Below are 72089 nucleotides of genomic sequence, written 5' to 3'. Positions count from 1 at the left end.
AGAAACCCATAAGTATGCATAAAACTCAAATAAATGTTTCAAAAACAAAAAAAAAATAAACACATAAATAAAATAAAAAAAACAGCTCCAACAACAGGGGTTTGTCCCACAGGACATCCTTTGACTTCCACAAGGAGTGACCCCCATCTCACAGGTACAAACGGTAAGCTTCCAGGCCTCCATCTGGAGGTTACCACCAACAGGTGTTCTGCTGAGTGTAGGTAACCCCTCCATCCAATCCTCTGAGAGAGGTGAGTAGACTACGCCCCTTCACTCCTTTCCTTCCTTGCCTGGTTCCTGAAGCACCAGGGCTACTAGTCAAAGTCTGGTAAGATGGGATGCAGTTGAGAAACCATCCTTTGCTTCCCAGTAGGGTTACCACCTGTCCCACTTTGTGAGGAACAGTCACTCTTTGGGCAGTTGCGTCCTGCAAAAAAATTGTAAAAATAGCAAATGTCCTGAGATATTAGGGCTAAATTATTTCCTGTATTTTATGTAATACTTGCATAAAACAGTTATTCTGTATCTGAAACACCGAAATGTTATAAGAAACAGAATAACCAACTAAAATGCTACAAGAATAAGTTTGTATTTAGGCAAAAAAGTGAAGTTCTGTCCCTTGTACTGGCCGTGGGTATGTTTTGACCTGCAAAATCTGATGTTTGTACCACAACTGTCCCACTTTGGGCATTTGAAAAGGTGGCAACCCTACTTCCCAGAGCCAGGCCTAGAATCTTTGCTTTCTGCAACATTTTAGAGAAAAGTCAGAAAATATTTACTGTTCTAAAAGTACATGTGCCATGTTTCATCCTTTTTCACTAGCTGCAACTGGTCAAATAGCGACATTGTGGAAAAACGTTACGCGGTCCACCTGAGATTACTGCATACTTATGAGCACTACTTTTCACTCTGCATCTGTTTTAAAAACTGGGTGGTCATGGTGTCTAAGGAGTCTTATTTTAGACAGCATGTTAACCTAGTGGTGAGAAATTGTCTCTGTAGGATTAAGCTATTTCTTCATAATAATACATCAGCACATGCTACAGTGCTGTATTACCACTGTTTTTGATTAGACCAATAACTGAATCTGCTGCCAGTTTCCTTATCTCTTCAGCAGAAGAAATTAGTAAGTTAGAACATCTTCAAAAACTCTTTACTAGACAGACAAGGGTGGGAGAAGGGCTTAGGTAAGAGGCTAGGCTGGAAAACTTGAAACTGTATAGCACAGCATACAGCCTGTGATTAGTAGACCTACTGCAGCTTCATTATAGTGGTTATCAGCTACGCAATGTACAGTTACAAATACAGGAACACAGACAAAAAACTAATAAATTATTGCAAATAAAATAATTAACCAAGACAAATCAGTGCAGACATAAAAAAGCAATGCAGGCCAAGCCAACACAAGGAACAGTTTGAAAATAAGCTGCCATGGCAAATGAAACCAAGTTCAATTATAAAAACTACAATCCGTGAGCAACTCAAGAAGCTCTAAGACTACAAGATCTCAGTCCAAACGAACAACAGAAATGGTGATGGAAGGGCAGTTGTATTCCCTTTAAACCTGATACCAGAGATCATTCAAACTACAGCACAGGAAAAAATAGGTCACAAATTCAAACTGTCTTGGGCTTTGCTTTTGAGATAATCCACACACAAAATTTGCAACATTCGGCTATGCTGAGGTATCCACTCAACTCTAATGTCCGCATTACATGTAGCATACTAATTACATGTTCATAAGTGTGTACTAGGCTAATGGCCCTGGAGCCTTTACAAGCCTAGCCCATAGGATTACCATGGCATCGTGCCACCCGAGCTTAGTTCCCAGTGCCTCTGTCGAGTAGAGCCACTGGAGTGATCCCCGGGATAAATTTTCTATTTGCCATCCACTCATCAAGATTTCTCTTGAAGAGGGCCAGTGAGGTGCTCAACTTGACATGTATGGTTTAGTCTATTTCATAGCATGGGCAGTCTCTGGTTATGAACCTGTCCCTCCAGCATGTTTTGTTAATAGTGGAAATGAGGCTGAGGTCTCTGGAGTATGTGGTGCGGAGAGATTGGGATTTCTTTAAATGTAGCATTTCTAACAGAACTGAGTCAGACATGGCTTTGTAAGTCAAGCAGAGATCGCCTCTAAGTAGGCGATATGAGACAGAGAACAGTTGGAGGTTTTTGAGTCTGTCCATATAGGACAAGTGTTTACGGCCTACGATCCTCTTTGTGAGGTACGTTTGCGGCCTCTCCAGTTGTTGCAAGTATCTAGTGAGGTACATGCCAAATGGGGCATTGTACTAGATGACTGGCTTAATGAGGGAATAGTGGGAGATAATGACCTCTTTCTTCCTGGATGCAAAACCCTTAGTAATGAGATGTGCCACATAGAAGGACTTTCTGACCACAGTGACAATGTGGTGTTCAAAAGAAAGGTTGCTGTCAACCTGTGTTCCCAGATCTCTTATAACACCTTCTGTGTTCAGTGGACTACCATCAATGTGGTAATTCATGGGAACTGGGTTTTTCCCAAAGAGGATGACAACACATTTTTTGGCATTGAGCTTAAGGCCATGATTCTGACACCAGTCGTTTGTCTCAGTGAGGCCATTCTGTAGGATGTCAACATCACTTGGGGAGTTAATAATAGCTACCAACTTGCAATCATCTGTGAATTTTGTCAGCCGGAGTCCCTTTGTGCTGGCCTGGACTTCAAAGAAGTAGATACCAAACAGGATTTATTTAATCTTAATGGTTTAAAAGTATATATTGTATCAATATTTTCTCATTTTTTATGTCTCTTCAAATGAGAATATTTGAATTAGCGTACAAATACAAAATGATCAACATCATTTTTTAAAACATCTTTATTAAAATATCACTTAAGACATGCATGCATTAATACAAAAGAAAACAAACCATATTAACATTTTCCCCATTTACACACATCCTGCATTACATGCTTTCTTTCTTTATAACATCTCTTTCAGTCCGTTACATAAATCACTCAATTTCTGCCCTCCCTTAAACCCCACTCCCCCTCTTCCTCCTCATTATTCTGTATGCATTGTTCCCACAAATTCTATTTATTTCTGTGTAATTCCCTCCTTCCCTTTTCTAACAAGCACTCTTCTAGTTCTTTTATCTTTTTCCAGCATTCAATATTTTAAATACAGTCGGTTTAGGCTTTGGTTCCAGTTTGTAGTAACTGCCCTTTTGGCAGTCAACAGAATTAAACTTAACATGGTCTTAATATGTTGAAGCAATTCAGATCTTGTGTCTCAACTCAAAAGAATCATTTCCTTAGTTAATATGGAAAAACTCAATCCCATTCCAATATGGGAAATATACTAGCCAATAAATATAGGTTTCCCAACAGAGAACTTTTACCAGGATAACAGTTTTCCCCTCCCTGCACAGGGCACTGAGAAGTACTGCTGCATATATATATACATATACTAACTCCGAGATTGCATAAACGTGGCATAAGGAGAGCCCATCTGCAGTAACTCATAGTACCCTTTTTGTAACTCAGAAACCTGAGCACAATCCCATTTAAAGGACTCCATAATCCTTGAGATTGTGTCCCAAAATGCCAAATGAAATCTCTTCAAAGGGAATATCAGGACTAGTAGACTCCTCTTCCTCTAAGCCATAAACCAAAGGAGAGAGAATCTAAGAAGAGTAAGCAAGAGATTCCTCATCCGAATCCATCTCTTCCTCAGAAGAATCCTGTTCCCTGGGTCTTTTAAGGAGAGTAGAGGACCAAGGGGGGCTGTAACAGAAACTCCCTGAGGAGGTTTAAATGCCATCAAAGCACTAAATAGACCCTGAACAAAGGACTTCCATTCACTTTGAGGGTTTTTTGGAGCAGGAGTAATGTGCTTAGACTTCTGCTTTTTCTTCAATGGAACATCCACCTTATAAAATTTGGGAGGCTCTGACCCAGGATGGCATTCATTGATGGTAGTGGAGACTTACTCTCTGACTAATATCTGCAGACACCCCATAGGCCCCTTGGAAATAATCAGCCATGGTTCCTCTGAGCATCTGAAATGGATGTCTACAATGCCTCCTCGAGTGTTCTTAAAGTTGGATCCTCACCAGTGGCTAACCCGGTTGCACCAGAAAAATCCAACGACAAAGCCAGGCGAACCTCCAGGCAATCACTCACCTCAGGAGAGATGTCCAATGGAGGTTAAACAGCAAAAGATTCCGGTCTAGGCTTCTTGGCATTCTTCTTCACTGACAGCTGTCCATCAGAGTGGGAAGTTCCTTCCATTGTATCTTTCATGAGAAATTTAAGATGCTGATACTCAAGATAAAGTGCCAAAGAAGAAAGTCTACTATATGGGTTATTAGGTACAAAAGCCTGACAGATGGAACAGGATGTACGGTCATATGAGGCGCCAAGGCAAAACAGACACTGTTCGTTGCAGTCTTTATGGGGAATCTCTCTCCCACACTTGAATTTACCCTTCTTGTATGACAAGAAACCCACAAGCAACAAAAAGAAAAGATAAGTAAAAAGGAACAAACAAAGGAGAATACTGCAGCCACTAATCCGAAGTCCGAAAGCACAATAACCACTTAAGTGCTTGTCGTGCTTTCGGACTTTGGATTAGTGGCTGCAGTGTTCTCCTTTGTTTGCTCGTACAGTGTCTGTTTTTACTCATTCTTTAATTCCATAAGTAAAAAGGAAGCCCAGTGGGGCACTTATCTGCAATGGCTCAGTGAAACTAGCAATGGAACACTGGTGTTCAAACCATCGATCAAGAGATGCCATTCAGACTGGTGGCAAACAAGTTCTAAAAATGGTATGTCTGGACGTCCTCTTTATTCCCTATGCTACACGTAGAGCATACGTGTGACATACAGGGCACCTTAAAGTAACATAAGGATTTGATATACTGGCCGGACGTCAGGCCACCCTTGGCAGGGATCCCTACTGTAATGAATACTACAACAGTGAAATGGAAGGACATCTACTCATACAAGAAAAGAGGGAGATTCACAAGCAGTAGCTGGAAAGAGCAATATGAAAAGTTCAAGCTGCCAATAAGAGTAGGGTGTAGCTCATTAATTACAGAGGGAAGGGTAGAAAGAAAAATTAAGGGGCAGTGGAATCTATTTTTGATTCTAGTTCTGAAAAACAGCCAAAAATCAGACCACCAAGTACTGGGCAAGCAGAGGAGAGATATTAAACTTGGTACCAATTTTGACAGACCATGATTAGGATAACAGAAACAAGTAATTTCCCCTTACACTGAGTAAAAAGACAAGTCTGCAAGCTTTAGCACGGCTGAATGCTGCATTTACTCTGCTGTAGACTTTGGGGACGGGGTGCAGTCCATGACTAGCTGGCTAGTTCAAGGGTCAGAGGGTGAACAGTTGGGGAGAACGCTCTTTTGTCCCTTTCTGTTTAGTAGATGGCCTAAATGTGGAAGAAATTATAGACCTTATGTGCCAGGGTGCTCTCTGAGGCTGTAAACTGTGTCAATAATTGCACAAACATCTATAATATCTGTTTTCAAGGGAGTGAAGTTTATTGTTTAGACATCTGGCATTGAGCAGCAACACCTGTAAAATATTCTAGGTTGGCTGTGCTATGCTGGAAGGCTTATCAGGTTGGAAATGCCTAAAAAAAGGCACTATGGGATATGTAAGGTTTTAGTCAATATTCAGAAGCCTAGAGGGGGCAGGTGCAGACCATGGCCTATCAACCAAATCCTCCCAGGCAGACATATAATGTACCCCCTTGGAATGACACTAGAAACTAAGTTAATTGTTAAAGTCAGTTTTATTCTTTTTCTATTGTGACATCATCCTTAGAGAAGGTAGAATGATGCTCAGTGTTAATGTCACACCAGCCTGGTACACACAGTCCAAAAGCTCTAGTATGTCTGTCTTCATATAGTCCATGGAGGTATGTCACAGGTTGTTTACACCCACATGGACTATGACAGAGTCATACCGGTATCTGTGATTAAACAACCTGAGCGCTTGCGTGATCTGGCACCTGATAAGCAACTGACTGTGACTCTATTCTTACTCAGTCCGGTGAGTAAATATCTGCATATCCTACAATGTAGTCTCCTATGACCAAAATATTGGGTCATGTTGTAATATGCTTTATGGGCTTACAGGGTGAGACACCTGATATGCGGCTATACGTGTCATGGTAGGTTTTGTTTTTGTAGATTGCTTATGCGGTTGCTTTAAGTAAATGTAGTGTCTGAGAAGAATACATTTAAGAGCCTCAGGATATGTGGTTCTATGCTTCTAATTCATACTATGGGTGGTGGGTGCAGTGTGTGTGTGTGTGTGTTACTGACAATGTTTGGTATTTTTAGTGTTAGCGAGAGCCTTGCCTCCACAGACATTGTGTAACTACATCTCTCACACATCCTATCAGTTTGCTTTAGAATTAGGTGGTTGTCAGTATGCACAAGACAACTGCTACATTGTCTTAGGACCTCCAAATCTAGCAAGTTTGCTATAGAGGTAGTAGGATATTGCATATTCATAGATACAGATCATATTATGTGTTTAAAAGGGGATGGTACAAGACAGGTTTACAGATAGCTAGCTAGGATGCTGCAAGAGTACAGACTACAAAAGAGTACCCAAGACTAAACTTGTAGGGCAGTGCTCTTCAGTACGTAAACTAGTTGCTCTATGCACAGCTAAGTAACGGGGAGGTTTCACAGGATGTTTTGTACAGCGAAAGTTTCAAATTGAAGTATGTGCATCTGGCTAGAGCACTGCAAAATTCCACGGCAAGATGAGCAGCATTGTGCAAATGTGTCAACATTATACAGGCAAAAAATCTGACTAAACAATCAAAATAGTCCATTGGCCAGTCACCAAATTACTCTTAAAGCTGATGAAAGTAAAACCCAAGCTCAAAAGGAGATCGGGCTACTCTCCACAGCCACTACAGTGCTGACATAATCCTTCTTAGTGTAAAAGTAATTTATTTGTTTGGGCGTGCCCCATGGTTACAAAAGACCACCAGAACCCTAATGAAATCCAGATAAGGCCTGGGAGCACTGGCGACTAACAAAAAATAACTCTGATAGTCAATCATTCCTTGAACTGCGCAATAAAGCCAAAAAGCATATAAAATTAGACAAATTCCTCTACTATAAATCCACCCTAAACTCTACCAACAACAACCCTAAGTAATTCTGGTCCACTATTCACACTATCCTCCACCCAGGGAAGGTTAATACCCCCCCCCAGCCGTCCATTCCCCCCTCCTCCAGCAGTATTGCTGAATCCTTCAACAAACACTTCATTGAAACTATAACATCCCTAAACAAACAACACTTCCCAACAACAGCACCCCCAACTCCTAACTCTAAATCCCCACTCCTCTTTTCTTCACCTCAGTACCTACCTCCAACATAAAAAGACTATTGTCAAAACTTAAACCCACCAAACCCGTAGCTGACAACCTCCCCTCTGAATACTTGAAAATTGCAGCTGATACACTAGCCTACCCAAATTCAATTCTAATCAACCGTTCCATAACAGAAGGCTATGTTCCCCCAATATGGAAAATATCCCACATCATTCCCCTCTGCAAAGGCACCCCCTCCACCGACCTCTCCAATTACCACCCCATTGCTATCCTCTCCCCTCTCTCCAAGATACTTGAAAAATGTATCAGCACCCAGGTCTCCAATTACCTCCTAGCTAATAATCTCCTCTCCAAAACCCAACATGGTTTCAGGCCATATCACAGCACTACCTCCGCTCTGCTCTCCTTCACCAACACTATACTTCATCACAAAAACAATGGCATCTTCTCTACTGCCATATTTCTAGATCTCTCAAAGGCCTTGGACATGGTATCTCATGAGCTACTATTCTCTACTCTCCCCAACATCTCCTTCTCACAATCAGCCTGCAACTGGTTCCACAGCTATCTACACAGATGCCAGCAATCAGTAATCTAGGATGATAACATCACCTTGCCTCCCAGTTACTCTTGAAGTTCCCTAAGGGTCTATCCTTGGCCCTCTGCTATTCTCATTTTTCACTAACAACCTACATACCGCCACCACACAAGCATCTCTTATACAGTACGCAGACGACTCTACTCTCATCTACTCTGCCCCCACTCTACCAGAACTACAACAAATCACACAGGAATCATTCTCTTCTGTAGAAAGCTGGCTATCCAATGCTCAGCTCCTACTCAACCCAAGTAAGACAAAACTTCTCCTGTTCCAACCTTCCAAAGCCACCCAAAACACCCCTCACTTCAAAAACATTCTTGCCAAAGACAATACCATCATCTCTCCATCAGAACACACAAAATTACTCAGTGTGGAAATAGAAAACAAACTTAGATATGACACCCACATATCTCTTACAATAAAAAAAGTTCACAAGAAACTTGGTGCATTATATCAAAGCCGCCAATTCCTAACCAAGGTGGCTAGAATCTCCATAGCCAATTCCCAGCAAATCTCCACCCTACTCTATGCATCACCTATACTTATCAACCTTAGACAGACAGACCTACACAGGCTGGATGCTTGTTACAACAAAAATGCTAAATTTGCCACTGGAACCTCCTACCGCAGCCATCATTGTATCTCCCTTAAAGAACTAAACTGGCTAGAACTCCCACAACTCCTTCACTTTAATCAACTCACCCTCGCTCATAGGTATGTACTAGGCTATCTGCCTGAGGGCATTTATAAGCCTAGCCAGAGTGTGTCGGCTTTCGCCATCCCATTGATTAATTAACTGATCCTCTATCAAGCAGAGCCAAAGAAGAGATCCCAGGGGTGTATTTTCTGTTACCCATCCACTCGTCAAGGTTTCTCTTGAAGAGTGTTAGTGAGGGGCTCTGCCTAATGTAGTTTGGAATTTTGTTCCAAAGCATGGGGAGTCTCTGTGACAGGAATCTATCCCTCCAGCATGTTCTATTTATTGTTGTGGTGAGGTTTAGCTCACTAAAGCGGGTGGCTCGCAGTGACTTGGATTTCTTTAGGTGGAGCATGTCCATCAATTCTTTTTTTTTCTCAAAATTTTTTTTATTAATTATATGAATAGCAAGACAATTAAAAGATTATACATAACAAGAAGGCATAAATGAACATATAACAATTTGTCTAGTGATAACAACCTTCATGAGATTTTGATAAATTATTTAGAAATAAAACATACACCATATGTACACTATATACAAGTTAGGCAACCTGAGAGAAAAAAAATATATATATTTAACATTAACTATTTAATATGTTTAAAACCTTTTCTAACACAACCTTTCTAATAGCTTTTTTTTGGACTCCCACCTAAGTATCTTTGAGCATCAATAAATTTAAAAGCCATTTTCTGGAAAGTAACCCATTTTAATTTAGAACGATCAATCCAATTTTGTATTATATAAAGTTTTAGTAATGAGCAAATAAAAATGATAACATGAATATCAACTTTTGAAAGATGAATCAATGGAATATGTAGAATAGCAAATTCCCACGTCAACGTGGATTTTTGATATCCCATTTTCTGCAGTCTGACTTTCAAAGATGTCCACAATCTGTGAGAAAATGACAATACCATAGAATATGAAGGAGGTCTGCTTGGGGATGAGAACAGCATGAACACGAAGGGGACTTATTTGGGTTAAATTTGTTTAATTTGATTGGGGTAAAGTAGGCATCATTATTAATCATTAATTGTGTGTATGCTAATTTTTTAAAAGGGATAAATTCCTTAGTGTGTCTAATAGCCAGGACTTTCTGAGATTCTGACAATTGGGAATTATAATTCAACCAAACATTAGATAAAAGACAGTTGTGGTCCATCATTAAAGAATTAATTAATTTATATGAGTTTGAGAGCATTTTATCAGATGATGAAAGTATTTTGATAATCATGTTAAGGTTTTTCAATTGTGAGTCTATGGGGACCAGACATACAAATTTGTTTTTAATTATTGCTCTTAGTTGTATAAGAATTGGAGAGTAATTCCAGTTTACTTTCAATAACTTACGCCAGTCAGATAAAGGCAAGTCAAGATATTTCAAAACATCTCCTACTTTTAGATTTTTAATTAAAGGATAGTTTGTTAAGTTCAAAAGTTTATTGTCCAATAATATATTTGGGTTTAGATGAATTGGCTGAACATGGTGCGAGATCTTTTCTAGTTTACACATTCTGAGTAAGGTTTGGAAATCTCTAATCTTTTGTTTAAATACTGTAGATATATTTTTAATAAATAAACTATCCAGAGAGATAAAGGGAATAGCTTCAGGATTTAAATTATTAGAAATGACATAATTATACCATAATTTTATCCATAAAGAGTGATTTGGATAAGAAGTGTTATTGAATTTAGAGATAGTAAGAAGTTTATTGGATGAGACAATCAAATAATAGAGATAAAGATTAGGTAAACCCAAACCTCCCTTGTCCTTCGAAAATGCCAATCTAGAATAGGAAATTCTAACAGATTTAGGGAACCATATGAATTTTGCCAAAGCTTTATTTACAGACTCAAAACATTTTTGAAATTATCTGATTAGATGATGAGAATTGGTAAAGAAATTTAGGCAGAATATTCATTTTAATAATGGCCACCCTTGAAAGAAATGAAAGGTTTAGATGCTTCCATCTGTCCATATCAGACAATATAGAGTTCCATAATTTATTAATATTATTTTGAAAGGAAGATTTATTATTGTGTTCTAAGTTGATTCCTAAATATTTTATATTATAAGTAAACTGAAAATGATCGTCTGGAAACAAAAAGATTTGTGTGCTAAATGATTTAAGGGAAAAATATGAGTTTTTGTAGAATTTAAAAGATAGTTGGAAACCAAAGAAAAATAATCAATAGAATTCATTATTTTTCTGTAATCAGATAATGGAGTTTGAAAGTAGATTACTAAATCATCCATAAAAGCAGAGAAATGAATATTAGTATTAAGAATTCTAGGGATGTTATGAAAAGTATTTTGAGTAATAAACAATAGCAAAGGTTCTAAATAAATGTTGAAAAGAAAAGGGGACAATGGACAACCCTGTCTTGTTCCTTTAGTGATCTTTATCGAGCAGAAAATTGACCATTAATGTATAGTCTAGTAAACATATTCTTGTATAAAACTTTTAAAAAATTTATAAAGAATAAGGGAATATTAAAACATAACATAGTTTGAAATAGAAAGTTCCAACATGCTCTGTCAAAGGCATTTGATGCATCTATAATCAAAGCATATATAGGGTTTGGATTTTTCTTAATGAGATGAAGTATAGTCTCTAAAGATAGAGTATTATCCCAAGCATGTCTCTGAGACATAAAACCTGATTGATCTGATGAGATAATTGAGGGTAAAATCCGTTTCAATCTGTTAGCCAGAATAGATGACAGAATCTTAATATCCACGTTAATTAAAGAAATGGGTCTATAATTTACTGGGTCAGATTTATCTTTATTATTTTTAGAATTAGAATGGTTTTGGATGTGTTCCAATGAATATCTGAGATATCATTAACTCTTATATGATTGTAAACTTTAAATAGAAAGGGAAGAACTACCAATTTGAAAGTTTTGAAAAATTCTGGAGTAAAACCATCAGGTCCCGGAGATTTACCCAATTTAAGATTATCTATTGAATCCGAGATTTCTTGTACCGATATAGGGGTAGAAAGTAGTTTTTGCTGATTATCATTAAGTTTAGGGAACTGCAAAGAGTCTAAAAAGAATTTTGAGTGATTATCTTTAACAGAATTAGAAGAACCTGAATATAACTCAGTGTAAAGAGAGGTGAAAAGTTGAATAATCTCTTCATCAGTATTATATAATCTGTTATTATAAGATAAAGATGTAATATTTGGATTTCTGAAGTTAACTTTAATAATTCTCGCTAACAATTTAGATGGGACCTGGGCCCACTCTGAATATGAAGCAAGTAGCTTTTGTTCAGCTAAGGAGAGGTTATTTTGGTGAAGCAGAATTAAATCTTTCTGACAATCAAAAATTTGTTTTTCTAAAGTAGCATCATAGTTCAGACTAAGATGATTTTCCAACGAAGAAATTCTTGATTTTAAGAATTCCTCTTTCTTAAAGTATTGTTTTTGAAAAAGCAGCTTTACTAATAAATAAACCTCTTAATCTTGCTTTACATGCAGCCCATTGTATGTCATAAGGAATGTCTGATGATTCAAGACTATTCACCATTTCATTTAGGATTTCTGAAGCTTGTTTGCAAATATCTTCATTTGACAATAAGTTATTATTTAAGGTCCACTTATTAAACATAGTTTTATTTTTGATATTGGGTTTTATGTTCAATTTTAGTGAAATTCTTGAGTGATCCGAAAAGAATCTGGGTTCTGTAGTAAAGTCCACAATATATTTTGAAATATAATCTGAAATTAGAAAGAAGTCTAATCTGGACCACGAATGATAGCACTTAGAATAATAAGTATATATATCATTCTTGTTTATACTTTTAACAATGCGGAGGGGATCTATTAAATTATATTCTGTCATCAAAACATTTATAGCCAGAGTAGATTGAAGATTATAGGTGACAGTGGAGCGGGAACGATCAATTACAGGGTTTATAACTGCATTCCAGTCACCACCCACTATAATATGATGATCCTTATAGGATGCAAGAATATTGTAAATTTTTAAAATGAACAAATGTTGTGAAATACATGGGCCATATAGATTTAAAATTAATAAGGGTTTGTCCAAACCAACAATAGAAGCGGTAAATAAGCACCACCTCCCCTCATTATCAAATTTCTCATCAATAATATTCCCAATGAATTTTTGTTTAATGATTATAGCTACACCTCTGAAGTTAGATGAGTCACCTGAAGCTATAATCTTTTGATCCATTTTTTAACTCTTTATTCCAATCAATACGTGAAATATGGGTCTCTTGAATAAAACAAATGTTAGCCTGTGATTTAAAGATCATATGAAATAATAGTGACTTTTTCGCTTTATCTTGAATGCCTCTAACATTCCAAGAATCTAAAATTATGTCAACAGGCATATTCTACAAGTATAATCATTATTGATGCTATAAAAGTGAACTCAAGGTGCAAATCCAACACAACATTAAAAAGAAGAAGAAAAAAATAAAAGAAAAAACAGTCTTTAAGTATTCAAGCAAGTCATCAAATAACATTTGTTGAAAAAAAAAGAAAAAAGGTTTTTCAAGAACCATGAAATGTATAATAATAACCTTTATCCTAACCCTAGTGCCTACCCACCAATCCCCCTGTGATAAAGGAAGAGCAGAAGAACATAAAAAAAACATTGTAATTATAGATAATAATAACCTCAAGTTAGAATACAAATTACTCAAAGGAAGCCTAACATAACATAAAGTCTGAGTAATACTACGAAAAATATATACAAAATTAACTAATTTCAAGACGTCCAACATGCCTAATCCCTACTTCTAATACTAATCTAAAGCTCCTATCCTTAAATTCAAATTTATAGTGATTAAATGTATTTCCTCAAGTATTTCAAGAGAAAGAGAAACAAGTAAATAATAAATAAATCACACTCTGCTTAACTAGAACACTCTATCATAAGAAGTAATACAATTAAAACTGAAAGATATGTAAGATAACATATATAAGTATAACAAAACCAATTGGTAACATTATAATATAAGTAAATAAGCATAGCATTACTGAACTAAAGATAATAGTCATGCACTATCTACTGAACCTTCTTTAGTACTTTAGTGATAATTTCATTAATCAACATGACCATTAGTATGATAAAAGCACTAATACCTGTAGAATGAGTATTTAGTTATAGTTCAAATAAAGCAAAAACAACTACCAAGCAACCATATCTCAAAATGAAAAACAATTCAGTCTGGAGATGCATCTATTAACTAGATAATAGTAGTACAGGAACTATTCAAAATGAAATATTATAAGCTGTAAGGTTTTAACACTAGTTAATATACATGAATAAAGTATAATTATATTATTAAATAGTAACTTAAACAGCATCATATATACTGGATTGAATGTACAACAATGTGCATACATATAATTTTAAATCTACTTTTGAATATTTTACTAATGACTCTGTTAGGTTATGTAGCCATACTATTCTTCTAAGCTATAGATGTAACATAGCAAAACAGCATGAAAAGACAAGGCTTTTAAAGTAAACATTTTGAACATCTAATTAAAACAGAAACAAGCAAGCTAAATGCAGTAAATCTAAGGGCTTAAATATATACAGGTAGATTCAGCTAATCATATTAAAGATAGTTATTTCAAACCTTTCAAATAAGTAAAGGCTTTCTTAAACATAAACTACTAATCATAAATATCACATCCAGCCTCTGAGAAGAAAGAGAGCAGAGAATAGAAAGAACATGAAACTTTCATATGAACAGGTATACTTTGTAACATTTGTCAAATTAAACACTTCAGTATCATATAAAATATTGTATGAAAAAATATTCTGAATAGGAAAATATGTTCATTTCTTTACACATCCTTTAGAATTTTAATATATAAAACTAACCTGTTCATTTGTTTCCAGAAACATTTTCACTCTGCTTTATGAAAGTAGCAGCTTGCTTTGAAGCCATGTAGACACACTAAAAGTCACTGAATATATTATGTGACATGAATCTGTTTAAATTTAAAAAGCAACCTTCATTTATGAAGAGAAAACACTTTAAATAATAGCCAGATCTACTAAAAAGTTAGCGCTATTGAATACTTGTTGAAAACAAGCAGACTTGTGTATTTGAAACTGTCCTTCTTTCCTCACAAATGATGACATCACCATCCATCTCAGAGAGACTGTAGTGTGCGCATGTTCATGCAGAGCATCAGCTGGAACTCTGAGGGGAAGATTTTCTTGCTAGAATGTTGAGATGGAATGTTTTTCCCTCCAAAAATCATTTAGCTTACACAGAAGGCTGTAACTCAAAAGCTTGTAGTAAAATTAACATATTATCTATTTACACGGCAAGCATATGTGAGAGAAAGAGAAAAAAGTAAATACAGCAATTTAAATGCTTCTATTAATCCACACAAATCTAACAAGCATATATCCTGTCACTGCACACTGTCACACCAAATCCATCATGTGTAAATTACATGACAAGTTCTTAAGCTAATATAATTATGTCACACCAGAATTACAAATCATGTAACACAAATACTGTCAGAGTAAAGAAAAGAAAAGATCAAACCTTATTGTAGTTCTTTAACAGTAGAATATTAAGATACAGTGTCAGGAAGCTTTTTAAATGTTTTAAGAAAAATGTATTTTGCATCCTTAGGATCTGAACATACAAATCTTTTGTCATTAGCTGTGAAAGACAAGGTATTAGGATAAGCCATTTGAAATCTAATCCCTCTTTTTATCAAGTCAGCACAATAGGGGGCTAGTTTTTGTCTATTTAATTTGATCTGTGCAGGAAGATCTTGGGAAAATGATAGTTTGTGAGACTTCCATATGAATTGTTTCTTTGTTTTAGCAGTTTCTAGGATCTGGAAAGTGTCTTGAAAGTTTAGTAACTTAGTATAAATTAACCTTGGTGTGGAAGAATCTTGCTTTGTACGCAGTGCTCTGTGTGCTCTCTCTACAATTATAGATTTTGAAGAAGCTTCACACTTTAACAGTGTTTCAAAGATATTTTTAGTCACAGATAACAAGTTTTTATTGTCATAAGATTCAGGTAAACCACGAATAATGATGTTATTTCTTTGACTCCTGGCTTCCAGATCCAATATTTTAGCTTGTAAATCTGAAATAGTTTTATCTCTAGATTTAAAGTCACTTTCCAATAAGTCTGTTTTAACCTCCAAAGCTAAGATTTTATTTTCAATAGTAACAATACTATCGTTTATTTGCTTTAAAGATTTACTAAAGTCTGCAAACTGTTCTGAAAAGTTTTGTATAGCACTTTGGATTGGTTTTAATGCTATTTTTAGTTCTTCTAAAAGGAAATTTGAGTCATTTAAATCTTTATTACTTACTTTAAAAGTTTCTGTAGGTTGTCTAGATGATTTCAGTCTTTTTGAACCTGAATCTTTTTCAGGAGAGAGCATTGAAGTATATTTGGCCTTTGTAGGCTGAGTCTCCATGGAGTCAGATTTTGTAGCCATGCCCAGAAATGGAATGCAGTCAACAGAATACCAGGAACCAGGAACAGACTGGAGCAGTAGGAGTCCCAGCAGCAGAGAGACCAAGAATGTTCTGAGGTAAAATAAATCCCAGGATAATAAGTCCAGAAGAAAAAATAATCCAAATGCGTAGAAAAAGATTTATAAAATCTTTTAGTATAAAAATTTGAGGAAAAAGGTTGATATAAAGTTGTAAAAAAAAACAAAAGTTAAATAGCTGTGAGGAGCTCAGAGAGTAAGGACTAGACTAGTCGGCGGCCATCTTGGAATGTCGTCCATCAATTCTAAGTTGGACATGGCTTTGTAAGTCAGGCATAGATCACCTCTGAGTAAGTATGCCACTGAGTACAGCCAGGGTTTTTTCAGTTGGGCTGCATAAGATATATGTTTGAGGCCAGTAATCCTCTTGGTGAGGTACTTTTGTGGTCTTTCCAGCTGTTGGAAGTGTCTTGTGAGGTAGATCCCAAATGGGGCATTGTACTCTATGATGGGTCTGATGAGTGACGAGTAGAGGGGCACTATAACCTCTTTATTTCTAGATGCGAACCCTTTAGTAATTAGATGGGCCACATAGAAGGATTTCCTAACTACTTTGGCAATATGATTGTCAAAGGAGAGATTACTATCTACCTGGGTCCCCAGATCTCTTATTACCTCTTGTGTATTAAGGGCGCTGCCACCTATGTGGTAATTTGTGGGTGTTTTGTTTTTCCCAAACAGGATGACTATGCATTTTTTTGGCATTTAGCTTAAAGCCATGACTTTGAGAAAAAGAGTCCATCTCAGTAAGGGCCTTTTGGAGGATGTCTGTGTCAGCCGGAGAGTCAATTATGGCTCCCAGTTTGCAGTCATCTGCGAACTTGGTTAGCCATAGTCCTCCTGTGTTTGCCTGTTCTTCTGAGAAGTATATGCTGAACAGTAGGGGTCCCAGGACTGAGCCTTGCGGGACACCACTTGTGATTGGTTTAGAGTCGGACCTAGAGCCCGCTATTCTTACCGTGTGAGTTCTGTCTGTAAGCCAATTGGCAACCCATCTCATGACGCAGGGGTTTATGTTCAGGCTGGTGAGTTTTTCTGTAATACCTGAGTGGGAAATGTTGTCGAAAGCCTTGGCAAGGTCAAGGTAGGCTGTGTGAACCTTTCCCTCATCTTTGGCCTTAGTGACTGCCTCGAAGAAGTCAACCAGGTTTAGTAGGCATGATCTGCCCTTAACAAAGCCAAACTGGGTCAGGTCAAGTGTTTGGAGGTTTCCAATGTCTTTGTTAATGAGTTTCATGATGATGCGCTCCATAGCCTTGCAGACCAGGCTAGTCAGGCTTATGGGGCGATAGTTACCAGGGTCAGTTGTGGCCCCTCCTTTGTGGAGAGGAATAACCGTTGCTGTGTGCCATTCTATGGGCATGTAGCCTGTGGAGAGGCTGAGGTTGAACAGCGTGTTTAGGTGGGGGGTTCGTTCGCTCTGTAGTTCAAGCAAGACGCAGCCTGGGACACCATCTGGCCCCATTGATGCTGTGTTTTTAGCTTTTGAAAGGGCTGTTTTCACCTGTGCATCTGTGATTTCCTGGACACTACACTTTTCTGGTATTGTTGTGGGCCCTTTTGGGGATGAGAGGGGGGTGAAGTTTGCACTGAATCTATCTGCCAGGATGTTGGCAATATCAGTAGGTTCAGTATATTTTGTACTATTTTGCACTAGTTCAGTGCATATCTGCAAGTTGCCATTTAGATTCTTAACATAGCTAAAGAAGGCTTTGTGGTTATCTTTTGAATCCTTGGCTATTTTTCTTTCGAAGTTAGCCTTGGATGATTTTATGAGGGACCTTAGTTTCTTACTGATACTGATCAGGGATGTCTTTCCTTCTTGGGATTTGCTTTTTTTCTGAACTAGTTACCTCTTACTATTGTATAACCTGTTCATGGCACGGGTCCACCAAACTGGTTTCCTTTTCTTAGAGGAGTGAGTCTTGGTTTTGCTGGGGATGGCACGATCCATGCATCCTTGTAGGTGCTCACAGAGTGCATTTGTAAAGGTTTCTAACATCCTGGGCAGCGTTATCCTTTAGCGTGGGGGCTGTGAAACTTACCACCTCTATCTTAAGTAAGGTGAAGTTTGCTTTAGAAAAGTTTTTTACTGTGGTTTCTTTAGTTGGGGGTGGTGGAGAGGTGTGGACATCCAGAGTGATTAGTTTATGGTCTGATCTAACCAGTGACGGGATGACCTCCGGTGTGGAACACCTGTCGCCCATGTTGGTGATGACCAGGTCCAATATGTTGTAGCCTCTGGTAGGGGAGTTTACCAGCTGATCCAGGGCATTTGAGTTGATGAATTCCAGGAAGCACTGCACCTGGGAGTTTGTACTCGAGTAGTTTTCCCAGATAATGGTAAAGTAATTGAAATTGCCCAATATCAGGGTGTTCGGTAGGACCTTCATGTTTTCCAGTGTTTCCAGAAAGGTGGAGTGGTGGTCCTGGGTCATGGAGGGTGATCTGTAGCAGGCCACAATTTGCACTGCAGATTTGCCCGATGTTAGTTGCACATGGATGATCTCAGAGGTATCATGCTGCTCCACTAACCTGGAGGTGTAGGTATCCTTAATGAATATGGATACACCCCCTCCTTTTGTGTTTTGGTCTGTGTTCTGTAGCCAAAACGTGTGGTATGAGTTGTAGCCCGGAAGTGCTGGGATGCTCTCTGGAGCCTTGAACCAGGTTTCAGTTACTGCACAGACATTCTCCATAATGAGGAGTGCTTTGAGCGCATGCATTTTGAGATTTAAACTCCTGGAGTAGAGTAGCATAACCCTCAGTTTTTTGTTAATTGTGCTGTTTATGGAGGTGAGTTTGACTTTTGAGCCTTGCCTAAAAAAGGCACTATGGGGGCAGCAAGAGCCTTGGCCAGTATTCGAAAGCCTAGGGGTGATAGGTGCAAGCCGTCTCTTGCGAAGCAATGCGGCTTGTCGAGCATGTCATCCCAGGCTGACAGACACTGGATCCCCTTTTGAATGACACCAGAAAATTAGGCAATTGTTGAAATTGACAACTTTTTCTTTATACTGAGGTATCATTCTTGGTGAGGGCAGAATGCTACTCAGGGTCAGGGTCATACCAGCCTGGACTATTAACCACCCCCTTAGCATCCCTTCCCTTCAAACCCTTCTCCAACCCTATCACCCCACTAGGTCCCTAAGATCAAGCAACAAAAATCAACTCACTGTTATCAAACCCAAAAACTCAGCAGGAGAAGACGTATTTTCATGTATCATATCTAAACTTTGGAACAATCTTCCACTTTCTATAACTACTCAACCTTCCAGCAGCCTTTTCAAGACTGTGCTCAAATTCCACTTAAATTTGCACTGGCTTTGTCCTTGTTCTAATCCAGAGTAACACCCCCACCCTTACCTCCCCCCCCACCTATATTCTTAACCCAGCTATACTACCACCACTACTAACCAAAGTCTAAAATAGCTAGTTGTCTTTACATACTTTAACATCTTGTCTGACAACTTCGTTACTAATGTTATAAACAAGAAACTATCTTAACTTGCAACATTTAATGTATATACTGTTGATAATCAATATCTTGTTATTATATTAAAGGCAACAACCTGTAATGTTGTTTACTACTGCTGCAACTTTGTATCTCTATTTATCATGTACATGATGTGAAGCTTTTCTCCCCAGGCATCCACTGAAAAAGGACCTGAGTCCAGTCGGAATTTCCTGGTAAGCAAATATAAATAAATAATAAAATAAATATGTATTTGTCTATCTATCTATCTATCTATCTATCTATCTATCTATCTATCTATATATCTCTTTATTTATTTATTACAATAAATACAATTCTTTTGTAAGGAAAAAGTACAGGAATACAGTAACCAACAATCAATACAATGAATCACTGCATAAGGAACGCTGAGAAAGTGTAGAAATCAGCAACAAACAGTAAGATTCAGGAGCGCTTAAAATGATTTAAGGTGCAGAGACACAGCAAACATTACAAAAATATAACATCAGTCCTTTTAACCTGTAAAGAGAGGTGCAATACATATCTGCCAAGGATGGGACAGGATTGAAGAACACTCTCATGTGTGTGCTGTGGACACCTAGCAGTTAGAAGCTCCCTGGAAATGAGCATTTGTGTACAGCAAAAACTATAACTGGGACATGTATGACTTTCACTAGCGTACTATAAGTAGAAATTAGAATAACTCAGTTAAAAGGAAACACTGACACAGCTTTCATGACCCATCTAAAAAATCAGAGCACTGCTTCTGTAACTAATGAAAAAAAATGTCTAAACAAAGACATTATAGGTATGCAACCTGAATTTTGAGAAGATAAAAAAAAAACACACTAAAGAAAAATATATCCTAATGATACTCCTAGTGAATAGGCATTTTAGGGCACAATAAATTCAAAGTACAAAAAATAGCCATCAGAAAAGGTGGAATACAAAAGATTTAATGTAAATAACACATAGCTAGGTAGAGGGTAGTAAGCCCAACTACCTGTCTCAAACTGGTTTCGGCTGTAATAGCTGTCTTCTGTGAGTTAACAAAAACAAATAGTAACCATTCATGTAAGTATGTATATATATATATATATATATATATATATATATATATATATATATATAGTACCACAAAGACAGTTCATTGGTGCATCACAATTGGTCATTAAGCCCAAATGGGAACAGAGCCACTCATTTAATGATCCATTTACGTTCCCTGAAATTTAGTAAATCATGCCATCCTGATTTATCCCTACATTTACCTACAATGCAATCAATAACAGTAAAATAAAAAGATGCAGAGTTATGTTTACAGACATGTTTAAACAGAGCATTATTAGGACCCTTATTCCTAATGTCACTAAGATGCTCCCCAATCCTAAGGTCAAACGGCCTGGAAGTTTGTCCCACATAGAATGATGAGCATGAACATGTGACTAGATAGATGACCCACTCTGTACTACAGTTAGCCTAGAAGTTGATGTTGAAAACTTCTGACGTATTCCAATTACTGAATTCCCTCGTATGTTGGACTTTGTTGCAATAAGTACAGTGGCCACATGGTATGCAACCTAGCACTGGGCCACCTCTTAGTGTATGTTGAGTGGGGACAATGGAACTAGGACCCACCCTCTTATAATGGCTAAACAGGGATCCCAAAGTCCGTCCTCTTCTAAAAGAAAAAGAGCATCTGTCACCCCAAAAAAGAGTGTAATCTCTCCTCAGCCATAAGAATGTTCCGGTGTCTATTAATGATATTTATAAACCCACGTGTATTGCGTCCATATGTGGTCACCAGACGAACCAGAGAATTAGATGAATCTTTTTGTTTGTCCTTGTATTGCAACAAGTCAGTTCTATTCTGATTGGAAGCCCAGTGACAAGCAGTGCTGACAGTATCGGAGGGGTAACCCCTCTCACAAAACCTATGTATTAAATCATCCCTGGTGTTCCCAAATGTTTGTTGGCTAGAGCAGATCCTTTTGACTCTGAGGAATTGTGATTTGGGGATATTCTGGATGATATGTCGGGGGTGAAAGCTTGTAGCATGTAAAAGTGAGTTATATTCAGGAAATTTCCTGAAAACCTGAGTGGCTAGGGTATCATCAGGATTCCTGCTAACCTCACCATCAAGAAAAACAATCTTTGATTTATGGAAATGTAATTTAAACTCAAATCCCCATACATTGTCATTGAGATAGCCAATAAATTCCTGTAGATAGGTTTCATCCAACTTCCACACCACCCAGCAATCATCCAGATATTGTTTCCAGATATCTAATTCGTCAATGTATAAATTATGACTAGAGTCATAAACGATAACCTCTTCAATATAAGCCATGAAAAGGTCTGCATAAATGGGTGCGAAACAGGCACCCACTGCTGTGCCTTTGACCTGCCAAAAACATTGGTCCTGGAAGTAGAATACATTACTGGTAAGAACATATTCAGCCAGGCATACTAAAAAAGTATTAAAGCCTGGTTGGTATAAACCAGATCCTCCCAACCAAAAGTCCAAAGCCTGCAAACCTGCCCAATGTGGAATGTTTGTGTAGAGAGAGGTTACATCCAAGATACATGACAGCCAATGGAGCTCCAAATGCATGCCAGAAATAATATCCAAGAATTGGGTAGTGTCCTGAATTCTGGCCCGTATCAAGGGTAGTAGTGGTTTCAGATAGTGTGTCAAATATTCTGAAAGAAGTTCAGTAATAGACCCCCGCCCTGATACAATTGGTCTTCCAGCGGGACATCTAGCATCCTTATGTATTTTGGGTAAAAGGTAAAAGTATTGTTTACACGGAGATGAAACCAACAACTGATGTTTAACTGATTCTGTAATGATGCCCTCTTCCTGAGCCTGTATCAGAAACAAATCAATTTTGGTCTTGAAATGACTAGTTGGGTCCAATGGCATGGCCATATAATATTTGTTGTCCCCCAATTGTCTGGCTGCTTCTTCATTATAGTTGACACAATCCTGAGTCACTACAGCCCCACCTTTATCTGCTTGTACAATAACAATTTCTTTATTGTTCTTGAGATCCTCTATACATTGTACCTCGTCTTTGGAAAGGTTACTGTAGGATACCTGAAACTCCCTGAGGTTACAGTGTAGATCCTTCAGGACATTAGCTTGAAAAGTGGATACTAAGTGTGACATAGGTGGAGTAAAAGTTGATTTTTTAAATCTAAACTCTGGAACTTCCTGAGTAGTATCATTTTCAAAAAACAATTTTAAATTGAGTAAACTGCAGAAATTGACCACATCCTGTGCTAAATTGTATTCTGGAACAAAAAAGCTGGGGACAAAATTAAGCCCTTTGTTAAGATCTTTAATTTGTAAATCAGAAAGATGTACAGAAGAGATATTATGTACATTCATACAATTTGTTAGTGTTCTATCATCAGTTGTAACAGACCTTCCAAACCCTCCACAGGTTTGGCGTTTTTATGCTTCCTCCCCCCTCGTCTGTACCTGAACACAAAGGGTGTGACAAATTCCTTCTTTTGGGATCAGGTGAGGCATCTGAGTGGTTACCTTCCCCTTCAGTATTGGAGGATGTCTCACCCCTGGATGTGTAGCTCAATGACTCCGAGCTATGTTTCAAAATAGCTTTGGGTCTTTTTCTCTTGGGGGGCCAAAGGTTTGTTGCTCAGAAGCCTAAAGGTGACATTCCTAGGCATATCAAATGGTTTGCCTCTTTCATAGTCCCCTATATCCCTTTGGAACTTGTGTTTTTTTTTGATAAAGAGGGTTATCCCTATGTGACCACAGGGGCTAGCTATTGTATCATTGATATTTGGGTATTAGAACCCCCTACTTTGGATACTATAGAAGCAGGGGTTGATATTTCATGTTATTTTAAGAGCCACCTATATGGTAGTTTTGGTTGTGATTTAATTTTGCACCTATGGGGATACACAGCATTGTGGTTTCTTTGTTGTATTCAGGCTAGATCACAAGAGCTGGCTATTGTATCTTTGTTGGCTAATATTGATCAGGCTCTTTATTTTTGGGTCTAATATTGTATGTAATATTCACCAATACAAACAATTTACTATTTTTTATTTTATCTAAGGTTTGAATCCACGGAAATATATTGGACCCATTTTTCGTGTCTTAGCTCTTTTTTATGTATACTTATCTGTCCAAAAGGTTGGCTTTGGATAGGGTATATATATTTTAGTCTTATTCTTGCTGTCTGCAAAATTGATCAATTCACTAACATTCTTTTTTTGTGATTTTTATATGTTTTTTGCAACATGGCTTTGACTCCACTTGTGAAAGGCTTAGCATCTGATATGAATGATTTGGCCATTTTTGGTTTAGGTTTACCAGATGTGGATAATCATTCTTCGGGGGTGACTGAAGACCCGGATAAACAATGTGAATCGATGTTCTTTAAGTTGGGTAAAAGTATGAAAGGTCTTCGGACCAATGTTTGGCATTTACGCCTGTTTAAGGCTTACCAACTCAAAAAGATTACACTACAGGGTTTGAGGGTGAAGGTACAACCTTTGGTACATAATATTAATGAACAATTAACAGATGAGTGGACACAAATTCAACAATCAGCATCCTTGGGCTTTGTGGATGCACCAGCTGTTTTTTATGAATGGGCTGTTAAACAAGGGATTCAGGAGGTAGAAACACTTTGTATGGAGGTTAACAAATTTGAATCTAGTGGGTCTTTCACCTCTCACGTGAATCAGTTAACAACAGTTAAGCTACAACAGGTTCTAAAGGACAAAAATATTGAAGAAGTTCCAAAGGGATATAAGGGACTATGAAAGAGGCAAACCATTTGATATGCCTAGGAATGTCACCTTTAGGCTTCTGAGCAACAAACTTTTGGCCCCCAAGAGAAAAAGACCCAAATCTATTTTGAAACTTAGATCGGAGTCATTGAGCTACACATCCGGGGATGAGACGTCCTCCAATACTGAAGGGGAGGGTAACCAAACAGATGTCTCACCTGATCCCAAAAGAAGGAGTTTGTCACACCCTTTGGGTTCAGGTACAGACGAGGGGGGAGGAAGCATAAACAACGCCAAATCTGTGGAGGGTTTGGAAGGTCTGTTACAACTGATGATAGAACACTAACAAATTGTATGAATGTACATAATATCTCATATGTACATCTTTCTGATTTACAAATTAAAGTTCTTAACAAAGGGCTTAATTTTGTCCCCGGCTTTTTTGTTCCAGAATACACTTTAGCACAGGATGTGGTCAATTTCTGCCGTTTACTCAATTTAAAATTGTTTAGATTCACAAAATCTACTTTTACTCCACCTATGTCACACTTTGTATCCACATTTCAAGCTAATGTCCTTAAGGATCTACATTGTAACCTCAGGGATTTTCAGGTATCCTATAATAACCTTTCCAAAGAGGAGGTACAATGTATAGAGGATCTCAAGAACAATAAAGAAATTGTTATTGTACAAGCAGATAAAGGTGGGGTTGTAGTGATTCAGGATTGTGTCAACTATAATGAAGAAGCAGCCAGACAATTGGGGGATAACAAATATTATATGGCCATGCCATTGGACCCAACTAGTCATTTCAAGACCAAAATTGATTTGTTTCTGATACAGGCTCAGGAAGAGGATATCATTACAGTATCAGTTAGACATCAGTTGTTGGTTTCATCTCCATGTAAACAATACTTTTACACAAAATACATAAGGATGCTAGATGTCCCCCTGGAAGACCAATTGTATCAGGGTGAGGGTCTATTACTGAACCTCTTTCAGAATATTTGACACACTATCTGAAACCACTACTACCCTTGATACGGGCCAGAATTCAGGACACCACCCAATTCTTGTATATTATTTCTGACATGCAATTGGAGCCCCATTGGCTGTCATGTACCTTGGATGTAACCTCTCTCTACACAAACATTCCACATTGGGCAGGTTTGCAGGCTTTGGACTTTTGGTTGGGAAGGTCTGGTTTATACCAACCAAGCTTTAATACTTTTTTACTATGCCTGGCCGAATATGTTCTTTCCATTAATGTATTCTACTTCCAGGACCAATGTTTTTGGCAGGTCAAAGGCACAGCAATGGGTGCCTCTTTCGCACCGATTTATGCGGACCTTTTCATGGCTTATATTGAAGAGGTTATCATTTATGACTCTAGTCATAATTTATACATTGATGAATTAGATATCTGGAGACGATATCTGGATGATTGTTGGATGGTGTGGAAGTCAGATGAAACCTATCTACAGGAATTTATTGGCTATCTCAATGACAATGTATGGGGAATTGAGTTTAAATTAAATTTCCATAAATCGAAGATTGTTTTGCTTGATGTTGAGGTTAGCAGGAATCCTGATGATACCCTAACCCCTCAGGTTTTCAGGAAATGTCCTGAATATAACTCACTTTTACATGCTACAAGCTTTCACCCCCGACATATCATCCAGAATATCCCCAAATCACAATTTCTCAGAGTCAAAAGGATCTGCTCTAGCCATCAAACATTTGAGAACACCAGGGATGATTTAATACACAGGTTTCGTGAGAGGGGTTACTCCTCCGGTACTGTCAGTACTGCTTGTCATTGGGCTTCCAGTCAGAATAGAACTGACTTGTTGCAATACAAGGACAAACAAAAAGATTAATCTAATTCTCTGGTTCGTCTGGTGACCACATATGGACGCAATACCCGTGGATTTATAAATATCATTAATAGACACTGGAACATTCTTATGGCTGAGGAGAGATTACACTCTTTTTTGGGTGACAGATGCTCTTTTTCTTTTAGAAGAGGATGGACTTTGGATCCCTGTTTAGCCATTATAAGAGGGTGGGTCCTAATTCCATTGTCCCCACTCAACATACACTAAAAGGTGGCTCAGTGTTGGGTTGCATACCATGTGGCCACTGTACTTATTGCAACAAAGTCCAACATATGAGGGAATTCAGTAGTCGGAATATGTCAGAAGTTTTCAACATCACATTCTGGGCTAACTGTAGTACAGAGTGGGTCATCTATCTAGTCACATGTTCATGCTCCTCATTCTATGTGGGACAAACTTCCAGGCCGTTTCGCCTTAGGATTGGGGAGCATCTTAGTAAAATTAGGAATAAGCGTCCTAATAATGCTTTGTTTAAACATGTCTGTAAATATAACTCTGCATCTTTTTATTTTACTGTTATTGATTGCATTGAAGGTAAATGTAGGGATAAATCAGGATGGCATGATTTACTAAATTTCAGGGAACGTAAATGGATCATTAAATTAGGGGCTCTGTTCCCACCTGGGCTTAATGACCAATTCTAATGCACCAATGAACTGTCTTTGTGGTACCATATATATATATATATATATATATATATATATATATATATATATATATATATATATATATATATATACATATATATATATATATATATACACACACACATACTTACATGAATGGTTACTATTTGTTTTTGTTAACTCACTGAAGAAGGCTATTACAGCCGAAACCGGTTTGAGACAGGTAGTTGGGCTTACTACCTTCTACCTAGCTAAGTGTATTTTACATTAAATCTTTTGTATTCCACCTTTTCTGCTGGCTATTTTTTGTACTTTGATGGGCTGACTTCACAGCCGTGCAGTTGCCGTACATGCACCACGTTGCTTCCTGGCACAATAAATTCAAACATAATAATAAAATTTAGAGTAATTCTAAGTGCTCTTTCATTAGTTTACTTACCCAAGATTATCAGCTCAATCAACTTCTCACAGGATGTCACCAGCTTCTACAGGTTATACAGCAATATTCCAGGCAAAACTTCCTTATGAATCCAGGGATCCCCTGCTTACTTTCTGCTGCCAAGTTATCTCTTCTGTTTTGGTCTTTAAGATTCCTTTTTGCTTCTGGTCCAGCATTCTAAAGATAAAATTGATCAGCATGTTTTGTACTCTTTCCAAGTTGTTTGTCTTTCGGCTTTTCCCGGTTAGGGGTCACCACAGCGGAACTCCGGTCCGCTAATGACTGGCAGTAGATTTTCACGAACGCCGAGGTGCCAGCTTGACGTTCAACCTTCAACGAAGGCACGCCCATTTACGCATGTCTTTCGAACGCCCACTCAACCGCGGGGAGGACATGCAGACTCCACACAGAAGGCACTGCCTGCACTCCAGCCAAGAATCGAACGGGAGAACCTCTTGCTGTGAGGCAACAATGCTACCGCTGCCCCACCACAGATACATCCAGTCCAAAACTACATTATATATTTTAATTATATTTTAATATTTTGTGCTATATTAATGCATCAGAACAAAGGTATTTTGTACAATATTTTCATTTACCTCAAGTGGACAGCATGGGGCATGCCATTTAACATAATTTTATTTTTCATAAATTGTTTTCTTCATAAAATGCAGTTTGTGCCCCCTACATAAGATTCATTCTAGAAATAAGGGAGCATCGTTTTCTTATTTTATGTACAGTGATAGCGCTCTGAATAAATGGCTTCTTTGCCTCCATACATTGTTCAGTTCTTCTACACTGAAAGGAGCTCGATTTATACCAAATGAGCGCTGCTTTATACATTTAAACCCTCTTCAAAAGAAGCTAGCTAATACAGCATAGTTAGGTTAATATGTCAATATCTGCAGTCCCTAATTGCCAGACCTTCCTCCTTCCTTGCCCTGAAGTGTCATAATTGCTCCACTGTAGAACCTCTGTTATTCATTTGAGGATGACAGCAGTCATTTCCATGGGCATCAAGAGGAATACTCAATCTAAATAGATGTATACATTTTTAAACTTGCAAGGGTGCCTGCAAAGCCTGCTACAGGGACAGGCAAAGTAAGCTGATATCAGTCTGGTGGCACCTCTGTTCAAATCACTCACAGCTTTGGTGGTCTCACAATAGGGAGCATGTTGTTCTGCTTTGTCCCATTCAAGATCTAAATAACTAGTCAACAGAGTCGTTGATGTTCTCTGATTGGCTGATTAACTGTAGGTGGGACTGTAAGAAGCAGAAGCACATAAACTTTAAAGAAGGAAGATGATGTAATGGCCAAGGTGAAAGTATCTGCTAGAGTCCAAAGTCAGTGCAACAGTTTGTATATGAAGTCAGTACTGTGGTCGGGCAGCAGCTTGATCTTATGGTCTGATCTGTAGAACATATTTTTTTTTTCATGACAGACAACCATTTATAATAGGCTTCAGATGCAGCTTTGCAGGACTACTATGTAGTTGTGTGAAGCATAAGGAGTACTTTACAGTGTCTGGATACTTTCCACTTGAACCAGAGTTAACATGAACTACTGAATTACTAGAGCCATTATGTTTTACATTGCAGTCTAATATGAGAGATCAACATAGAAGGTATAATAGTTGGCAGAGCGGGGGCTGTTATGTGGATGAAAATGACTGAACTCAATTTTGTTTACTCAGGTTTGTCTGCTTATTCCAACTTTACAGGGTTAATGTATTGTGATGAAAAGGAAACAATTTAATGTAGTTGCTATTTATGTGAAACAAATGTTAAACTACATTAGTGTAGCCAATATTACTTACTATCCCAGTCAGACACCTGAGGTGTGTAAAGTAAACAAAATGGCTATAACTCCTAAATGGGTGTGTGTGTGTGTGTGTGTGTGTGTGTGTGTGTGTGTGTGTGTGTGTGTGTGTGTGTGTGTGTGTGTGTGTTTGTGTGTGTGCGCGCGTGCGTGTGTGTGTGTGTGTGTCTGTAGATGAAAGTAACTGGTCATTTTGCTATTTACTCTTTTTAAACAGTTACTCTGGTTTTGCAGGACATATTTGTATTTGTGTTAAGCAAGTTAGAATACTTCTCTCACCTCCAAAATCATGTGTTTACCCATACAATCATCAAGAGTAGATTTAAAGGTCGTCATAGTAGTATTTTGACATGTAAGTGGCAACTTATTCTATAGGCTGGGAATTATGTTGAGTTAGGAATCTCTATCGTCAGCTAGTCATGTTTATTTTTTTGGTGTAGACTTACCACTGTCATGTGGCTGTTTATTGAGCCACTGGTTTTGCAAAGAAATAAAATAGGACTGTGTCTTTCATGGCTTGAAAAGCAAGATACACATCTCCTCATAACAGTCTGTAGGCTACCAGGCACAAGAACAGTTGTGCTAATCTATCGGTATAGTTGAAGGATTTAGGGCCTTTAATTTTCTTTTTAGGTATTTTTGGGTCCTTTCCAGATGAGTGATATGCTTGGATTTATACATACCAAAGGAGGCACTGTATTCAATGAAGAGTCTGATAAGGGAAGAATACAGTGGTAGGATTACGTCTTTGGATTGAGAATGTATTCCCCTGGAAATTAATTGTGCCAGATAAAAGGATTCCCTGACAATGGTGGAAATATGATTAGTGAAAGAGAGAGTTGCCTACATAGGTATACACGTCTCCTACTATCATATCAGTCTGAAGAGGAATACCATTCATAACAAATGAGATGGAAACAGTGTTTTCACTTTTTACTACACTGCACTTTTTTTTTTTTTTTTTTTTACTTTAGCTTGAGATCATTTGCAGTATACTGGGTATGTGCATAATCCAGCCCTTGATGTAACTCTTTAGTATCACTAGATGAGGAGAGAACGGAACCCTGCTGGTAGTCATAAGCAAACTTAGTCAACCAGACCTCTGGGATATTAGTAAGGATGTCTGCATAATAAATGCCAAGCAGGAAGGGCCATCACTGATCAATGTGGTACCTCACTAGTTAAAATATTATATTCAGAGAGTATACCAGCAACCTTTCCAACGTGGCATCTGTTATATATCCAAGTTGCAACCCAACGTATAGCAAATGGTTTACATTAAGAATATGAATGAAAGCAACTGACCACTGGCACAGTGAGCAAGTAATGTTACTATCTCATAGTGCTTGGTTCTCTTGTACTCTGGCTATGGCTCCTTCTGTGTGCAATCTGCATGCCATTCCTGTCACTGAGTTTATTCAGCTGCTTTGTTGGTTTCTTCCAATATCAAAAAGGACATGCCCTAGGTGAAGAGGTTTGCTGTGTGTGCTTGTGCAACCATTTTTTTTATTCTTTTTTTCTGGGAGAGGGTAGAGGCAATATTACCAGGTGTGTTTTGTATCTTCTCACAAGCAGTTGTTTCTCTCAGTTTATTGGCAACTATTAATTTGTCCACATTGAGCACTCAGCCTTGGACATAATTTAATTTTTCCTTTAAAGGAAAAAAAACTGAATTATTTTCCCTAGTCTTGATTTTATTTTTTATAAGCCATCACTGGACCAGAAGGCTTGAAAAAGTTCTAAAATACATCTCAGTGTATCTATAACCTTGTAGCTTCTACTGGCATAGCAGCCCCCAGACTCCCAGCTTAATTAGATTCATTTTTCCACAGCTTACATAAAGCATTATTGGCTATTTACCATCTGTTGGAAGGATGCAAGAAACCCTAAAAAAGAGTATGAGAAAATAAAAATAGGAAGGAGCACCCCTGCATTAAAAGGCTATAATTCATACCACACCTTTCGGCCACCTAACCTGGGCTGAAAAACTAAAGGCAGAGGCGTGTCCATATTCATTAAGGATATCCACACCTCCAGGCTAGTTGCTCAGCATAATGCATCCGAGATTATGGGTAAGACCGCAATCCAAATTGTAGCTTGCTACAGATCCCCCACCATGCCCCAGGATTCCCACTCCTCATTTCTTGATACACTGGAAAATATTAGGGTACAAAATAGAGACCTGCAGAAATAAGTCCCTCATTCAGGTTGCAATAAATGGTATCAACAGCCATTAACAAAGCAGTAAAGGTAGTGAAGGCATTGTGAAAGCCATGTTGTGCATCACATAACAGGCCACAGCTGTTAATGTGCTTAAGTAGTTGCTTGTATGAATTTTTTAAAGATATTTTGGTGACAGGATACAAGGTAGAAATATGTCTATTCTATAATCATTTAGAAATCAGAAGTGGCTTTGGGTAGAGGAATTATAACTGTGTGCTTGAATGCTGGTGAGACAGTGCGTGAGGTGAGAGAGACAGTGTAAAGATATGAGTAAGGGGTTTAGCTATTTTTTCAGCTGTAAGCATTAGGAAGGTGGGATGATGATTGCTGGATTTAGATCCTGAATTGGAACTTGGTCTGTTTTACTGAAATTTTAGAGAAGTGAAAGGTTGTTGCATAAGAGGCTAGAAGGTATAGATCGTGGGAAGAGGTTCTTGTTCGTTTTTGGTGGGGACATAAATTGCTGGAAAGTGTTATGTCAGGTTGGGTGGACTGTAAAAACAGAGCATGAGTATTATCAAAGGTGGAGTGCTTCAATGTTACTGATTTATTTAATGTCCCTGTTAAGTGTTTTACTTCTTTGCAAAACTAAACAATTTGTGCTTCCTGTTTCAGTTTAAGGTACAGGGCTTTCGGTATTTGTTGCAATTTTTGTTTCTTTCCATAACCTTAGAAGAGGTTGGTGTAGCTCTTTATTGTTGGGGTTCCTTTTCTAATTCGTCCAGACTGAATCTCTGGCTTTAATTTATTTTTTAATATCTACTGAAAACCATGGGCAAAACTGTGATCTAAGCATTCTTTCTGTACAGGGGTATGGTGCATCCTAAATTGAGGCCAGTTTTCCTACTGAAAAATTCTAAAGTAGAGATGGGTTCAGACAAGGCATACAGAGGAGTCTAATCTTTAGCACCGAGTAGGGTGTTGAGATTTGGTAGCTTATTGTGGAAAGATCATGCTTTAGTTATTTGAGGGTTTATTATATGTTCGGAATAACCAAATGAATTTAATGGGTGAGTGGTGACTCTCAGCTTTGGGGAGTATGATGATTACTATTGTCAAGTGTGGAGCCGGTGGCTGTGTTCTTGTATTGGTTCCTGAAGGTGCTGTATTATTTGGGCCAGGCTAAATTGCTACAACATTTTGTTCAGAGGCAGAGTGTCTTTCACAATAACATAGATACTGAAATTAACAAGAATAACTGTGTTATGTGTGCTTTAGGGAACACATTGCAGAGTTTTATGTAAAGTAGACACAGAGAAGGGTAGGGGGATGTAAACTGTGTCAATCCAGATGTGAGTATGACCACGTAAAGTGATGTGAGAGAGTACTCAGTTGAGACTCTTGTCATCTGAAATATGAGAATTAGTGTAATCCAATAACTGTAACTGAGGAATTCCTTTTGATTACATATGAAGCACTGCCAACAAATCTAGGGTCTAGTCTGATGTCATTATGAATATGTACAGTACTTGTATAAATCTGGAGGGGAAATAACCATCCTTCAACCATGTTTCTGAAAAAGCAAAAATATGGGGATTTTCTGTTATAAGCCATGCTTAAAGACTGGTCCATTTATTATTAAGACTGCATGCATCAAGGCAAGCAATTTTAAGGTCTTTATTTCGGCTATGACAGGTGAGGCTGAGTTGAGGTGGTCCTGGATTTGACTGAATATTTCCAGCACATTAAGTCTGAGTAAGAAATGGTGGAGTTAGTACAACACAAAAACAATCAGAGCAAATGGCTTAAGAGCCCTTTATTGCAACAAATATGCTCTGGGAGAAAATGGTTGCAGATTACACAGATCAGCTAGAGAATTGAATAAAGTAAGCTAAGGAAAAAAATTAATATCAGGACACCGAGAAGTGAATACAGTAAGCTAAGGAAGAAATTAATATCAGGACACCGAGAAATGAATACTGTAAGCTACGGAAGAAATTAATATCAGGACACATTAGCTATATAGTTATAGGTATCTGAGTAAGCTAAGGCCTGGAACTAACAGCAGAAATAAATATTTTTGTAGAAGTGGTGCATCACACTTCTCAGTACAAAGTTTAGCAGGCAGGCAAACAGCTATATGCAAAGCCTTAATTTACTTAAAGCTGCAGCAGTGTAGCTATTAACAGGATGTTTTTAAAAGTAGCATTTGAAATGTCGGGACCCACTGGATAGAGTCCCAAAACAGAGACCGAAAGCCCAAAAGAGTGGATTTCTATATATCAAGTCTGAGATGCCATTTTACAAAATATTCCACATTCTTTGAGGTATGGTGATCTTGGCGTTGATATTTGTAAGTTCAGTTGGAGTGGAGGGCTTGTTCTCCTGCAAAAGGAAGTTTAAAGAAGTAGAGGAATTTTTAATATTTGCTCTTCTCTTGTGTTTTCAGCCTTTTTTTTTTTGCCTTGTCGGCACTTGGCAGTTTAAGGACAGAAATTTCAAAAAGGATCCATTTTTAAACAATCTGTACCCGAGATGGGCACGGTCTGAAGTTTTTCATAGAGGAGCAGGAGGAAAAATTAGGGACCTTATGGGCTTGCATTATGTGTGTAAAATAAAGGTAGACTGGGCAAGTTCAGAGCAGCTATCAGTTGGGAACAGTAACATCTAGCTTCACTTTTAAAATAAATCAAGACAAATAACATTAAACAAACTTTACATAATTAACATGAAATTACACATTAAACAGAGCTACTAGCAGACTGCTACTATGTTGAAAGTGACTGTATTTAGTCAACAATGCAAACAAGTCAACATATAAAATTTGAGTGACTCGAGGAAAAGCTTTCATCAGAATCAGTTTTCTCTTCCTGTGGCACAGAAACTGGTGAATTATATTCCCAGTAAAATTCCTGCCCATCTGACTGGAAGTAAGAATCAGACGAAGAGGAAAATCCCTCTCTTTTTTAAACCAAGAAAGGAATCAGAGCAGAAAGAATTAAGGGTTTGAAATAAGCCCTTAGGAAAACTCAGCCTGTCTTCCCTGTCCAAACTCTAAAAGAAAATGAAATAAATAATATGCCTAACTTTCTGTTTTGTACTTGTAGGATACAACGTAGAGACTGCGGAGGTGGTGCTGCGGTAGCGTTGTCGCCTCACAGTAAGACGCTGTCTGGTTCGATTCTCAGCTAGAGCGTCTTCTGCATGGAGACATGCGTGAATGGACGTACCTTCGTTGAAGATTGTGCGTCAGAGCTGGCAACTCGGCACGTAAAAATCTACTGCCAATCATTAGCGGACCGGAGTTTCACTGTGGTGACTTCTAACCAGGAAAAGCCGAAAGACACAACAACAACAACAACAAGGATACAACGTAGAGAAAGACCAACCTAAAGACGTAGCTCTTCTCTTAGAATTAGGCAGTCTCGGTCGGCTCTCTGCTAAAGCATTGCCTATTCCCTCCTCAAAGATCAACAAGAGCAACTCTCTCTTAACCAACAAGGACAACCCAACTATTGAGGATATGCCTAACTCCTGATGCTTAGCAGCTTATCGAGGAGCAATGCCAGTGGTATCGAAGGAAGGCTATGAGCAGTCCAAGGTACCTCCCTTTGGTTACAGCAGATTCACCCATCAACTGTTGTGGTAGGGAGGAAGCCAGCCTAATTACCCAACACTCCTTGTGAAACTTTCTTCTTCTTGTGGATGTGGAGTGAAAAACTGCTAAGTGCAAAGCCTGCTCCACGGATTAGTCAGAGAGAGTGCCTGAAACATGGGAAGTACAGAGAGGAAGAGTGGGAAAACCTTCTGACAGGAAACTTGCAGTTTTAAGACAAAAGTCGCAGTAACAACTCTCAAAAATCACTACTCCAGGTCCCTGTTAGTAGTCTTTTTTTTTTTTTACACAAGCAAACCAAAAACACTAGTCCAAGCTCCTATTAATATTTTTTCCACATAAGTAAACCAAAGTTTTACACAAAAATGATTTTAAAACTGCCCCCCCAAACAGAGAAACTTTAGAAAAAATTACCTTTTTAAAGAAAATGGTTAGTGATAACCACTACAAACGAATTTCCTATCACAAATAGTTTTCCTGCAAAAATAAAGTTTTCCTTGGAAAATTAAGAGGAAGATTTTCTCCAAAAGGGTAATTATCTACCAAGCAATGAAGAAGAGCTAGCTGAACGTCGATCACTCAAAACCCGCAGGAAAATTGCACTTCAACAGCAAAAAAGTCTGTGGAATTGGAGACATCTTAACCATAGACTTCATACAGCTACCCTTGAGGGTGTCTGGGCAGTAAATAACATGTTGGTAATAGTGAAGGGAGATATAAAAAATAACTATATCAAGGTTAACTACACTAGAAGAGTTGAGCTCCCGCCTACCACAGTGCTTCTGCTATGTACAGTTAGTTTTCCTGGCTGGTCTTAACTAACCTTATCTTTTAACTATCTCAAGCAATTGATGTATCTTCCTTTTATTAGCTTCTCTCATTTCAGTTATTCCATATGCTGTTGGATGTCCACCCCATTCATAATCTTAGCATCCTGTCACAGTACTCATCTTGTAACTGTCCCTTTTTCCTGATTACATTGACTTTCCTTGGTTACTGTGGTTTTGTGTATTTTCTATGTGCTATGCTAGTCTCAAACAGGAATCTGGATACAGAATAAGTTAGAACTCTACCCCACCCCCATCTACTTTAATGGCTTCATTAGGATAACTGCAGTAAAGGAGGGCTATCTGTGCACATATTTGAATTGCACACCGTGAAATTCAGAATTTTCAGAAAAGTCAGGTCATACACTTGCTACCCAAATTAGTAGGCTGATCTTTTCTTCAGCCTGTTCTTTACGGTCTGGCCTGCCTAACTCATCAGTCAACCCTTCAAGAAGGATTAATCTCCCTTAGATATCAAGTATGTTTTCCAGATGAGCCTGTCTGTATCTAATCAACATTTCCTAGACTTACTCTCGTATTTGAGATCCTATGTTTTAGGATGTTTGACTTTTCATTCTCCATTATGATTAGTCATAGATTCTTTAAGTCTTCTAAACCTTTCTGTTTACCTACAAATTGGGTCCCCTTGCAGTATCTGGCCCAGGGCTACATTTCCTCAGGGTACCTTCTAATTGCATTAGGTAGGGACTCTGTACTAAACATCCTTTGAAGACGAATCTCTAAGACATTAGATACAGAAGCTGTGGATGCTCACCTTAACCTAAGATAGGCAAACAGAACTCCATCTTTAGAACTAACCCTCTGTCACCTGCCTTCTTTTTATGTGCTTATCTTTTTGGTGAGTAACAACTTTTGCTTGGTCAAGAACTATAGACCCAGGTAGGTCTGGTGCTAACAAGCTCAGAAAGTTCTAAGTCTACATCAGTCAAAACACCTGATATTGCTAATCTTGACTGTTCCTAAAGATCGAGACATGCTCACAGATTTAGTATTACAGACCCCATAACTTTTATTTATTATTTATTTATTTTTTTTTTTACAGAGGACCAAAAACAGACAAAGGACAGCTGATCAGTTTGACACAGGTAGAAAACCATCTCTGAGTTGCATCTGTGAGTACAAAGAACTGAAACATGGAAGCGAGAAGGATTTGGATGAATGGATAAAGTCATAGGATGAGTTGGGCTGAATTAGTCCAGATTTATCATCAGATTATGAAGTTTACTTATCACTTGAGAAAGAGCAGAGTGAGCCTGGCTAAAAAAGAAGTTATGTACTCACCATAACGTTCCATGTTTGTAGTCCATCTCACCCTTCATTCTTACACATGGCTTAAGAGCCAATCCTTGGCTCCGATTCAGCCTTTTAGCAAGCTCAAAGTCTTCTAGTTGGCTCGTGGCTAGGTAGGTATCCCATGGTGCACCAGTATAATCCCCAGATCTTGTTTGCTGCTAACTATAGAAAGAAAGAACAAAAACTATCCAGAAAGAACAACAATAATAAAAGGTCTCCACTTCTTAAGAAAACATTTTTCTGTCTCCAGATCCTTCCAAGAAGGAGGTAGGAGGGTGGTTTCGTAAGAATGAAGGGCGAGATGAACTACAAACATGGAACGTTATGGTGAGTACATAACTTCTTTATGTTCTGTAGTCCTATCTCGCCTTCATTCTTTCACATGGGACAGTGTCCCTAGCACCTTATTCTTGGGTGGCTCACGGAAAAAATACTCCTGAGTACCGTGAAACCAAAGAAGGCTCTACCCCTAGAGGTCAAATCCAATTTGTAATGAGTAATAAAGGTGTGAGGGGTAGCCCATGTTGCTGCTGCACAATTATCAACAATTGGAACCCTGGCTTGAAAGGCTGCAGAAGTAGACTGGGATCTTGTAGAATGAGCCTTAATTTTGAATGGTAAAGGCTTTCCATCGGAAGAATAAATGTAGGATATACAACTGGAAATCCAATTTGAAAGAGTCACTTTGAAAACCGGGAGACCTAATCTGGAGTCAGAGAAGAAATTGGTCTGACTTCCTGAATTTCTTGGTCCGGTGTAGATAGAACCGTAATTGTCTGTGAATGTCCAACTGATGGAATCTATATTCTGCTGCGCTGGAATGATTAGGGAAAAACACTGGAAGCTCTATAGTTTGGTTCAAGTTGTTATGAGAGCATACTTTGGGGACAAAGGATGGATTTGTACAAAGAGATACTCTATCTTTGTGGAAAATCAAATAAGGGGACTTGCTACACAGTGCTTGTAACTCTGATACTTGTCTAGCAGATGTGATCTGCCACCAGAACCAAAGTCTTCCAAGACAGAAACTTCAACGGACACGAATGAGCTGGTTCAAAGGGTGGAGATGTTCATTTGGATAGGACAAAGTTTAGATCCCATGAAGCTACCAGTTTCTGAAAGGGAGGTCTCAACAAAGTAGCACCTTTAAGGAAGGTTTTACACAATCTGTGTGACATCAGATTGGACTCATGTTGACCCAAATGAAAATTTGATATTGCTGCCAACTGAACCCTAATTGTGGAAGCAGCAGAACCCTGGTGAAAAAGTTCAGACAAGAATTCCAATACCACTGGAATGGATGCGGTGTAAGGGCCAACATTCATTTCCTCAGCCCAGATAGAAAACCTTCTCCATTTGCTGGTGTATAACTTTCTAGTGGAGGGTTTGTGAGAAGATGTAAGAATGTGGGTCACTGCGGGTGAAAACTCATGAAGTCTTCCTAGGAATGGAACTGGAGCACCCAAGCTGTCAAATTGAGGGTGTGGAGGTTGGGATGAAGAGAGCCTGACATGTGCGTCAATAGATCTGGCAATGGGTCCAGAGTTCATGGGTCGTCTAGTAGATGAGTCTCATGAAAGGGAACCAAACCTGACTAGGCCAGTTAGGAGTGATGATAATTAATTTGCTTCCCAACAGTTTCGCTTTCTGAATCACCTTGGATATGAGAGGAAAGGGGGGGAAAGCATAAAAGATACCCAGGGGCCAATCATGAACAAGTGCATCTCTCAGTGACTCCCCTGGAGGGGGGATAAGGGAAAAGTAGCTGCTGCATTTGGAGTTGACTGGACTGGCGAAAAGATCACAGCAAGGCTGTCTCCATCTGCGGAAAATCTGTTCCACTATTTCCTGTTTCAGAGACCACTCGTGAGGCATCAAGATTGCCCAGCTGAGTTTGTCGGCTATCACACTGGTTGTCCCCGGGACGTGCGTTGCCACTAGAAAGCGCTGGGAAGATTTCGTCCATTTCCAAACACGAATAGCCTCTTCACAGAGTGGGTACGATCTGGTTCTGCCTTGTTTGTTGAGATACAATACTACCGACATGTTGTCTGATTGTATCGCTATCGTGCAAAGAGGAAGAAGGTCGTGGAGTGCTTGCAATGCCAGAAGCACTGCCCTCATCTCTAGGACACTGATATGCAGGTGGGCCTCGTGATCTTGCCATGTGCCTTGGACAGTCCTGCCTAGATAATGCCCCCCCCACCCTACCTGTGAGGCATCCGTGGTGACAGTAGCAATGGGTTGGCGAGGAAAGAATGGAGTGCCTGTTGTCAGCTGGTTGGCTTGGATCCACCAACGGAGTGCCTTTTGTTAAAAGGATGTGATGGGATAGAGGTAGTTGTTGGAAGGACCACTGGGACAATAGAAGCCATTGAAGAGTCTGCATGTGTAGTCTGGAAAGAGGGACTAGTAATATGGTGGAGGCCATGGTCCCAGGAAGTTTCAGCACTGTCTTTGTCTTGACTTTCTGGAGGGGTAGTAGATGAAGGACTTGTTGTACGAGATTCTGTGCTCTTTCTGCTGGAAGACGAGCCAACATGATGACTGTGTCTGTTTCTGCACCTATAAAAGTCACAAAATGAGAGGGCGATAAGGCAGACTTTTTCCAGTTTATAGTAATCCCCAACTGGGCACAAAGTTGGATAGTGGAGAATCTGGTTTGAAGACGTAGATGCCTGGTGGAGGCAGTCAGGAGCCCGTCGTGCAGATATGGAAACACCTGGAATCCTAGATGTCTCAGGTGAGCTGTCACTACTGCCATACACTTGGTGAACACCCTGGGGGCTATGGTGAGACCAAAGGGCTCCCAGCCAGAAGCGTAGATGGCTCCACGATGCTCTGTCCATTTTCATGTGGTAGTACGCATCTTGGAGGTCTACTGAGCACATCCAAGTGTCTTTCCCTAATAGAGGGAGTATAGACTCCAGTGTCACCATCCGGAACTTGTCCTTCTTTACGGATTCGTTTAATTTGCTGAGGTCCAAGATGGGCCTCCAGTCCCCTGTACGTTTTGGCACAAAAAAGAATCTGGAGTAAGTTCTGTATCCTACCTGGTCTGTGGGGACGGTTTGGATGACTCTGTTTGTGAGCAACGTGTTCACTTCTACAGTTGCTTGATCCCTGTGATTGGGTGGAACATCCGGGATCCTCTTGGGAACATGAGGTGGAAGAGAAAAGGGTATGGAGTAACCTCTGGTGATAATTCTTTGTACACATTTTTCTTCAGTGATGCTTAGCCAGGCTTCTGGATACAAAGAAATGCAACCCCCGACTGGCTCCAGAGAAGCACAAAAAACACTCTTAAACGCCAAGAAGATTTAATGAGTAAAGCTTTCGGGTTAACCACCCTTCATCAGTACATAAAATCAATGGATCTCATCAACAGTTAAATAGGGATTCAAATAAAGTCACATGATTCAGCCAGCCTAACAACATAAATTAACAATTAAATTTTTAAATTATTTCATTCAGAAATAACCAACGTTATTTTAAAACCATTTAAAACATATACACTTCCTTTATAAATACTAATATATATATATATATATATATATACACACACACACACACACACACACACACACACACACACACACACACACACATATTTTCGCCAAGTTTACATATATTTCTCTATATGACAAGAATACACTTTGTTATAAAAATCATATAACCATATACAACAGCTAAAATCTGAAGTATAAAAAATTACATTTTTATATATTCTCTCTCTGCCTTTTAATTAATACAGGTTTTATACTGGCAGTGCTATTCAAACCTGGTAAAGCATCTGCTTGTAATCTAATGATCCATTCATATTCTTTTAATTCTAAAATGTTATTCATATGTCCTCCCCTATTACCTATATTTATTACTCCTATACCTCTAAACTTAAAAGTATGTGTATTATTATCCATAACATGCTTACTTAATGCATTTGTCACCACTTTTCTTCTAATTTCGGACTTATTTTCTATTATACGCTCCCTTAATTTTCTAGTTGTCTTACCAACATAGAAAGCTGTGCAAATTGTACAAGTTGCTAAATACACTAATTGAGATGTGTTACAATTGGCTGAACATTTGAACTCATATTTTTCTTTAGTAATAGGATGTACAAAATTATTTGTTGAATCATAAATGTCAACACAACAGCTACAATTGTGACATTTCAATGTTGCATTTTTATGTTGGTATACAACTCTTTCTTCTTTAAAGTCCTTATAGCACAATTTCTGCTTTAGTGTCTCCAAATTCCTGTATGAAAAATCTAGGTTTCACACCTATTAAATCTTTAATCTCTGGCATAGCTAACAATATGAGTCAGTTTCTTTCTATAATATTACATACATCTCTAGTATTTGCATTAAACGTAGTAACATACCTAATTACTTTATCATTTTGGTCTGAACTTGTGTTGACTGTATTGTTTCTCTACCAAAAACTGGTTTATACATATCCTTTCTTCCTTTTCTTACCTCTTCATATATGGCATCTACATATTGAGTAGAATAACCATTTTTTATAAACTCTTGCTTCATTTCATTTGCTTGGAGTATAAAATTATGCTCCTCTGTATTAAACTTACTAGCCCTTATTAATTGTGCTTTCAGAACACCTTTAAAAGTATGCAGTGCATGCATGCTATTCTTTCTGATATACCTATTAGCATTTATTTCTTTTTTATATATCATAGATACTATTCTATCCACTTTCTTATATAGTTGAATGTCCAAGAATACTATACTATCTACTGAATAGGACATTTTAAATTTTAAAAAGTTTGTTGTGGCATTTAAATATACAATACAATTTTCCAATTCCTCACTACTACCATCCCAAATGAAAAAACAATAATCTACAAATCTTCTGTAGAATTTGACTTTGGTATTTAAAATGTTGTGGTCATTCAATACAAATTGCTTCTCCCACTGATATAATACTAAATTTGCATACGTATTCGCTACTGGGGTGCCCATTGCTACCCCAGTTAACTGCAAAAATGGTTTCCTATCAAAAATGAACACATTCTTTGTCAATACCACATCTAATAAAGCACAGATATTTTCTATTTCCCGTGCTTGCATGCCATTTTCACTATTGAGAAAACATCGTATGGCATCCAACCCATATTCATTTGGGATTACTGTAAATAATGAGGTAATGTCCAATGTCACAAACATAAAATTTTCCCAACTTTCTTCTCATACCAACTATACAAGTCAGATAGAAAATTAATAGTGTCCTTCAATATACTTGGACATTTATTCAAATATTTACCCAATTGCAGTTGTAAATACTTCGATATTGGTTCTGTTACCCATCCATTACCTGAGACTATAGGTCTCAGGGGTGGGTCAGCCAAACATTTATGAATTTTAGGGATACCATAAATTTGTGGTATCCTAGGACAGGGTACAGAGAAATAATTAAAAAGATCAATAGTTATATCTCGACCAAGCTGTAATTCATACACTGTCATATTAACATCTGCAATGCATTTTTTAACTTCATTAAAAATTATTTCCTTAAAAGTTAAAGGATCTGCTAGAATACTTCTAAACTTTTCCATATATTTATTTCTGTCCATTACTACAACGGCACCTCCTTTATCTGCTTGTTTAATGACTAAACTATTATTCTCTTCCAGCTGCTTAAGCACGCTATACTCCATATATGATAAATTATAAAACTTTTTCCTATTCCTTTTTGAATAAAGTTGCCTCAAATCTTTTTCAACAACATTCATGAAAGCAATTATGACAGGTCATGGCTGAGGTATAAATGTACTTAATTTCTTACAAACAGATAATCTAGTTGTCGTTTCTTTAAAAATCAACTTTAATGTTAAATTTCTTGCAAACATTTTTACATCAGTAATAGCTTGTACTATATTGTCCTGTGCATAGGGTATGAACTTCATACCCTTGCTTAACACTTCTAATTGGTCATCACTTAATGACAATGTTGAGAGACTGACAGTACCTTTTATTATTTTTATCTCTCCCATCAGCGACGAACTGCCTTGTTGTATGTCACAGGACTGTTGTTTTTCCTCTTGGTTGCCGGCATCGCTTGCTGTACCTGCTTTTGTTGTGAACGGCCCCTTTGCAGTGGTTGCTGCTGTACAGCTACCCTTTCGGGTTGTTTTAATTGAAACGGTGAAAAAGAGGAAATCTCAGTCTGTTTATTCTTATCCTTCACGTCTGCTGGAACTCGCGGGTAAGATTGTTCATTCGGCTTCAAAGTACAAACTTTATTAAGGGAAACAATCCCAGAATCTTGTATAGGGAGTTCACTGTCCTCTGTTCCTCCCTTTGAAGACGAAGCCTCTTGTCGATTGGGTGTAATGCTCACAAGATTTTGCATACACCCCCTCTGATTGGACGTCAACTCAGCGGGCGTTTGTGGTAATTCAAAAGTATCCAGCTGATCCAAAACATTGGAGCTTGTCCTTTGTTCTTTATTAACAATGTTATTTTTATTTTTAACATGCCATTGCTGGTTTTCATTCCTTGGCCAAGAAAAGATATGGCCATTTTTAAAGTTAGCCAAATCACGTTGTATCTTACTTTTTTTCTTTAGCTCTAGTTTAACATCTAGGAATTGTACACGATCTATGAAGGCTTGATATTGCGCATTGCAACTCTCAAAGCACGGCATGTTTAAAACATAATTTTCAAGCTTATCAATCTCCGCCACTAGATTCTTCTCCACAGGCTCAAAAAAATTGTTCATTAACTTCATATAGTTCACACTTATTCTAGATTAAGCTTGCCATTGCACTAGCAAGTCCATATAAGTATTACCATATGTGAGTATTTGTAGTATTCGTAGTCCTCGCGGTGTCACACCCAACTCCAAATAAGCTTGAAAGCTTAATCACTTCCATTGGAGTTGCTTATACATCTGGACTTTCTTCTCCAGTACACCTAACATCCTACTAAAATCTCCCATTGTCTGGTCAGCGATTACCATTTGAGGAGGTGTAGCAAGCATTGATAGCAGTAATGGATTATTAGATTGGTTTTACGGTCCACCCCTGTCTCTAGGGCAACGTCTACCATTCACTCCTCCTCTGCCTCTGAAGAAAGAGTCACTCTGTGCATCCTGGAAAAACTTTTAGTTATGGACTTACCATAACTTCGGATGTATGGGATCCATCTCGCATACATTCATAACTGATGGGTTCGGAACCGATCCATCGGCTCCGACTCGGTCACTATATAGTAGAACGAAGTCTCTAATTGGCTGAGCTACCCCTTATCCCAGAATGCACCACGCCTGCTTCCCCAGATCTTGCTTGTTCGCTTTCATACCTACATCCAGACACAGAGGCATAGCAGCAACTGTAACAAACTAAAGTCCTTCAAGAGAAAAAACTCAGGAAGTAGCAGCATTCCCTCTAAATCCAATGGGAAGGGGGAAGGAGGGCGGGTACGTATGAATGTAGGCAAGATGGATCCCATACATCCGAAGTTATGGTAAGTACATAACTAAAAGATGTAATGAGATCCTATCTTGCCTACATTCATAACTGATGGGACAGCGTCCCTAGCACCTAAATCCCGGGTGGCTCATTGGAAAACACTCCTGAGAACTGTTGAACCAAAGGAAGCTCTACCTCGAGAAGCCACATCTATCTTGTAATGAGAAATGAAGGTGTGTGGAGAAGTCCAGGTAGCAGCCGCACAGATATCATCTATCGATAATTTGGAGTGAAATGCTACAGAAGTAGCCACTGCCCTGGTAGAATGAGCCCTGACTGGGAAAGGTAGCTCTTTGCCGGACCGTGAATAAATGAAGGAGATGCAATCTTTAATCCATTTGGCTATGGTGGTTTTAGCCACCGGTTGACCCAACCTATTTTCCGCAAAGGACACAAACAGCTGATCTGACTTTCGTGTCTGATTGGTCCTACTTAAATAAAAACGCAGTTGTCTGTGAACATCCAACTGATGGAAAATATATTCTGCGCTATTGGAGAATTTGGGAAAAAACACAGGGAGCTCCAAGGATTGTTGAATGCATAAGGGGGATGCTACCTTGGGCAAGAAAGAGGGATTTAACTTGAGGGACACTCTGTCTTTGTGAAAGGTCAAATAAGGAGGATTAGAACAGAGAGCCTGAAGCTCTGAGACCCGCTTGGCAGAGGTTATTGCCACCAAAAGGCGGTTTTCCAAGATAGAAATTTTATATCACAAGTAGCTGCTGGTTCAAAGGGGCGGGCAGTTAAAGCAGCTAGAACCATATTCAGGTCACAAGGGGGCACAGGATGGGCTATAGGGGGCCGAAGGAGCCACACTCCTTTAAGGAAAGATTTGCAAAGCCTGTTTGCCATTAAGGAAGGCTCAAAGGAGACATGAAAATTAGAGATAGCCGCCAGTTGGACTTTAATTGTGGAAACTGAAGAGCCCAAATAAAACAAAGAAGCCAGGAATTCTAAAACCTGAGGTACTGGGGCGGTAAGGGGATCTATACCTCGTTGCTGGGCCCAAAGAGCAAACTTCTTCCACTTGCTGGAATACAGTTTAATAGTCGAAGGTTTGTGAGAAGAGGACAAAATGTGGATGACGTCTGGAGAAAGGGAGTTATCTCTGACTAAGGTTGGAAGTGGAGTAACCAAGCGGCCAACCTCAAGGACCTGAGGGATGGGTGAGAGTGTCTCAACTGATGAGTCAACAGGTCGGGCACCAGGTCCAGAAACCATGGGCCCTCCACCGCACACCTCAGAAGGAAGGGGAACCAAACCTGACGAGGCCAGTATGGAGCGATCAAAATCATGTCGCTTCCTAGATAAATCGCCTTCTGTATCACCTTCGGGAGAAGGGGAACCGGAGGGAAGGCATAAAGTAGACCGGGGGGCCAAGTGTGAGCTAGAGCGTCCCTGGGAATCTGCCCCTGAGAGAGAGTCAGAGTGAAGAACTCCCTGCATTTCGCATTGTGAGGACTGGCGAACAAGTCGCAACAAGGGAGGCCCCACTTGGCGAAGATGTTTGCAGCCACCCTGTCGTTGAGGGACCACTCGTGGGGTAACAGGAGAGTCCTGCTCAACCTGTCTGCAATCACATTGGATTTCCCCGGAATGTGCGTTGCCACAAGGAAACGCTGGGTAGAAATCGCCCAATGCCACACTCTCATGGCCTCTCGGCAAAGAGGGTAGGACCTTGTTCCGCCTTGCTTGTTTATGTACCAGACTACCGACATGTTGTCGGATAGGATCGCAATAGTACCCCGTGGAAGAGCATGATGAAGTGCTTGCAACACCAGTAGCACCGCTCTCATTTCCAGGATATTGATATGTAAGTGCGTTTTGTGAGCCTACCACGTGCCTTGGACAGACCTGTCCAGATAATGACCCCCCCACCCAGTCTGGGAGGCGTCCGTGGTCACCGTGGGGACGGGAGGCTGAAGGGCAAAGGGTCGCCCCTGGTCCAGGTTGGACCAAAGCAGCCACCAACGTAGGTCCCGACGGCAAATTTCGGTAATCTGGACCAAATGGTTCAAGGGAAGTTCCTGAAAGGACCATTGAACCGACAGTAGCCATTGTAGCACCCGCATGTGCAGCCTGGCTAAGGGGACTAGAAGAATAGTTGAGGCCATAGTGCCCAATAACTGCAGAATCAGTCTGGCCTGAACTCGTGATCTGGGTAACAAGGTTTGAACCTGAGACTGCAGGACCTGAATCCTTTCTACCGGCAAGAATGCCCGCATTCTTCTTGTGTCTAACTCTGCGCCTATAAAGGTAATACGCTGAGACGGCTGCAGCACAGATTTTCCCCAATTGAACGTGATTCCTAGTGAATGACCCAAACTGACTGTGGTCATAAGCCGAACTAATAGATGCTTGGAGGTGGCAGTAAGGAGCCAGTCGTCTAGATAGGGAAACACTTGGAATCCTAGACTTCTCAAGTGAGCTGTCACTACTGCCAGACACTTGGTGAACACCCTGGGGGCTGTGGTGAGACCAAAGAGCAGTGCTCGGAACTGGAAATGACTGGTTCCCAGGCGGAAGCGTAAATGACTCCTGGACTCTTGACTTATCAGAATGTGATAGTAAGCGTCCTTGAGATCTATGGAGCACATCCAGACATCCTTCTCCAATAACGGGAGAATGGACTGAAGGGTGACCATTCGGAATTTGGATTTATTTACAAAGCGATTCAATGAACTGAGGTCCAAAATGGGCCTTAAGTCCCTTGTCTTTTCTGGCACCAAAAATAGTCTTGAGTAAGTTCCTGATCCGATCTGGTCAACGGGGACAGGCTGGATGGCTCCTTTTCTTAGCAGCTTTGAAACCTCGACCGCTGCTTGATCCCGCTGACTGGGTGGAACATGCGGGATTTTCCTGATAGGAAGAGGGGGGATCTTGATGAAAGGGATGAGATAGCCACCGGTTATGGTTCGGAGCACCCACTGATCCTTGGTGATAGATTCCCAAGCCTGTGGGTGTTCTGCAAAACGACCCCCGACTGGCTCCGGAGATGCGCAGTTGGGCCACGTCTCAGGGACGGGGAGCGTAGGATGGACCACGAAAGGAATTGCGGTCTCCAGAGTTACGGGGGCCTCTGCCGCCTCTGGGGCGGTGTCTTCCTGAATCCCCCCCCTGCCTCTAGAGGGGGGATCACTCGGTGGAGTAGGGAAAGACCTTTGAGATTTCCTGAACCACATTTTCCCTCCTCTCTGGGCCTTGGGATAAGGTCTAGAGGGAGCGGAAAAACGGGCCCCCACGGCAGTCAAGGTCTTGCCCTCCTGCTCGCACCGAGTCAGTGTGTCCTTCACCTTGGGTCCAAACAGGGAGGACCCATCAAAGGGGGCATCGGTGAAGGAAGACTTAAAAGCCTCCGCAAAGGGACACAAGCGTAACCAGGCGTGTCTTCTAAGAGCCACGCCTGTTCCTGCTGCTCTACTCGCCCCTTCAGCCGCATATGAGATGAGTCTCATGGACGAGTTGACTATCGAAGATAGGGTAGTCATCTGGGCGCCAACAGTTTGGGCTAACACCTCAGAAAGATTATCCGTAAGAGACTCACCTAACTCTTTGAGGAGGTCCCTTTGGAGCCTGGTAAAATGACAAAGGTAATTCAGCGACCGCAGGGTAAAGGCCGCTGAAGAAAGGGTATGCTTCCCGTACCTATCCATGCTCCTGGAATTCTTATTAGGAGGGTGAATAGACGTTGAAGCCTCTGCCACGTCTTGCTGAGTGGCAGATGCCACCACCATCGCATCTACTGCAACTCCTTTAGACAAAAATTCCTTTTGAGGAGGGGCTGAGAGGAACTTGTTAGGCCTGGCGGGCACCGGTTCCACAGAGTCAGGGTGTTCCCACACCCTTCGAGAAACTAAATATAGAAGTTATGTCCTTACCATAACGTTCCATGTGGAGTGTTCATCTCGCCTTTGTTCTTACACATGGGTTCGGAGCCGATCCTCGGCTCCGTGCCGGCCGACTGCAAGCTCTGCATCGAGAAGAAGCTCGAGGACATCTAATACCCACAATCCCCCTCTGCCTTTACCTCAGATCTAGTTTGCAAGCAAACCAGACATAAAGCACGCACACATGCCAAACTATATACATAAGTACATATATACAAACATACCAAGGGTATGATAGTAACACTAACACTGCAACAGCAGAAGGAGAATACTCCAGACCAGGCACCAAATAGAACGTTCTTCCTAAGGGTGGGAGGGTGGGACTGTAAGAACAAAGGCGAGATGAACACTCCACATGGAACGTTATGGTAAGGACATAACTTCTATATGTGATAGTGTTCAATCTCGCCGTTTGTTCTTACACATGGGTAGCGTCCCTAGCTCCTTGTTCCTGAGGAACTCACGGGAGGACGTTCTTGAGCACAGTGGAACCAAAGGTTGCCCTGTCCCTAGAAACCTTGTCTACCTTATAATGAGAAATGAAGGTATGTGGTTTAGACCAAGTAGCAGCTGCACAAATAGCGTCCAGTGGTAGGCGGGCTGCATGAGCCAAAGATGTAGACACTGACCTTGTGGAATGTCCTTTGGGTTTGTGTAACAGGGTTTGATTTGAAGAATCGTAGACATAAATTATACAATCCGTTAACCATTTAGAAAGAGTTCTTTTGGTAACTGCAAGTCCTTTCCTGCTATCAGCAAAGGCCACAAAGAGTTGATCTGATTTTCTGTGATCCTTTGTTCTATCCAAATAAAATCTTAGCTGTCTGTGAACATCTAATTTGTGTAACATATACTCCATTTTGTTGGAGTGGTTTTTGAAGAAAGTGGGTAATTCAATGGACTGATTAATGTTGTTAATAGAACACACTTTAGGGAGGAAAGATGAATTGGTTCGAAGAGAAACTCTGTCAGAGTGAAAGATCAAATACGGGTGTTTGATGGAGAGAGCCTGAAGTTCAGATACTCGCCTAGCGGAAGTAATGGCTACCAGAAAGAGAGTTTTCCAGGATAAAAACTTTAGTGGGCAAGAAGAGGCAGGTTCAAAAGGCGGCAACATTAATTTAGATAGTAACAAGTTTAGACTCCAAGGTGACGTAGGAGATCTGACCGGTGGTCTAATATGAAAAACTCCTTTTAAAAAGGCTTTACAAAGTCTGTGAGCCATAACCGGAGCACCACCTTCTTCCACATGGAAATTCGAAATGGCAGCCAATTGAACTCTTAGTGTAGCAGGAGAAGCACCCTGATGGAATAAGTCTGTTAAGAACTCTAAGATCTTATTCAAAGGAGCTATAAACGGATCCACATGGTGTGTATTGGCCCAGAATACAAAACGCTTCCATTTGCTAGCATATGTCTTAGTAGTGGAAGCTTTATGCGAAGCCACCAAAATATCCTGGACTGCTGGTGACAACATATCAGACCTGGCTAAGTTGGGAATTGGAGCAGCCAAGCTGCTAGATGGAGGGACAGAAGCGCGGGATGGGGAATCCCTGACGAATGAGTCAATAGGTCTGGCTCTGGGTCCAGAATCCAGGGTCCCCGAATGCAGTGTATCTTCAGGAAGGGAAACCAAATTTGACGAGGCCAGAATGGGGCAATGAGGATTATCGTCCTGTGTAGGTTCTTGGCTTTCTGGAGAAACTTTGATATCAGGGGAAATGGGGGAAATGCGTACAGGAGTCCCGGGGGCCAATCGTGAACCAGTGCGTCCCTGGGGACTTCCCCTGGAGGGGGTAATAGGGCAAAATAGCTCCTGCATTTGGCGTTCATTGGAGACGCAAACAGATCGCAGGAAGGCTGGCCCCACGTGCGGAAAATCCTTTTCGCCATTGACTGTTTTAGGGACCACTCGTGCGGTAACAGAATTGCTCTGCTGAGCCTGTCGGCTATGACGTTGGATGACCCCGGGATGTGCGTTGCTATTAGAAAGCGACCCGTGGACTCCGCCCATTGCCAAATTCTCATGGCCTCTCTGCATAGCTGATAGGACTTGGTTCCCCCTTGCTTGTTTATGTACCAGACTACCGACATGTTGTCCGTCTGAACTGCAATAGTCCCTAGAGGAAGAAGGGGAGCAAAGTGTTGCAACGCTAGAAACACTGCCCTCAACTCTAGAACATTGATGTGCAGATTGTACTCCAAATTGGTCCATTCGCCTTGGACTGTCTGTCCCTGAAAGATGCCCCCCCACCCTATCAGGGAAGCGTCCGTGGTCACTGTAACTGTGGGCGTGGGTAGCACAAACGGTCTCCCTTGGGAAAGGTTGAACGTTTGAAGCCACCAGTTTAGATCTGCTTTGCATGTCTTTGTTATAAGAATCTCGTGTGTTAGAGGTAGTTGTTGAAACGACCATTGTGCAAACAGCAGCCATTGTAGGACTCTCATGTGCAGCCTTCCCAGGGGAATTGCAATCAGGGAGGCTGACATGAGGCCCAACACCTTTAGTACTAGTTTTGCAGGAGATTTCCTTGACAAGAGTAGAAGACGAATATGAGTCTGAAGTGATAATATCCTTTCTGGGGGAAGCCTCAGAATCAACTGACGTGTGTCTAACTCTGCTCCTATGAACAAGATATTTTGAGATGGCTGAAGTAAGGATTTTCCGAAGTTTACGGAAATCCCTAGGTGAACACACAGTTGAAGAACAAAGTCTCTGGCCTGTAGTAGTTGACGCCGGGTGGTGGCAGAAAGGAGCCAGTCGTCCAGATACGGAAACACCTGGAATCCCTGGCGTCTCAAGTGAGACGCTACCCCTGCCATACATTTGGTGAAGACCCTGGGGGCTGAGGTCAGACCAAAGGGCAGGGCTCGAAATTGAAAGTGACTGGCCCCCAGCCGGAAGCGCAGATGATCTCTGGATGCCCTGGCCATCTTTATGTGGTAGTATGCATCCTCTAGATCTATGGAGCACATCCAGTCGTCCTTCTGTAAGAATGGAAGGATCGATTGAAGCGTGACCATTCGGAACTTTTCTTTCCTGACGAAGGTATTGAGGTAGCTTAGGTCCAGAATGGGCCTCCAGTCCCCTGTTTTCTTTGGAACTAAAAAGAACCTTGAGTAAGTCCCGAATCCTCTTTGGTCCGCTGGGACTGGTTGGATGACTCTTTTTTTCTAGCAGCTTTGAAATTTCTAAAGCTGCTGGCTCTCGCAGATGGGGCGGTACATCTGGGAGTCTTTTCTTTGGGATGGGCTGAGATAGAAAGGGTATGTTGTAACCTCTGGTAACCACGCTTTTTACCCACTTGTCTGTAGTTATGTTTTGCCAGGCCTGAGGGTATAAAGCTAAGTGACCCCCGACTGCCTCCAGAGCAGGACAGTCGGGCCTCCTCTCAGGAGTGCTGGAAAGGTTTGCCAGGGAGATTATCCCTGTCACCTTGGTTTTGCGGACCCCCTCTGCCGCCAGGGCGGCGTCTTCCACCTCTGCCCCCCCCTCTGCCTCTAGAGGGGGCATCACCCTGTGTGTTTGGGAAAGATCCTTGGGGTTTTCGAAACCACATTTTCCCACCACGTTGCCCTTTGGGGTACGGTCTGGAAGGGGTGGAAAAACGGACTCCGACAGCAGACAGAGTCTTTCCCTCCTGTTCACACCGGGTAAGGGTCTCCTTTACTTTAGGGCCAAAAAGTGTGGCTCCGTCAAATGGGGCGTTAGTAAAGGAAGACTTGAACGCTTCCGCAAACGAACATAAGCGCATCCAGGATTGCCTACGAAGAGCAATCGCTGAAGCCGCTGCCCTACTCGATCCTTCGGCTGCATAAGATATCAGCCTCATGGACGAGTTTACAATAGACGTAAGGGTGTTGAGATGCGCTGTAACTTTCTCTGAGACAGCAGCATCTGTAGTACCCTGGAGGGTATCTCCCAACTCTTTGACTAGATCCCTCTGCAAACGTGTAAAATGAGTCAAATAGTTCAGGGAACGCATAGAAAGCCGCTGAACTGAAAATGCGCTTCCCATCTGTCCATGGTCCTAGAATCTTTGTTAGGTGGATGGACAGATGAGGAAGACTCCGACATCTCCTTTTCGTGGCGCTGCCACCACCATGGCGTCTACTGGAACTCCTTTGGTGAGGTAAGCTTTGTCCTGTGGTGCCGTGATGTACTTATTTGGCTTCCTAGGGACTGGTTCCACCGTGTCAGGAGTCTCCCACGCCCTTCTAGCAATTAATTCCATTAGCTCATCAAAGGGCGGAGTGACCCAGGAGGAGGAAGGACGGGCACCAAATGCCTTCAGCAAAACTGACTCATCCTCAGAAGGGGGAAGGGCTTGCCAGTCACCTCTCTGTTTTAGGATCTCCAAGATGTCAGAAAAAGAGACATCCTCTGAAGGTGACTTAGGGGACCCTTCTGACTCATCTAAGTCAGTATCAGATGTCAAGGATTCTTGTGGAGAATCCAAGTGTCTCCTCTTACACAGTCTTTTCCTAGGGACTTCTTCGTGGGGAGCATCCGAAGAAGCCTCCGAGGAAGAGGGGGCACCCTCCAGGGGTGGCTGAGACACCAGTGCCCGACGCTTGGACGTGGCCGTGGGTGCAGAGGAGGATAACGGTCCTTTGTGGGGAGGAGAAGCTGTACCTGCTGATGTGGTTGTCTGGGTAGACAACACCTTCCTCATGAGGTCGAAGGCCCCCGGGTCCCGAGTCGAGGTATCTTCCGGTTCCGAAGAAATGGGAAGAATCCCCGAAACAGGAGCCGAAGGCACCGACCCCGAGGACGGAACCGAGTCGATCTGTGCCGAGGCCCCGAGAGGGAGCGTCGGAACCGAAACATCGGTCCGACTCTCGGTCCCGGAACCAAGGACGGATCTTCGGCTCCGAGACTCCAGTACCGGATCGGATGGGGTCGAGGTGAACGGTGCCGACCGAGAAAAGGACGGTTCTGGCACCGAGGGCTCCACAATCATCAGTTCAGCCTCTTCCGGCTCCGAAGACTGGACAGGTCTCGGAGGAGGAACAGATGGAGATATTGGAAGGCCTTCAAGTCTCGACACCAACTGAGAGGAGACCGAGATGAGCTTGGATAAAGCCGTATTCTCCATCAATTTCTGCACCACACGGTCCACATCGGTGTCGGAGAGGGGCCTAGAAGAACGAGTCGAAGGGATCGAAGACGGAGCCGACCTCAGCAGAGTCGGTGGAGGGAGCTCCATCACCGGTTCCAAGACTCGAGGCTCGGAAACTGCCAAAAGTTGAACACTCGGCCCCGAAGTCTGTGGAACCGGTGATCTAACTGGATCTGAAGAGCTCGGAGCCGATGACTTTGGCTCCGACGCCTTCGACCCCTTCGAAGACTTGGATGCCTGGTCTGAAGCATCCAGAGCCTCCTGGAAAGAGGGTTTCAATAATCCTCTATCCATCAGTTTCCTGCGCCTATCTGTCATGACCCTCCCACTAAAAGAGTGACAAATAGAGCAGTCCCCTTGTAAGTGGAGAGGGCCAAGATAGTAGACACAGGAACTGTGGTTGTCTGTGACCGACATCTTTTGGCCACACTGACAACGTTTAAAGCCAGATTTTATTTTTTCAGACATACTGACAAATAAAATAAACAGTCCAGTCCAGTAACAGTGTCAAATCCGGTAATTGAAAGTGTTAAATCCAGTAAAAGAAAGTCCGTTTAACAATTGCTTAAGAGCAAGACTACAACAAATTTCTAGTTAAAGTCGAAGTAGGGGTGTAGGCCCCGAAAAACTCTATACCCGAAAGTTAACAAAGTTAAGCTCTCTTAAGGTACCGAGAATCCTAATCCACTCACACACCGTACTCTATACTTAAATAACTAGATTGAAAGAAAAAAATCTCTTTGAATTTAACAGAATAGATAAAAATCTTATCTGTAAAGCCTCGAGCTAGCCTCCAGCGATGCGTATGCAGCAGCGGCAAACTAGATCTGAGGTAAAGGCAGAGGGGGATTGTGGGTATTAGATGTCCTCGAGCTTCTTCTCGATGCAGAGCTTGCAGTCGGCCGGCACGGAGCCGAGGATCGGCTCCGAACCCATGTGTAAGAACAAACGGCGAGATTGAACACTATCACATCTAGTAGTTCATCGAAGGATGGAGACACCCAGGAGGCGGAGGGCTGGGCCCCAAAAGCCTTGAGGAAGACTGACTCCTCCGCAGAAGGGGTTTTGGACTGCCAATCGCCTCTCTGTCTCAGGATCTCGAGGATATCTGAGAATGAGACGTCATCCGAGGATGATTTTGGGGACCCCTCCGCATCATCGAGGTCAGTATCTGATGTGATAGACTCATCCTGGGAGTCAATGTGCTTCCTCTTGCACAATTTTTTTCTTGGAGGTTCATCTGAAGCGGATTCAGAAGGACCTCCCGGAGAAGGAACCCCTAAGGGCGTATCCTCAGGCCCTGGGGCCCCACTGTCGTGGGAATGAAGCACACCAGAAGCACCAGTTCCCAAGTCTAGGGACGGTGAGGTAGAGACTTGCTGAGCCGGCAAGGACATGGCCAGCGCACTCCTCATGGCCTCAAAAGCAGGACCTCCAGACTCTACGGAGGACACCGGCTGAGAGACCACCACGGTACCGGGAATCCCTGTGGCCGACGCTCCGAGGGGAAGACTAGGCACCGAAGCTACCAGTTCCAAAGTGTTCCCCTCGGCCCCAACCGAGGAAGTCCCAGTACCGAACCCTGACGCCGAGGACAGGGTAGGAATGATGGTCGGAACAGAAAGGCTCCGAGGGAGTCTCGGTTCCGACTGGACAACTCTGCTCCACTCTACCATCACCGACTCCAACGGCTCCGAGGAAGTTGGAGGAGGAATCGGATGCGTCGAAGTGGGAGCCGGCTCCAGAGCCGAGTCGGCTGGAGCCGAGACCATTTTTGCAAAAACCGGGGACTGGAAAAGCCTCTGGATAACTCTGTCCAAATCTGAATCTGACAACCTGGAGGATTTAGAGGAAATAGATGGGGGCTGAGACGACTTCTCTCTCGGCTCCGATAGACCAGGGGACTGGCTCTGAAACGGCTCCAACACCATCGGCACTGGATCCGGAACCGTGTGAATAATCATCGGCGCCAAAGAAGACTTCAGGGCCGGGGGGGAAGAGTCTGAGCTGCACACCTCCAACGGCTCCGAGACCAAAGGAGCCGAAGCAGGTGATTCGCCTCTCGATCCCCCAACCTGCGGCTCCGACACCAATGGAGCCGAGGAAGGAGGTATCGAGGCAGACCCTTCCACCCGAGGCTCCGAAGCCATTGGAGCCGAGGAAGAAGAGGTCGACCTATACTTCTTGGAAGTCGGTTCCGATGGACTGGTCGGAGCCGACGACCTTTTCTTTTTAGAAGCTGGAGAGGAAGGAGAAGCCAAAGCTTCCTCAAAAGAGGGCTTAATAAGGCCCTTAAGGATCAATTTATTTTTACGTTCGTGAAGGAGCCTAGAGGAAAAAGCATGACAAACACTACATGTTTCCTGCAAATGGTTCGGTCCTAAGCAATACACGCAAACAGCATGGCTATCAGTAATAGACATTCGTAGTTGCACTTGGTGCACTTTTTAAAACCAGACATCTGTTCTTTTGACATCCTATGACACAACTATTTTTACCCGAAAAGTAACCTTAAAGTAGGGCACGAGCCCTTGACTCAACAATGGGACTGGCCCGAGATACAGAACTCAAAATGGCAGAAGCCCTCTAACTAAAAACGGACTTAGCCCGATAAAGTAGGACGTACAGTAGGATGAAAAAAATCAAATCTAAAAGTAGACAAATTCAACACACTAACTCACCAATAAGGGCAAAGGCCCTCTAACTTAAACGGGCCTTGCCCGGTAAGTAGAGAAAATACCAACCACACAGAAAAAGGTTCACACACACACGAAAAGCTGTTAAAACAGCTGTTTGTTAAATTAGTGAAGAAGCCCCTAGGTCAAAAGACCAAAAAGTAATAAAAAACCACTTGGCTCCAGCCAAGTCGAGACCACGTCTAGCTTGAAAAGCGGCAAACGAGATCTGGGGAAGCAGGTGTGGTGCATTCTGGGATAAGGGGTAGCCCAGCCAATTAGAGACTTCGTTCTACTATATAGTGGCCGAGTCGGAGCCGATGGATCGGCTCCGAACCCATCAGTTATGAATGTAGGCGAGATAGGATCCCATTACATCCTCTGGGACTTCTTGAACCACATTTTACCACCTCTCTGACCCTTGGGGTATGGTCTAGAGGGGATGGTAAAACGCACTCCCATGGCACAGAGCGTTTTCCCTTCTTGCTCGCACCAGGTGAGTGTGTCTTTTACCTTAGGTCCAAACAAGGAAGAACCGTTAAAGGGGGAGTTGGTAAAAGTAGATTTGAATGGCTCCACAAAATTACACAAGCACAGCACGGAGTGCCTCCTAAAGGAAACTCCTGAACCCGATGCCCTGCCCACTCCATCGGCTGCATAACTAATCAGCCTCATGGATGAGTTAACAATGGAATTTAAGGTGGACAAATGAGCAGACACCTTACCAGGGACTCCTTCAGTATATGTACTTTGTAGAGTCACTCCCAACTCCTTAAGCAGATCTCTCTGAAGCCTTGTAAAATGTGTTAGGTAGTTCAGCGATCTGAGAGTGAATGCCACTGACAAAAAGATACGCTTCCCATATCTGTCTATTGTTCGAGACTCCTTGTTCAGCGGATGGACAGATGAAGAAGTCTCTGTTAGTTCCTTCTTAGTGGCCGCTGCCACCACTATGGCATCTACAGGAACACCCTTGGACAAAAATTCCTTCTCCTTGGGGGCTGACAAAAATTTATTGGGTCTCCTGGGGACTGGTTCCACGGCATCAGGAGTCTCCCACACCTTTCGACTAACAAGATCTAAAAGTTTGTCAAAAGGTGGAGACACCCAAGAGGCTGAAGGTTTAGACCTGAAAGCCTTCAGGTACACCAACTCCTCATCAGAAGGGGTAACAGTGGGCCAGCCGCACCTCTGCTTAAGGATCTCTAAGATGTCAGCAAAGGAGACATCATCAAAGGACGACTTGGGTTCCCCTTCTGACTACTCGAGGTCAGTGTCGGTAGGAAGAGACTCATCCTAGGAGTCTACATGTTTCCTCTTGCATGTCCTCTTCCGAGGGGGATCCTCAGAAGGGTATTCCAGGGAGGTCTCGGAAGAGTGGGGGCCACCAGCCGGAGACCCCTGAGGCTGTGGGTCTCTGCTGTCTAGAGAGGGAGTAGGTGCTGATACGGAGGTCGGTGCCAGACAGGGAAGAGTGTTGTTACCCCTGGGTGGAGCTGATGTCGTGACAGCACACTCCTCATCATCTCGAAGGATGTTCTCTCCAGCTCCAAAGATCTTCCCGGCTCCGAGGAGATGGAGGAAGTCATCGGCTCCAGAGCCATCAGCTCCGAGACAGATGTAGGGTCCGAGCTCACCCTAGCCGACGCACCGAGAGGGAAACTTGGAACCAAAGAGGTCCGGTTCCAAGTGTTCCTGTCGGGGCAGACTGAGGAGCTTCGGCTGCTAGACACCACGGACGGCACTGAAGGTGTCGGAGCAGAATTCGGCTACGAGACAGCCTCGGGGGGAGCTGGAACTGAGGGTTCCACAACCAGCAGTACTGAGAACTCCGGCTCCAAAAGCCTAGCACGGCTCGGAGGAGGAACCATAGAAGGGGAAATGGACTCAAGTGGCGTCGGAGCCAACAGCATTTTTGGTAAGGCAGACGACTTCAGGAGTCTCAGCACTACTCTCTCCACATCTTCTTCTGACAGGCTCCTGGAAGATCTGGAAGACAATGTGGGAGATCTAGACCTCTGTAAGATAGGGGACCTTAAAGTTGGGAAGACCGGCAATGGATCTCTGGACCAGCCCCGATGTCTGCTATCAGTGGTTGGCTCCAAAATGCCTGGGGCCGACACTGTAGTCATTGTAGCTACACCCTCGATTGGTTCCGAAATCAGTGGAGTCGAGAAGGGAGAACACTTGTCTAGTTTCGACATTTTGGGAGGCGGTTCTGAGGCACCGAATGGTGCCGGGAATGCCTCTTGGAAGGTTTAGGCTTTTCTTTTTTAGATCCATGCAATTTGGAGGAGGAAGACGAACTGCCCAAGTCTTCCTCAAAGGAAGGCTTAAGGAGACCTTTTAATATTAGTTTATTCTTCCACTCCTGTAAGACCCTGGCACTGAAAGAATGGCAAAACAAACATGTTTCTTGCAGATGGATGGCTCTGAGGCAATACATACAGTTACTGTGGCCATCAGTAATAGACATCTTTTGCGACCATTTCACACATTTGCTAAACCACAAGGGTTTATGATCTTTTGCCTCTTTAGACATGGCACTGAGATGCAGCAAAAAGACGCAGCCAAACACACACAGAGAGAACTAGGTCCTCTAACTTAAACAGGCTTAGCCCTTAACGCACTAACAATCAAACAACCACGAGGACTAGGTCCTCTAACTCAAATGGGCCTAGCCCTGGGTTGAGAAGAAAGAGAGAGAAACTTAGGTCCTCTAACTCAAACGGACCTAGAAAGGAGAATAGTAAAGGTATGAGACTACCAAATCTACTTCACACACACACACACACACACACACACACACACACACACATACACAAAGTAGAAGCCAGAAAAAAAAATCCACTGAGAGGACTTCTATACAAATTCTATGATGTAGAACCAAAAAGGGTTGAAATATCAAGAACCTTTGTCAAGTAAAGCTAAATATCCAACTAATAACTAGGCGGATTACTCTAAAAATAACTAGCTAAGCTAATGACACCGCACACTAAAGAACACTGTACACAGAAGGTTAAATTGAGCGCAACGCACACCTTAACAGCAATCAATAATTACCAAACTTATGAACTACCAAATTGTCTAAGCTAATCTAGCACAGCAAATAACAACTAGGGGCAAAACGCCCGTCAAAAAGAACAAACTGGCACACAAGATACCAAGGAGAACAACAAGGCCAATGGCCAACCAGTTCTCAACAATAATTCACTAATTAGAAGAAAAAAAGTTACTTCAGCAAGACTAAAACTACTCTAACGATAGTAAAACACTAGCAAAGGCTATATAACTTGAAAAGTTAAGCTGTAATATAGAAAAAATAGCAAAATGTGTTAAACTTAGCCATGGCCAAGAAGAAGCACATCTGAACTTGTCAACGTGGCAAACGAGATCTGGGGATTCTACTGGTGCATCATGGGATACCTACCTAGCCAAGAGCCAACTAGAAGACTTTGAGCTTGCTAATAGGCCGAGTCAGAGCCGAGGATCATCTCCAAACTCATGTGTAAGAATGAAGGCGAGATAGGACTACAGAACATTTAAAATTATAGAAAAAGAAAGGGAGTGGCTGACAGAAAGCGACAATATGTTAAGTAACTTTAGGTATGACCCAGTTGGGGAGTCAGTGTTCTGCGGTGATGAAGAGATAAGGGTGCACACATTCAGAGATTTTTAATAAGAAACAGTGAGACACCCCCTTATTGTTTTTAAGCAAGCCAATAATTTCTAGACGAGGGTATAGGTTGCTGAGGAAAGGGGAGGAGGTCACCTTCTTTTAGTCAAGTATTAAACTATAGACAGACAGTCTTATTTAAAGTTATTTACCCGAGATCCCAGCAATTCAGTTTTGTTGTGTATCCTTCTACAATTAATGTGAGTTATTTTAAATAATTATGGGGGTGACAGAGGAGGAAATTAAATGCTGTGTTGGGGAAACAGCATGAGAAGAAAGGACCCACTTTATGTTCAAAACCTTCATCGCCTAGAAGGAGACTATGATGGGAGGGTATACATTTAGACAGAAGATTACTGAGAATTTGAATTAAAAGGGTGCATAGTTTATTGCTGAAAGTAAAGATGTTTTTGATGTCTGGGTAGGACACTGCTGCCTTACCCACTAATTATTTCTTCTCCAGCACACATTATCCAGTGATAAGTGTGCATGTTTGTTCACACCTTAAGGTAAGTGTGCGTTTTTCAACAACCATACCTTAATGCTGACATCTGTAGGTCTGCTTGTTATAACCTACTAGACTCCACTCAGACAGTACGAAGATCCATGTCCACACATTGGGAGGAGAGTTGGCCTTCAGTCAGACCACACTTTAGAATATCAACTGCTAAATGAATCCTGATCACTGGAATCATACTCTTTCTCTGGTGTGCCTTTTCCATGTCTAATAACTGAAATAGCAGATGGTATAGAAGGAAAAGTACACCTTTTTGCTGATGGCAGAAAGCTACTCAACAGGGCTGACATAAGAAGCATACAAGGGATGAAAAGAAACTTTACATTATACTGAAGGAATGGCAGAGTGCTTGGTTCTGTGGTTTAGCTGATTTTTGCATTGATTTTGCATGCCCCTTCCTGTGCCCATGTGGGTTTTCCCAAGAGTGTCCAGCTTTCGGCCACATCAAAGACACAAAACTAAGTGAACTGATAATGTTCAGATCTGCTCCTCAGGAGTGTGTGTACCTCAGTATCCTGTGATAGACTGACATCACAATAAATTACAATTACCTGATGGCAAAGGGAGACAATAGCCTGTCTAGTCTGCTCTTGTAGATGCAATTAAAATTTCAACTCCCCTCCATCCCTACCATCCTCCATACTTTTTTTCACCTGCTCCATGCGCTCTCAAATGCCTTTATGAAGTTCCTCTTCACAACCTATTCTAGCGGCCTACTACATCCTCTGTAGAAAAGTACTTTCAACGGTTCAGGGAGTAGTTAGTCCGTACAGCCTACTGCCCATGCACAGGTGCCACATTCTTCCACTTCTGTCCTTCCTGCTCAGGATGACCTCTTCATATCTTCATAATATGATCTTTTCATATCATCTTACAGTGGTGGGAAGAAAATTATATTTTCTCCTCCTACTATATGCTTAATATACATAAATACTTTAGGTACCTAGATGATATTTTAATTTTGTGGAGTGTTAAGCCTGAAACCATTGGATGATTTATAGATTATATTAATTCCAATACCTGCTTTTTGAAATTTACACATCAGATTGATTATGAAGGTGGTAATTTCTTATACTTGACATTGTATAAGAACCATGAAAAACAGATTTTTGAATCAGCTGTGTACTGAAAACCTACATACTCGTACTTTGACAGTTACCATCCTGATTGGCAAAAGAAAAAATCTTGTCAAAGGTCAAGTGATACTGTTATCCAGACTAATCAATGACGATCGAATGTTTACTTTATAGTTAACTGAACTGAAAGATGTTTTTACAAAGAAACTATTCTGCAAAATTACTGGACGGATTGACTATATTTATACAGACTTGTAGACATACCCAATTTGCCGTCAATATTACTAGATAACCAGAACAGGAAAAGAAGGAATTTTCATAATACTATGGCACTAATGTATGACCACAAACAAATGAGATCTATTTTAGAAAAGAAATGGGTAAGTGCTTTTGGGGTGTTTGACCTCTGACAAATTGGATGAACTCCCTAGTTTAGGTTTTAAAAATGAAAAAATATTAAACAAATAATGGAAGGAAACAGTAACTAATTTACAAATTCTGGTCACATTACAAGAGGTATGAAAAATGTGGATCATTTTGCCAATGTAGGTCTATTAATGAAACAACTAATATAGAAATAGGAAATTATCCTAGAGTTATTAGGGGTGAAGGGACATACGATTCTCATATCAGTGGAGTGGCATATGTAGTCGCTTGGTTATCATGTCTGGCATTTTACATCAGTAAAACAATTTGAAGGTTAGGTTATATCAGCATAGTTTTGCTATAAAGAAAAATGACTATAGCAATATGTTAGCTAAACACTCCAATGACTGTATTAATTTCAACACATTTATTTTATGTATACTGGAAAAGGTAAATCATAATCCAATGGGAGGCAACTGGTCATCTTAGAATTTAGAGCAACTTTTTTGCAGGTTCTACTAAATTCCACACATCTACCTAACATTAATGATAACATTTCATTGTCCACTTTATTAGAATTGGAAATATATACATATAAAAACGTATATTCAAAAATTATCAGCTCTGTGTGTTAATGTTTCATTTGATTATTATGATTAGATTAAGTTGTCTTTTAACTATTTTGTTTTATGTATTTTAAAGAAATTGTATTACCATTGATGAATTGATGTATGTTATTTTGTTGCTTTGTGGTACTTGTTTCTTTAAGATTTGATTGGAGTTTTTCTTATTGGTTGTACTTTTTAAAAAGCTTACCACTTTTATTCTATTGAGTCTGAAGAAGTTCCGTACCAATAAAGAAAAATCTCTTATTCTGTTTACTTTGGACTTTACTTTGAAGTTTCCAAACTACATGTGGTCCCATTTATTTTTGTGTTTTGTTGAGTTTAACCTAGTGGTTATTTTTAGTAGTTTATTTACATCACTCGTGTTCAATAATGTTGAGACAAAAGAGAGACTTTGGAGTGATTAAGTATCATTTTTCTGCATTTTCATGCTGCCTTTAGCTAATTCCGCCTAAAACACCAATTTTTACAGTTTCTGTGATTTAAAAAGCTTGTTTCAGCTACATATTATACTTATTTACTGCCTGCACTTTAACAAAGTCATTTTTGTGTTTAAATTACCTGTTTAACTGTTGTAGGCTACACACTCAAGTGTGATAGCCATTTCTGTGCATTTAAAGTGTTTTTGGGATTGTATCTGCTTTATTTTCTGAAAAAAACAAACAAAAAAATACTTGTTTTCCCACCTTTCTAAGCTGGTATAGTCCAGTTTTCAGGTTAGTGCTGAATTCAGGGCTGTATTACAAGTTTCTGTATTTGCCCATACCTTACTTGGATAGAAGGAAGCTTCTCTGTTCACCTGTGAGAGAGGGGAGCTTTGGGCAGCCTATCTGTCCCTGGAGGAGTGGTTTCAGCCTGGAAATTAGTAGTTTATTGACAATTTTGGGCTAATTTCTAGCTCTTTCATTTCCCTGCTATAAAACCCGCATTTGTGAGGTTTTTGCGCTTGTATACAGCTCAGTAAGCTCCTGCCTGGTGCCCTGCAGAGTTCTACAGCAGAAGAGAGACAAAAGAGAGACTCTGGAGGGATTAAGTATAATTTTTCTGCATTTTCTTCCTGCCTTTAGCTAATTCCACCTAAAATGCCGATTTTGTTTGGAATTTCTGTGATTTAAAAAGCTTGTTTCAGCTACATATTTTACTTATTTTACTGCCTGCATTTTAACAAAGTTGTTTTTATGTTTAAATTAGAGAGAGGGGAGCTTTGAGCAGCCTATCTATCCCTGGAGGAGTGGTTTGAGTCCAGAAATTAGTAGTTTATTGGCCATTTTGTGCTAATTTTTATATCTTTCATTTCCCTGCTATAAAACCTGCATTTGCATGGTTTTGCATGCCAGGCAGCGCAGGTTAGCTAGGCTATAACTATTCCCAGCTCCACAAAGTCTACTCTTCAATTTGGAACTAGACAAACTTTCAACTTAAGCACTCAAACCATTCACTTCTCAGCCCTGCACTTGCTCAAAACTCATAGCACTAATAAACCTTAGCACTAAACCCCCCTATACTGTAGAGAAGGATAAGGCTCTCTATTCGACCTTTCCAGCCAGTCAGTAAAACAGTTCACTGTACCTATCCAGACATGTCCAAAGGGCAGTTTCAGGTGTATTCTCCGGTCCAACTGGTGAATCTGGGCATTTTAAGGCAATGTTACAACTGCCTCATGTACACAGACAACCCTCTCCTCCTACCACCAAACACTAATACATACGAGAGATGCAATTATACAGCCAAACTGGAGGCTAAGTTCTCTCAACCCAAGACTGGACCAGACAGTCAAGAGGAGAAGGGAATTACTTGCATCACACCACCAGTCTCACATAGACCTATGAAACCAGCACCAGCAAAAAACACAAATTAATACATGAAAACATACTCGGAGGGTCTGAATAAAAATCTGCAAAAGCAACTGAGACCTCCAAACCAGACATCCAAGCAACCTCCACCCCCCCAACAGAAACCATGAAACACATACTTCACAAAACCAGTGTGCCACGCAATCACAGCCTTTAAGGCAAAATAACATACCCAACACAATAGTAATAGGTGACTCTATAGTCAGGCACACTGACGTCCCACTCACTAGGCTGAATAAGGAAAAGGTTACTGTTTGCTGCCTGTCGGGTGCCAGGAACCTCCACATAACACAAGCACTCAGGTCACTCCAGAACAATTACAAATACAACTCTGTCATTGTCCGTGTTGGTGTGAATGACCTGAGCCGTACCACCCTGGACTACAAGAAAAGAGACATGGAAGAGCTCTCTGATCACATAGCCCAGGTCGGTATGACCCTGAACTTGAGTAGCATCCTGCCCTCACCAAGAATGATACCACGGTATAAAGAAAAAATGATCAATTTCAACAACTGGCTAAGCTTCTGGTGTCATTCAAAGGGGATCTAGTGTCTCTCAGCCTGGGATGACATGCTCGACAAGCCAAGCTGCTTCGCTAGAGAAGGCTTGCACCTGTCACCCTTAGGCTTTCAAATACTGGCCAAGGCTCTTGCCACCCCCATAATGCCTTTTTTAGGCACGGCTCAAAAGACAAACCCATCGCTGTAAATAGTACAAGTAAGAAAAAACTGAGGGTAATGCTACTCAATGCCAGAAGTCTAAACCGCAAAATGCACACACTCGAGGCACTCCTCAGTATGGAGAAAATAGATATATGTGCAGTAACAGAAACCTGGTTTAAGGCTCCAGAAAGCACCCCAGCACTACCAGGCTACAACTCATACCATACATTTCGGCCACAAAACCTGGACTGAAATATAAAAGGTGAGGGCGTATCCATATTCATCAAGGATACCCACACCTCCAGGTTAGTGGCACAGCATGATGCTTCAGAGATCATCCACATGCAACTAACAACGGGCAAAACTGCAATTCAAATTGTAGCTTGCTACAGATCACCCACCATGTCCCAGGACCCCCATTCCGCATTTCTGGAAACACTGGGAAACATAAAGGTCCTACCAAACACCGTCATATTGGGTGATTTCAATTACCCAAACATTAACTGGGAGAACTACTCAAGTACTAACTCCCTTGCCCAACATTTCCTAGAATTTATAAACTCAAACGCCCTGGATCAACTAGTCAACACCCCCACCAGAGATGACAACATATTGAACATGGTCATCACTAACATGGGAGACCGGAGTTCCATACTGGAGTTCAACCCCTCGCCGGTTAGATCTGAACATAAACTAATCACTCTGGATATCCACATTCCACCCCAACCCCGGTCAAAGAAACCACCATGAAAAACTTTTCAAAAGCAAACTTCACGTTACTTAAGACCGAGGTGGAAAGGTACAAAGCCCCCATGCTAAAGGATAACACTGCCCAAGCTGCAAAATCCTTTACTAATGCACTCTATGGGCACCTACAAGAATGCATGGATCATGCTATCCCAAGCAAAACCAAGACTCACTCCTCCAAGAAAAGGAAACCAGTCTAGTGGACCCCTGCCATGAACAAGCTATACAATAGAAGAAGGAAACTAGTACAGAAAAGAGTAAAATCCCAAGAAGGGAAGACATCCCTGATCAGTATCAGCAAGAAACTACGATCCCTCATAAAATCATCCAAGGCTAGCTTTGAAAGAAAAATAGCCAAGGACTCCAAAGATAACCACAAGGCATTCTTTAGCTATGTCAAGAATCTAAGTGGCAATTCTCAGATCTGCTCAGAGTTAATGCAGAATGGCACAAAATACACTGAACCGACCGATATCGCCAACATCCTGGCAGACAGATTCAGTGCAAACTTCACCTCCCTCTCACCCCCAAAAGGGCCCATAACCATACCAGAAAAATGTAGTGCCCCTGAAATCACAGACACTCAGGTTAAAACAGCCCTCTCTAAAGCCAAAAACACAGCATCAATGGGACCGGACGGTGTCCCAGGCTGCGTCCTACACGAGCTCAAAGATGAACTAACCCCTCACCTAAACACACTGTTCAAACTCAGCCTCTCCACAAGCTACATGCCCATAGAGTGGCGCACAGCAATGGTTATTCCGCTCCACCAAGGTGGAGCCGCAATAGACCCCAGGAACTATTGCCTTATAAGCCTGACTAGCTTGGTCTGCAAGGCTATGGAGCGCATCATCTTGGATCTCATTAACTGAGACATTGGGAACCTCCAAAACACTGGACCCTACCCAGTTTGGCTTTGTTAAGGGCAGATCATGCCTCCTAAACCTGGTGGACTTCTTTGAGACAGTTACCAAGGCTATAGATGAGGGAAAGGTGGTCCACACAGTCTACCTAGACCTCGCACAGGTCTTCGACACCATTCCCCATTCTGATATTATAGACAAGCTCACCAGCATGAACATAAACCCCTACGTCATGAGATGGGTTGCCAGCTGGCTCATGGACAGAACCCACAGGGTAAGAGTTGCTAGAGCTAGGTCTGACTCTAAACCGGTTACAAGTGGCGTTCCCCAGGGCTCAGTCCTGGGACCTCTCCTTTTCAGCATATACTTCTCAGAGGTACAGGCAAGCACAGGAGGTCTGTGGCTGACCAAGTTCACAGAAAACTGCAAACTAGGGGCTATAATTGACTCTCTGGATGACAAAGACATCTTCCAAAAGGGTCTCACTGAGACAGATACCTGGTGTCAAAACCATGGCCTCAAGCTAATTGCCAAAAAGTGCATAGTCATTCCCTTTGGAAAAAAACAAAGTACCCACAAACTACCACATAGGTGGTAGCCCCCTAATTACGGAAGATGTAATAAGGGATCTGGGGACCCAAGTAGATAGTAATCTCTCCTTTAATAATCACATTGCCAAAGTGGTTAGAAAATCCTTCTATGTGGCCCACCTAATCACAAAAGGGTTTTCATCCAGATCAAAAGAGGTCATTGTGCCCCTCTACGCATCACTCATCAGACCCATCATAGAGTACAACGCCCCATTCAGGATGTACCTTACAAGACACCTGCAACAGCTGAAAAGACCATAGAAGTACCTCACCAAGAGGATCACTGGCCTCAAACAGATGCCTTAAGCAGCTCGACTGAAGAAACTCCAGCTGTACTCTGTTGCATACCGCCTACTCAGATGTGATCTATGCCTGACATACAAGGCCATGTCCAACCCAGAATTGATGGACATGCTCCACCTAAAGAAAACTATATCCCCTTGAGCCACACGCTCTTGGGATCTAAACCTCACCACAACAATAAATAGAACATGCTGGAGGGATAGATTCCTGTCCCAGAGACTTCCCATGCTCTGGAACAAGATTCCAATCTACATTAGGCAGAGCTCCTCGCTAACACTCTTCAAGAGAAACTTTGACGAGTGGATGGGAAACAGAAAGTTTACCCTGGAGATCACTTTAATGGCTCTGCTGGACAGAGGCACAGGGAACTAATCTAAGAGGGTGGTGAAAGCCAACATATTTCCGGCTAGGCTTATAAATACCTTCAGGCAGATAGCCTAGAACCTACCTATAAACCTAAAAATAAAAAAAAATTTTAAACAAATATTGTAGGGAACAGCAACTAATTTACCAATTCTGGTCACAGCATAAAAGGTATGAAAAAATGTGGATTATTTTGCCAGTGTAGGTTTTTTAATGAAACAACTAATATAGCAATAGGAAATTATCCTAGAGTTATTTGGACTGAAGGGACATACGATTCTCACACCAGTGGAGTGGTATATGTAGTGGCTTGGTTATCATGCCTGGCATTTTACATCAGTAAAACAGAAAAAAGTTTGAAGGTTAGGTTATATCAGCACAGTTATGCTATAAAGAAAAAGGACTATAGCAATGCAGTAGCTAAACACTCCAATGAGTGTAGTGATTTTAACAAATTTATTTTTTGTACACTGGAAAAGTAAAATTGTAACCCAGTGGGAGGCAACTGGTCAGCTTACTTAACATTCAGAGAAACTTTTTGGCAGGTTCTACTAAATTCCACACATCTACCTAGCATTAATGATCAAATTTCATTGTCCACTTTATTAAAATTGGAAATATATACATATAAAAACATATATTCAAAAATTATCAGCTCTAAGTGTGTTAATGTTTAATTTGATTATTATTAGATGAAGTTGCCTTTTAACTGTTTTGTTTTACATATTTTTAAAGAACTTGTTATATTACCATTGATAAATTGATGTATGTTATTTTATTCCTTTGTAGTATTTAAGATTTGATTGGAGTTTTTCTTATTGATTGTGCTTTTTGAAAGGCTTGCTGTTTTCAGTCTATTAAATTTGATGAAGTTCCGTACCAATAAAGAAAAAGCACTTATCCTGGTTATCTTGGACTTTTTATGAGCTTTCTGAAGTGTGTGTGTGTGTGTGTGTGTGTGTGTGTGTGTGTGTGTGTGTGTGTGTGTGTGTGTGTGTGTGTGTGTGTGTGTGTGTGTGTGTGTGTGTGTGTGTGTGTGTGTGTGTGTGTGTGTGTGCGTGTGTGTGTGTGTGTGTGTTTTATTGAGTTTAACCTAATGATTATTTTTAGTAGTTTATTTACATCACCCGTGTTCAGGCACCGGTTCAGGAATGTCTTTAACCATCAGTAGCGACAATAATACAGCAAGACTGAACACTACCTTTCAGTTCAGGACGAAGATAACATTAATGAAGCTGTTGGCAGTATTATCTCAACTATCTGGGAAATTAGACCAGTTCAATATATCTTACGTAGACAGAAACCAGAACAAACATCATGAAGATACCCAAGTTCCGAACAGCATGCAATACATAGCTATACATATGCTGAAGCTGTAAGTGGAGAAGTGAACCGGACAATTCCAAAAGGATGGTTTGACAAGGAGTTCACATTTGCTACCCATTCTCACCACACACCTAGTGTTCAGGACAGTAACACTTTAAAGGATAAGATTTTCAAACCTGAGAAACTTCTAAAGAGGTATTGAGGGTTACAACTGCACAACCCGTTCTTTGAAGGATCCATACTGGATCAGTGTTCTACCCAGGTAACAAAATAAAATAATCAAGTCTACAAATCTTAATCACCGTACACATTAAACTTGTTTGGAAGGCACCAGACTCTGAACTGCAAACCAACAGTTGTAACACCTGTAGACAAATAATACACCATAAAAATCAGGAGTTTCTTAATACTTAACTGATTTCAATAGTTAAATAGTAAAACTGCAATTAATACAGCTAAAATAATTCACAAAAACTATTAAGTCAGAAATGACAAATCTAGTCACTCCACCAGTGTGTAAGACACTGGAGTAGAAGCTACTTAAGAGCAATTGTAAGTAACTGCCAAAGTAATGCTAACAAAAAGTATAAATTATAAACCAAAAAGGTCTTAATAATTAATTCAAAACTTAAAAAGCTTAGCAAAAACAAACTTCTTAGCTGAATTCTAAAATGTCCAGCTCAAGCCAGTGCTGTCTGGCTGCTTGTGTGTAGAAGTTAGTTTATTTATTATTACACTGCTGGTCTGCATAATTTATTGTCCACTCATAGATATTTGATTCAATTTTTCCGCTTCATCGTTGTCTTCTCACAGTAAGACGCTGTCCGGTTCGATTCTCAGCTACAGCGCCTTCTGTGTGAAGACATGCGTGAATGGGCATACCGTCGTTGAAGGTTGTGCGTCAGGGCTGGCAACTCGGCACGTAAAAATCTACTGCCAATCATTAGCGGACCGGAGTTCCGCTGTGACGACCCCTAACCGGGAAAAGCCGAAAGACACAACAACAACAACATTTTTTTAAATTATCTGATTAACGTGTTCTGCCCCACCTCCTCGCTTTGTATCTTACTCTTGTGACGGTTAAGATGATTGCAGAAGTGAAAAGTTGAGTGGGTGTTAATCCAGTGGTTTTCAAAAGCTGGTCGCTCGGGTAACTAAAATTAATGTACAGATTCTGAGGATCATGTGATGTGTTTTGTTCGGTCTTTCATATCAGCTTGGCTTTCCTCATTTTATTCTCACTTGTCTATTTAAAGCACACATCTAAAACTGTATGTCATGACTCGTGTGCTTCTGTTTGTGGTCTATCATTACAGATCATAATTCTGGTCATTGAAATGAAGCCCGTATGTCCCTGCTTTGTAGCAAAAAATTGTGAAAATAACATCTGCTTAGTTTATGAATGCAGTGGGTTCAAGCCAACTGCATTTAGTGCAAGCTTCTCTGTTATCTAGTATTAGAACTAATATGTCCTTCCTTCTGCCTATTAAAATCATTTTATGTTCATATAACCGATGATCAAACATTGGCATTTCCATGAACCTTAAGCAAAATATCAGTCAATAAAAGATTAAAAAAACTACAAACGTAATGAAAAAGAAAATATAAACTCCCCTCCACAACAAACACAAGGAAGGGGCTGCACCCTGATATCCCTGCAGCTTGAATATAATATGTAAATCCAAAGTTATACATGTTAGAGAAAAGGTCATCCTTTTCCTGAGACCTGCAATCTCGGAGTTAACAGAGTTAGTCTTTTGTCAAATGAGCTTCCATGTCTGTTTGTCAACATGCTGTTTAAAAACTACTACATGGACAGAACATAACAAAATCGGGTCTGTGCCAGTTGATCGATGACCAACATTGTCAAAATTCACTTGATCAAGACCTTATGATCGACAGTGCATTTTGTCAACCATTTTGACTGAGATTGCTGTACAATGGGATCATTGAATGCACCCTTTTTCCCAGTGTAGTGCAATCTCAGAGTTGGTAAATGTAATTAGCAGCTGGTATGTTGGAGGTCTTGTCCCTCTGCATTAACATTGTTTTGTCTTTTTTGCTGGTGGTAGTTGGCTTGTTTCATTTGATCGACAAACTACATTGTCGATTATGTGATCTCAACCTTCTGGGTTTCAATAGTGCTTTTCATGGATCAACTGAAATAGATAAATCACCTCCTCCCTCATGAAAAAAGTAGTGCTGATGTACAGAATGTTGTAAGTTCAGACATAAGGTAGAAATGTGTTAACTTCTCCAGATGATAATTCCAAAAACATTATTTTCTTTTTATTCAAGGTTTAATTTCTAGTCATGATTGCCAGCCATCAACCCTTCCCTTCACCAAATAGTCTACTCCCCTGTAGGGAGCAGCACTGGACATCCATCATCCAGACAACCATCAGGAAGAACATTGTGGCTGCGCTAACCCCCAGAACACTCCAGCAGACCTGACGTTGCCTGCAATGCCAGCCCTACACATACACATTTCTCCTTATGTTTTGCTCTGGTTACAGCACGAGTTATCTTCAAAAGTGAACATTTCCTGATGGGTGTGCTACGGTACTGCAGCAGGCATCTTCCAAACTGTGTCAGTAAGGGAGGAAAAGAGGCTGCATTTCTCCCTTCTGGATGTTTGAACAGAATAGACTTTTATCCCCACCCTCCTCCAGCCAGCTCCTCAAGCACCTAGATCACTGTTGATCCCAGGGTATCAGGAGTTTAATCCTTCTCTGCTGTGGATGCTGATAAGCTACATAAACAAACAAAATAATAAAGTCTGCTGTAGCAGATGCAGTATCTGTTTAT

Source organism: Protopterus annectens, chromosome 16.part0 (assembly GCF_019279795.1).
Source record: "Protopterus annectens isolate FY-2018-M chromosome 16.part0, PAN1.0, whole genome shotgun sequence".
NCBI lineage: Eukaryota > Metazoa > Chordata > Ceratodontiformes > Protopteridae > Protopterus > Protopterus annectens.
Note: the sequence above shows the minus strand (reverse complement) of the source record.